The 71,799-nt window shown below is 39.1% G+C and overlaps 4 protein-coding genes across 8 annotated transcripts; 3 read left to right on the top strand and 1 right to left on the bottom strand.

Annotated features, from left to right (window-relative positions):
* Window positions 1-3,892: 3,892 nt before the first annotated feature.
* On the top strand, window positions 3,893-8,150 carry LOC117500749 (CD209 antigen-like protein E). The gene is made up of 6 exons (XM_034159518.1): window positions 3,893-4,125; window positions 4,475-4,570; window positions 5,367-5,537; window positions 6,257-6,420; window positions 7,496-7,629; window positions 7,987-8,150. The coding sequence occupies exons 1-6, from the start codon at window positions 4,014-4,016 to the stop codon at window positions 8,135-8,137; spliced, it is 828 nt and encodes a 275-aa protein (XP_034015409.1). The 5' UTR covers window positions 3,893-4,013; the 3' UTR covers window positions 8,138-8,150.
* A 20,728-nt stretch (window positions 8,151-28,878) lies between these two features.
* LOC117531779 (CD209 antigen-like) lies at window positions 28,879-39,129 on the top strand. The gene is made up of 6 exons (XM_034194929.1): window positions 28,879-29,066; window positions 30,721-30,828; window positions 31,641-31,901; window positions 31,995-32,155; window positions 32,262-32,389; window positions 38,110-39,129. The coding sequence occupies exons 1-6, from the start codon at window positions 28,892-28,894 to the stop codon at window positions 38,264-38,266; spliced, it is 990 nt and encodes a 329-aa protein (XP_034050820.1). The 5' UTR covers window positions 28,879-28,891; the 3' UTR covers window positions 38,267-39,129.
* Window positions 39,130-42,467: 3,338 nt separating this feature from the next.
* Window positions 42,468-65,139, bottom strand: atg2b (autophagy related 2B). Of its 5 annotated transcripts, none has more exons than XM_034194925.1 (43): window positions 65,007-65,139; window positions 62,926-63,320; window positions 62,664-62,826; window positions 62,391-62,543; window positions 62,194-62,296; window positions 61,779-61,941; window positions 61,518-61,697; window positions 61,298-61,394; window positions 61,001-61,165; window positions 60,735-60,888; window positions 59,411-59,517; window positions 58,929-59,169; window positions 58,653-58,815; window positions 56,374-56,466; window positions 56,087-56,275; window positions 55,602-55,875; window positions 55,392-55,500; window positions 55,116-55,320; window positions 54,167-54,309; window positions 52,128-52,285; window positions 51,833-52,032; window positions 51,585-51,735; window positions 50,894-51,093; window positions 49,322-49,402; window positions 49,098-49,204; window positions 48,930-49,022; window positions 48,761-48,831; window positions 48,589-48,665; window positions 48,302-48,472; window positions 48,082-48,211; window positions 47,798-48,000; window positions 47,487-47,716; window positions 46,747-46,864; window positions 46,470-46,661; window positions 46,294-46,395; window positions 46,130-46,208; window positions 45,823-46,033; window positions 45,662-45,731; window positions 45,497-45,579; window positions 44,035-44,156; window positions 43,256-43,410; window positions 43,021-43,170; window positions 42,468-42,751 (listed from the first exon to the last, which is right to left on the bottom strand). In XM_034194925.1, exons 2-43 carry the CDS (start codon window positions 63,085-63,087, stop codon window positions 42,521-42,523), a joined length of 6,249 nt encoding a protein of 2,082 aa, XP_034050816.1. In that variant the 5' UTR covers window positions 63,088-63,320; window positions 65,007-65,139; the 3' UTR covers window positions 42,468-42,520. The 5 variants fall into 5 exon arrangements, with proteins under 5 accessions (XP_034050816.1, XP_034050817.1, XP_034050818.1 ...); XM_034194926.1 differs by having other exon boundaries at window positions 47,798-47,997; XM_034194927.1 differs by having other exon boundaries at window positions 47,798-47,997; window positions 48,076-48,211; window positions 51,833-52,008.
* Window positions 65,140-65,458: 319 nt separating this feature from the next.
* On the top strand, window positions 65,459-71,574 carry gskip (gsk3b interacting protein). Its single transcript, XM_034159408.1, has 3 exons — window positions 65,459-65,697; window positions 68,158-68,403; window positions 70,587-71,574. The coding sequence occupies exons 2-3, from the start codon at window positions 68,161-68,163 to the stop codon at window positions 70,743-70,745; spliced, it is 402 nt and encodes a 133-aa protein (XP_034015299.1). The 5' UTR covers window positions 65,459-65,697; window positions 68,158-68,160; the 3' UTR covers window positions 70,746-71,574.
* The last annotated feature ends 225 nt before the right edge of the window (window positions 71,575-71,799 follow it).

The following is a 71,799-nucleotide window of genomic DNA, read 5'->3' as shown; positions in this document are numbered from 1 at the left end:
TAAGTCAGATTCCATAAGAAAGTTTGCAGTGGCAGATGTGCTTGTAGTGTAGACTGTTAGCTTCAATTCAAGGGGTTTAGCAAAAATATCACATTAACCATTTAGGGAATCAAACCATTTATGTACAAAGTCCCTCCATTTCCAAGCTGATAAGTAACCGGACAAAGAAAATATAAGGATTATTGTTAATACACATAGTCACTTTTATAGACTTTTTGTTAGAGGAATCAGGGAATGAAAATAAGAACATTTCCAAACACTGAAGATGTTTGAACTTAATTGTCATCAATCATTAAGAAATACAAACAGTATGGTTGTCTGCCTGGGTGGTTGCCATCCACGACCCAAGGAGGCTCCATGGTGTTATGGGTTTGTGGTGATGCACGACACCAGTGCATGCTCCTGGACTTGACTGAATGGTAAATCTCTCTGGTGTAGGAAATTTGCAAACTGAGTAACCATGCAAGAAGAGAAGTGTGAGAAGTCACCAAGACGCCCATGACAGCTCTCAAAGTGGTGGTGGGAGAAACTGTACACAGTGCAAGTTTTTTTCTGTTGCACAGTGATTCAGCTTCATTGTAGAGTGGAAAAGAGGAGGATTTTTTTTTTTTCACAAAAAAAGGTGGTGTGAAATTTCAACAATAGTTTTCCAGAAGGCAGTCTTGTCAAACTCCTTGTCTGCATCACTCCACCGTGAAGCTGGTTGGGACATATGTAACAACGTGAAGTCCAGATTGAGAAGATATTCATACTGACTTGACTCTGGTAGAGTCTGGGTCTCACGTGGTGTTCGAACTCCACTGGGGCCACAAAGATATGTCATTCAGTTACACTCCCACAGGAATGTGGACGCTAACCTCATCACCAGAGTTTGGAGTAGCACCTTTGATAAGTGCTTGTAATCCCAAAGCCATCCACATTAAGGTCACAGCAAAAGAGTAGATGGGACTCTTTAGACTTTAGCCATCTGCACATTTAGGAGAAGGCAACGCCAAAGAAAATCTCCAGCTGTGGGTTGAACATCACCACTGATTGAGGATAAGTCTTTGTCACACCCTTAAAAAAAAACAGTCAAAATTTTGCAAGTTTTTTTCATGATGACATCATCAAATGACATCATAGCTTAAAACCTTTGATATAATATGGATCTCCTCATCGAGCCCTTTGGTTTGCTGTATTACATGACATGTTTTACTGAAATCTGAAATTTGTCCTAAGGTTACCATTGACCTCAAGCAAAACTCTGAAGGTCAAGATCAAAGGGAGACAAGCCTGAAGGAAAATCTGGAGTTTTAACCCAAAAGACAAACTAGTGAAGTTTTCTAATATCATTCAACATGGACCAGACGAGCTGCTTTCACCATTCCTCTGGATCACGCCAGTTATTCTGGAATAGTGAGACTGCTCAGTTTCTCCGTAGATATTCCCAGACTAGAGCACTGGAGAGGAGCTCCAGCTATGTTTGAAGTTCCGATTCCTCTCAAGGCGCAACACCATATTCGAGTGATGACACATAGATAAATCGACTGATCTGATGTAACCAACCTTCTCCTTTGGGCTAGAAATCACAATCAGATCGGCTCCACGTCTGAGAGAAAAATAATAGCAAGAGGAGCCTGCAAGAATCCACTTAGGGAGACATCTTCCACAGCTATTCTCTGGAAGAAGAAAAATCATTCTGGGTTGTTTTTTTTTCCATTATATAAAAATCACCACACAAAATAAAATTTGTTTTTCAAAAAGGACGGTCCCACCAAGTCTTACCGAAAGCTGACAGAGTGGATTTCAGATTTGTCTTCTCAGCCGTCAGCGTGTCAAGCTGTTTCTGTAATTTGTCGCTGGTGGCTTGCTGACGATCGATCTGCTGCGTGAGTTGTGCGTGTTTTTTGAGCTCACATTTAAGTTGTTCTTGGCCTCCTCCTCGGCTTTGATCACATCACTGTGGTTGCTGTGGAGCAAATTTAGCTCCTCGATGAGCTCTGCTGCAACCGAATGAGAAACCTCGATGGAACCCTCTTTGACTTTGGCACTTGAAAGAGTCAAAATACACAATCACAAAATAAGATGAGTGAGAAATTGAAGTGTGTGGGTGTATGATTATCCTGAATTAAGATAATCGTGACCCTAGTATATTGAAAAACTACTGGCCAATATCAAATTCATCATTTGCTCTAAAATTCAGGAAAAAGTGGTTTCACAGCAGCTCGTGGACCACCTTACTGAGAGTGGTCTTTTTGAACCACTGCAGTCTGCATTTAGAAAATACCATTCCACAGAGTCAGCTCTCACTAAAGTGGTAAATGATCTTCTGGTCGCAATGGATTCGGACTCCACTATGGTTCTGGTGCTGTTAGATCTTAGTGCTGCGTTTGATACCGTGGACCATCATATTCTCCTTGATAGGTTGGAGAATCATTTTGGGATTATTGTGAGTGCCCTTGCATGGTTGACATCATACTTGACCAGCAGTTGTGTTTTGTACAATAACACTACCTCTAACTTTAGTGACATGAAATTTGGGTTTCCACAGGGGTCCATCTTAGGCCCTCTGCTTTTCTCCCTTTATATAGCACCCCTTGGGCACATATTGTGGAGTTTTGGGATTAAATTTTATTGCTATGCTGATGATACTAAGTTATACATGCCGATAACCGCTGGTTGCCAACTTCCTACTTTTAAACTCTGACAAGATTGAAATTATGGTTCTTGGTCCAGTGAGACATCAGCATCTATTTGACCAGTTAACGCTTAGCCTAGGCTCGTGTGTCATACACCACACTGACAAAGTGAGAAACGTTGGGTTAATTTTTGATCCTACATTGTCTTTTGACCTCCACATTGATGTTTCCTCCCAATGCAAGTGACATTTTCAATTTGGGTATCCTTGAGTAACTATTCAGTTGAAGCAAAGTCATTCCAACTGTATACAGGACACCAAGTATTAAAGACATCTAGTCATCACCTAAGATCACGGGTTAAAGTCCAAGCCTCACAATGACACACTGAGACAGGAAGCACTTGAACCCTAAAGACTTGGACCTTTATTCTCCTGTAAAGATGTCAGTATGGCCAAACACCTTTGTTCAGTGACCTCAAGCTCTTTCCCAGAGTCTGATATGAGAGTGATTGGAGGCAAGTTTGATTAAGCTATAATGTAAAATATACATTAAATGGGGTATTCAATTATTTAAATGGCCACAAAATCTGTAGAATGGATTAGATCAAGATCACACTTTGTCAGTCAATAAAAGATACCATCCTACATAACACTCTCAAATATGAAAGAAATGTAATCTTTTTTGACAGAGTTATGAATTTTTGAAAATTTGTTCAGTGTTAAAAATAGGGATTTTTCCAAAATTCCAAGATTTTTCCTGACTTTGTCCTTTGACCTACGACCCTGAAAACTGAATCAGGTCTTGCCTATTAGGATATGAATCTTCAGTAAAAAATTCATAACAATATATGAAAAATTGTGGGCTCCAGGTTGTTCAGACAGACAAAGAGACAGACAAACAACTTCGTTGGCAGAGGTACAATATTTTGTCTTATATATAGATGGGATTTTAAACAGTTAAATTCACTATTAATTCTGAATTCATTTCCATTTTCTTGTATATTAGTGTGGGACAGAAATCTGATTGTTGATCAATCCAAAATCAAATCACTGTTTCCTATTCATAGACCCAAATGTACTTGCCATGTTCAACCAAAATCAGATTAGGACTTCAAAGGTCACAAATGGCTCAAAATGCTGACAATGTAAAAATCTGGATGGTTATGTGTGCTGTCCAGATTCACTTCTCAAATAAAGTAAAATAACAAAACAACAAACATCTTCCATCTGTCCACACTTCTGTATTCAAACGGAAACCGGCTTCCATTGCAGTGATTATTGACAAGTTCAGCAATGATTCATGGTCCAAAAGTGTGACTAGACTATAATATCAAGAGAAAGTTCAACTTCTTTGCATTATGCTCCCAGACGACTGCACCCAGGAAAAACGGCCCAAATGGAGATCTTAGAAAAAGAAAACAGAAATTATGACGCTCCTTGTAATGCGTTGATTTGTCAAGATGACTTTCGCAAAGGCAATCATCCTGCAAACCAAGGCAAGCTGCAAGGTACAGTACCAAAAAAAAAAACCTAAACAAACATATTTAACACTGTTTAAGAGGTGGAAACATGATTTATATAATGTAGGCTTTAAATGGTTTGTATGTAATCAACACGCAGAGAGTTTATATATATATATATATATATATATATATATATATATATATATATATATATATATATATATATATATATATATATATATATATATATATATATAATAAAATGTATACATCTGGATCATATTTACAATTGAAGGTGAAAAAAAATTATTATTATTAAATTATTATTTTTTACTTTTTTCTAAAATTCATTATTTTGTAATATCATAAAAACAGATATTACTTCTGTTTACAGGGGGATCTTTTTTTACCCGTCACCGACTGGTTTTACTGGGTCTGATATTGCTGAATGCAATTCTGCTGATTGTGACGGTTGTTCTGGGGATTTACTGTGAGTTTCCCTTTTCTGTGCATCAAACAGCTGAACGGACACTTTACAAGAATTAATGTCGATGTTAAAACATTAATTTTAAGAAATCTATTTAATTCTCAATATCTGTTCTGAAAGATTAAAATTTAAATGAAACAAAATATAATCTGAATTTTTATATATAATACACAAGTCAATCAGTGGGGCGGCTCCAGAGATTTCCTTGGTGAGGCTCAGTGGGTGGATGATTATTTAGTGGTTGGGTAACAGAATTTGCAATAAATGTCAAAATATGCATTTTAAAGTTACTTTCAAGAGTCTATTACATATATGCTATTAATTCACACAATACTACATAACAGACAGGACTAATAACAGCAACTACATTAAGCATAGTATCAATCAATCAATCAATCAATCAATCAATCAATCAGAGAATTTGAAACCCTGAGGATGAAATCAGGATTATGAATACTGAATATTGTTTTCTGTTGGGTTTATGGGAGAGATACTGAAAATTTTGGGAGGGCTACAGCCCCAACAAGCATTAACATAGAGCCGCCAATAAAATCAGCACATCAAAATACATCTGTAATTAATAAATAAATCATTGAATGCAGCTTTTACAGTATACAATATATATACAATATAATCTATATAAAATGACATACAGTGACAAAGTGAAACTGTTCTATCAAGCACACCTATTATTGCATAAAAATTGATTGTATTGTTCGAAAATTGTGCAAGAAACAGCAGAACAGATGAACTTTGATGCCACAAATCAGCTTGATTATCAAAAGTGTTCATGTCTCAGGTGCCAAAGTCAAAGAGGAAGCCCATGAAAAATCAGAGACTGAGCGCACAGCCCATGAGCAAACATTACTGCAGCTGACGCAGCAGAAGAACCTCAGTGACGACCTTCGCAAGCAGGTTGAGATGCTACAAGAAGAGAGAACAAGACTTCTGTACAATCAAACCACTTTAAGTAAGATTTTAAGGTTTTAATCTTACCTATAGCCGTACCACTGACCCCGTCTTTGACCCGTTCTGATGGCCTGGGTTTACCTGCCAGTGATAAATTAGGGCTGCAACAAATGGTTATTGTAATAATCAATTAATCAATGAAATAACAGTCCGATTAACTGAGTTGTGTGGTTCATAAAATGTCCATAAATGATGAAAAATGTTGGTTAATATTTTCTAGAGCCCAAGATGATGCCTTCAGGCGTCTTGCTTTGTCCACATCTTAAGACTTAAAACAATTCATTATCAAAACAGATTTCAACTAATGTAATAGTTGATTAGCAATTGATTAACTGAGGAATCATTGCAGTTCTATTTGCCATTTAGAGTTATTGTCAGGATTACCTCTACTTTCCCCCATGTACTATTCCCATATGGAGGATTTTATAATTGTTGGTGTCTGTCTTTGTCTTTCTGAGCTAGATCTCAGTTACTGCTGTGCATTTTTGTTATATTTGGGAAAATCCAAGGCGTGAACCCTCACCACAACATTTACAAATTTGTTCCTGTTCATTTTGATGTGGACAGTGACTGCGCTCTGTTGGCTGTATAACGACCATAATATTTGGTCACCCTTAGCAGAGTAGTTGGGGGGTTATTTCACTTCTCCAGTGAAGGACATGAAGCAGATTATTGAAAACCCTCCAAAAATTAGTTTTTAACATTTTGTTCTTCCAACAGAGGAAAGCTGCAGCAAATGCCAGCCAGGATGGATTCTTCTTAATTCATCCTGCTATTTCTTTTCTAATCCTGCGTCCAACCCCAAAAGGAACTGGCCGAACAGCAGAGCAGACTGTATCAGTCGTGGAGCCGATCTGGTCGTGATCGATAACTGGGAGGAGCAGGTGGGTTGCAAAGGAAATGAGCAAAGCATTAATAAGAAACTATAAACAATGTGGTAATACACAAAAATGAATGTTATGAGTGCAATGGTAAGAATATTTCATGAGGTGAAAGATGAAACGTTCCATTCAACAAGGCTGAACTGGCACAGGTTTTAAGCCAGATGTCCTTCCTGGCGCAACTCCACATTACACGGAGAAATGTGGAAGGGGTGGGGTTTGAACCGGGAACCTTCTGTAGTGAAACCAAGTGCACTAACCACTTGACCGCCACCCCTGCCCTGTACGGATAAATGTAACACACTGTTGTAATGTCCTTGGGCCATTCAAACCTGTTTGATATAATTATGAGTTACTTAATTTATTAGGGTAGTTACAACTACTTTTAAAATAGTACAGTTACATGTTAACTTAACTTTGTTGTGTTGTATCAGCACAATTTTATGCAGATCCACCTTGAATTTGCTGTGGCGGCCCTGAGCACAAACAAGCGAGCAGCCAAAGGGACTTACTGTTTTTTTTTTTTTGTTTTTTTTTTTGCAAATCTAGTTGGCCTGAACCATGATAATTAAGTAACAGTAATGCAAATACATCATGTTGACCCAACAAATTTATATTTAGGTCAGGACTCTAAGGATGATGTGACTCTCACATCAAAACGTCAGTCCCTTTGAACATTTTTTTCCTTTCAGCACCTTATTAAAGACTTTTTGCACTTATTTCTGTGCTGCACCAGTTATTTCTTCTTTTTTATATTTAGGTCACTCAGCAAAATTGTTTCTGGCTATGTTAATGCATTTTACTTGGGTGGAAATACTTTCTATAATTTTATTATGTTCACTGAACAACTTAGATTTTAAGTTGTTGCATATTATGTTAAAACTAGATGATTTGAATGTGTTCTCCCATAAAGCTTGATTTTATATCATTGAAGCTACATGTTAGACTTAGGTTCATGTAACACAAAAACCAACAACACCCATGTTGTTTTTTGTGTACAGTGTTTATAGGGAGTAGGACTCACAATGTAAATATACTAAATTACAGTAATATGGAAACTGTGTGTTTTCTCTCACAGCAACTGCTGAATGACAACTATAAAACTGACTCCACCAGCAAAACCTGGTGGGAGAATGGGTACTGGATTGGCCTCACTGACATTGAGACCGAGGAAAAGTGGGTCTGGATTAACAATGTGACCCAGGTGGAAACGTGAGCATCTCACAGGCTGTTCAATTTCTAAATATGAATGTGATTATTGATATGGAGAGTCTCAGTGGACAATTTGGTCATGCATTCCAGTGATGCTTCCTCATAAAAGACTGTTAATGTTTCAAAGTCTATTAGCAATCTGGGGCAAAACAGATCCAAAATACTTAAAATTTGATCACTGTTCCTCCTGTGGACTTGGCCCAGCAGTCTGTCCTCATAGTCGAGATGACATCATGACGCATGAAGGAAATGCAAGACACAATTGTTTTTGTACTTTTCCATATTGCTTATAAGTACATGGCACATTGGTATCACAGAAACAATGTAACCGCCTATTTCTCAATTATTTTTCTAAAGGTACTGGATCCCGGGAGAACCGAACAACCATGGTCCTGATGGTGAGGACTGTGGTGCCTTTTATTTTAATGGAGATCCCATGAAGACACGGTATGATGGAAAATGCCAATATCATCTTTATAACTGGTTGTGTGAGATTAAATTAAAGTAAACATGCAGCCTCTGAAGCAGATCTCAAACACTCATTATATTTGATTTCTCACAATCATTCATCTTCATCTGCTTACTCCAATTATGGGTCCTGTCCAGGGTAGACCCTGGACAGGACAGGAGTCTGTTGCACGGCTTACATTTGATTTCTGATTAAATATATTAGGAATGAGGTCTTTGTGGACATATAGAGGGCGCTCAGAGAGGGTACACCTTCACAAAGGAAAACACTCTCCTTCATATACATCTCTACATATTTTTATTCTGAAAGATTTGTCAAAAGCAGTTGTACCATGCAGAATCCTCTTTATTGAGATTCGTGTCTTTTGTTTTTTCTTGAGAAAGTGAGAAAAGTGCTTGGCCTAAGTAATGACTCGAGATTGGTTTAGGTCATACTCAACTGGCAGAAAACAAGTTGTTGATGTAAATAGTACCACATCTCCTGAATGTAACATAACCTGCGGTGTACTGCAAGGCTCAATACTTGGACTACTTCTTTTTCTGATATACGTTAATGACGCGCTAGCTGCCAAACAGTGCAAGCTCTTGCTCTATGCAGATGATTCAGCCCTGATTATTTCAGGCAAGAACGTGACAGAAATAAAAGCTGCCCTGAAGTGTCGAGATTTCATCTGTACAAATGTGGTTGATTAACAATACGTTTTCACTACACCTTGGGTCTATTCATTCTGGTTCAAAACATAAACTCAGACAGTATGATAGAATAAGTGTCAAGTGTAGTGGAAGTGACATTGAATAAAAGCAGCAAGTTACTTATTTAGTCGTGACATTTGATCAATCCCTTTCTGGAAACCAGTCAGGTAGACTGGTTGCCCTCCAGGACCCAAGGCGGTTCCATGGTGTTATGGATGCGGCAAAGTGCACATGCTCTCAGACTTGAGTTGCAGGAATGCCAGAAAATCTGATCTAAAATCAATAAAAATGGCTGGTTTCTGCTTTGATTCAAGGTCATTGTCTGTGCTTGCAGTTCTTGGAACACTGGACTCTCTAAGAGGACCCAATCTAGGCTTTAAGTTACTCACAATAAGGTTATCAGATATCTACTGGACTTACCTCCCAAAAGCCATATAGGTTAATATGAATTTAGGAAATTAGGTATACCAGTTGACTACCATGTTAAGCAGTTGAACCTGAATCATGTATACAGCATCTACCATAATGTCTCCAATGTACATGAGAACCAACTTTTACTTGTCAGGTCATAACTGCACCAGAATTAGTTTGGGTAGTTTTCACATAAATCCCACCAGTTCCTTTAGCACATGTAATTTGTTGTGGAACCAGATACCTGCTTCTGTTAAGATGTTACATACGAAACATACTTTGAAAAAACATGTTAAACAGCAGTTTATGTCTCAAATTCTAGTCAGTCATAGTTTATATTTGTATTATTAGTTTCCATTATTTTCTCATTTGTGCTTTTGCTCAGTATTTCTCCTTTTGTATTTTGTGCCTTTTACTGGTTGTTACTTTTATGCTTTATTGTGCTATCCTCTGCAATTTAATACACTGTTGTTTGTATGTACATGTATTTTATTGCCAAATAAATCAAATCAAATCAAAAATTGTATGATTTTGGTTCATGAACATCACATCTACTCAAGCACAGGAATCATAAATGGACTGAATTTATATAGCGCTTTTCTATCTATGTCGGAAGCTCAAAGTGCCCCCACTCATCATATCAAGTTTGGTGTCTATTGCGTAATTACTGTGGCTGTGCATAGCGAACACAAACCGTGCCAGAAGGCCTTTATATTATAGATATTGGCAGCATGTTGGCTTAGTGGTTAGCACTGCTGCCTCACAGCAAGAAAGTCATGGGTTCGATTCCCACTTGTGGCCTTTCTGTGTGGAGTTTGTGTGTGTTTCCTCCTACATTTAAAGACATGCAAGTTAGATGAATTGGGAATTTTTTAATTGTCTAGGTCTCCCTTGGAAAAGAGACCTCGATCTCAATGGGACTAACCTGGTTAAATAAAGGTTAAAATTAAATGAAATTATAGTAGATCACGACCCGCTCACCTTTTTATCGTCATTCACTTTAGTCTCATGAATGTCACAAATTGCTCTTTGGAAATTAATGATGACAACATACACACAATGCAATGCAACTTATTACACCTTAACTAAAGTGACATGAAATATACAGTGACATGACAAATTCTTCTCTATTACAAGTGTGTAGAATGGGTAACAAACACACATGCACACACATAAAAGAGAGAGAGAGAGAGATGTTTTTTGTTGTTGGACTATTCTTTTTAGAGTTTTTAGTAGGTCAAACAGAAGGTGACCAGAGTAAGAACAGTCTTTGAGAGAGTCCTCAGGAGCTACTACGCTGAAGCTCTTTGACTTTAATATCTATGTACAATATCTATCCCCTCACTGTATTTCACAGCTTACATGCCAAAGTTTTTTTTCCCAAAGCCTACAAATAAAATTCTTTCAAAAATAAAAATAAAAACAATTTATGGCTATGGAAAGATTTTTATGATAAGGCAATTAACATCTACATATCTTGGTAAATTTTACCTTTATTGCTAAAAAACAACTTGCAAAGAAAAAAAACTGCAGAAATATTTATAATAATCATGATTTTAATGTAGTGTCCCCGAGGATTGGTCATGAGAACTTGAGAAGAAACTATTGCAATTCATACCCAAAGGTCAATACATAAACAAAATTTCATTAAAAATAAAAAAATACCCATACTAAAAGGTCACATATAACAAAGTACAGTATATATTTTTTTCAAATGCCTGCTAAATGTATTTTCCAATTGTTGAATTGTTGTATGTTCCAATGTTGACAGCTTCCCCTTTAGATATTGGATGAACTCAATTCAATTATGTACAAGAGTTCCATCTAATAAACATATGTAGCCCCAACTCAAATAAAGCACATTCATACAAGATAATTTAATTTAATTTAGTTGGGACTACATATATTTAGTATATTGAAATCCTATATGGAAAGCCCATAATTGAACTGAGTTCATCCAACGAGTCATTTGTTTGTGTGATACACTCAAAAATCTGATTCACTGGCTTGTATTCTATCTAATAAATATATGTAGTCCCAACTCAAATAAATTGCATGATCTCGAATGGATGGTTTTTTTTGTTTTGAGTTGGGGCTACATATATTTATTAGATGGAAATCCTGCACATAATTGAACTGAGTTCATCCAAAGAGCCATTTTTTCTGGTTTTCATCAAATCATGAAAGTTAGAAATCAATGTCATTATTAGTCAAACAAAACCTTCTGTTCCCAAGCATACACTTTGCACGCTGTCATAAAATTCATTTAATCTTCAACCACCTGAAAGAACTAAAAAAACTGACTCATTAGAGTGTATTTCCATAAAAAAATTATATATATCTATATATATCTATATATATCTATATCTATATATATCTATATATCTATATATATCTATATATATCTATATATATCTATATATATATATATATATATATATATATATATATATATATATATATATATATATATATATATATATATATATATATATATATATATATATATATATATATATATATGTAGTCCCAACTAAATTAAATTAAATGATCTTGCATGGATGTGTTTTATTTGAGTTGGGGCTACATTTATTTATTAGATGGAAATCCTGCACGTAATTGAACTGAGCTCATCCAAAGAGCCATTTTTTTTAATGTATGTAATTTCTAGTTTTCATCAAATCATGAAAGTTAGAAATCAATGTTCATTATTAGTCAAACAAAACCTTCTGTTCCCTAGCATACACTTTCCACGTTGTCATAAAATTAATTTAATCTTCAACCACCTGAAAGAACTCAAAAAAACTGACTCATTAGAGTGTATTTCCATATAAAAAAAAATTATATATATAAACAAAACCTTCTGTTCCCGAGCATACACTTTCCACGTTGTCATAAAAACCGAACAGGAGTAACACACAAGAAACATGGAAAGCATTAAATAGTATAATTAGAAAGGGTTCCAAAAGGAAGGAGTATCCAGAGTATTTTATAGCAGATAAAGATATTAAGATTGATAATATTAAAGAAATAGTAAATTAATTTAATGAGTTTTTTGTATATGTCGGTTATAACCTTGCAAAAGAAATTCCCAAGTCAAGAATTAATTATGAAAGAGATAAACATATTATCAAAAACTCTTCCTCCATGTTTATTAATGCTGTAAATGATAGAGAAATACTTGATGTTGTGAAAACATTTAAGAATAAAAAGTCTACAGATTGTTTTCATTTTGACATGTTATTAGCTAAAAGTATTATAGAGTATATAGTGCAATCATTCACATACATTTGCAATTTGTATTTTCGAACTGGTATTTTTCTTTCAAAAATGAAAATAGCAAAAGTTATCCCTATTTATAAAAATGGTGAAATATACAAATTGACCAATTATAGACCTATATCATTACTTCCACAATTCTCAAAAATTTTAGAAAAATTATTTGTTCATAGACTTAGATAAATATATTGATGAACATAATTTTTTAAGTGATAACCAGTATGGCTTTAGAGCAAAAAGGTCCACTTCAATGGCAGTGATGGAATTTGTGGAAGGCATTTCTACTGCAATGGATAATAAGGAATATACTGTTGGTGTTTTTATAGATTTAAAAAAGGAATTTGATACTATTGATCATAACATATTGATGAATAAACTGGAGAGATATGGTATAAGAGGGTTAGCATACACATGGATGAAAAGTTATTTAGATGATGCTTTTTGCTTGCCTCTACTGGTGGTTGGCTCTCACTGCAGTATTGTATCACTTCCTGTTCCGGAGCACAGCGGTGTTTTTCTGTATCTGTTAGCTGTTTAATCTGCGCAGTTAGATTGATCTAGTTATCTAGATTACGATTTGTTTCCCAGTGTAATCTTTAAGTGCCTTAACTAAAGCACTCCTTCTGCTGAATCACCTCTAAATTATTTACACATTATTCACTTTGCGTGTTTTTAGGAATCCGCTAGCTTAGCGTAGCTACTAGCTCTTAGCCGATTTAGCATGGCGGCTTCTCCTGTCTCTCCCGCACTTTTCTGCTCTGGGTGTGAAATGTTTAGTTATTCCTCGGCCTCCTTTAGCAGTAATGGTACTTGTAATAAGTGTAGCTTATTCGTAGCTTTGGAGGCCAGGCTGGGCGAATTGGAGACTCGGCTCCGCACCGTGGAAAATTCTACAGCTAGCCAGGCCCCTGTAGTCGGTGCGGACCAAGGTAGCTTAGCCGCCGTTAGTTACCCCCTGGCAGATCCCGAGCAGCCGGGAAAGCAGGCTGACAGGGTGACTGTGAGGAGGAAGCGTAGCCCTAAACAGAAGCCCCGTGTACACCGCCAACCCGTTCACATCTCTAACCGTTTTTCCCCACTCGACGACACACCCGCCGAGGATCAAACTCTGGTTATTGGCGACTCTGTTTTGAGAAATGTGAAGTTAGCGACACCAGCAACCATAGTCAATTGTCTTCCGGGGGCCAGAGCAGGCGACATTGAAGGAAATTTGAAACTGCTGGCTAAGGCTAAGCGTAAATTTGGTAAGATTGTAATTCACGTCGGCAGTAATGACACCCGGTTACGCCAATCGGAGGTCACTAAAATTAACATTAAATCGGTGTGTAACTTTGCAAAAACAATGTCGGACTCTGTAGTTTTCTCTGGGCCCCTCCCCAATCAGACCGGGAGTGACATGTTTAGCCGCATGTTCTCCTTGAATTGCTGGCTGTCTGAGTGGTGTCCAAAAAATGAGGTGGGCTTCATAGATAATTGGCAAAGCTTCTGGGGAAAACCTGGTCTTGTTAGGAGAGACGGCATCCATCCCACTTTGGATGGCGCAGCTCTCATTTCTAGAAATCTGGCCAATTTTCTTAAATCCTCCAAACCGTGACTATCCAGGGTTGGGACCAGGAAGCAGAGTTGTAGTCTTACACACCTCTCTGCAGCTTCTCTCCCCCTGCCATCCCCTCATTACTCCATCCCCGTAGAGACGGTGCCTGCTCCCAGACTACCAATAACCAGCAAAAATCTATTTAAGCATAAAAATTCAAAAAGAAAATATAATATAGCACCTTCAACTGCACCACAGACTAAAACAGTTAAATGTGGTCTATTAAACATTAGGTCTCTCTCTTCTAAGTCCCTGTTGGTAAATGATATAATAATTGATCAACATATTGATTTATTCTGCCTAACAGAAACCTGGTTACAGCAGGATGAATATGTTAGTTTAAATGAGTCAACACCCCCGAGTCACACTAACTGTCAGAATGCTCGTAGCACGGGCCGGGGTGGAGGATTAGCAGCAATCTTCCATTCCAGCTTATTAATTAATCAAAAACCCAGACAGAGCTTTAATTCATTTGAAAGCTTGACTCTTAGTCTTGTCCATCCAAATTGGAAGACCCAAAAACCAGTTTTATTTGTTATTATCTATCGTCCACCTGGTCGTTACTGTGAGTTTCTCTGTGAATTTTCAGACCTTTTGTCTGATTTAGTGCTTAGCTCAGATAAGATAACTATAGTGGGCGATTTTAACATCCACGCAGATGCTGAGAATGACAGCCTCAACACTGCATTTAATCTATTATTAGACTCTATTGGCTTTGCTCAAAAAGTAAATGAGTCCACCCACCACTTTAATCATATCTTAGATCTTGTTCTGACTTATGGTATGGAAATAGAAGACTTAACAGTATTCCCTGAAAACTCCCTTCTGTCTGATCATTTCTTAATAACATTTACTCTGATGGACTACCCAGCAGTGGGGAATAAGTTTCATTACACTAGAAGTCTTTCAGAAAGCGCTGTAACTAGGTTTAAGGATATGATTCCTTCTTTATGTTCTCTAATGCCATATACCAACACAGTGCAGAGTAGCTACCTAAACTCTGTAAGTGAGATAGAGTATCTCGTCAATAGTTTTACATCCTCATTGAAGACAACTTTGGATGCTGTAGCTCCTCTAAAAAAGAGAGCTTTAAATCAGAAGTGCCTGACTCCATGGTATAACTCACAAACTCGTAGCTTAAAGCAGATAACCCGTAAGTTGGAGAGGAAATGGCGTCTCACTAATTTAGAAGATCTTCACTTAGCCTGGAAAAAGAGTCTGTTGCTCTATAAAAAAGCCCTCCGTAAAGCTAGGACATCTTTGTACTCATCACTAATTGAAGAAAATAAGAACAACCCCAGGTTTCTTTTCAGCACTGTAGCCAGGCTGACAAAGAGTCAGAGCTCTATTGAGCTGAGTATTCCATTAACTTTAACTAGTAATGACTTCATGACTTTCTTTGCTAACAAAATTTTAACTATTAGAGAAAAAATTACTCATAACCATCCCAAAGACGTATCGTTATCTTTGGCTGCTTTCAGTGATGCCGGTATTTGGTTAGACTCTTTCTCTCCAATTGTTCTGTCTGAGTTATTTTCATTAGTTACTTCATCCAAACCATCAACATGTTTATTAGACCCCATTCCTACCAGGCTGCTCAAGGAAGCCCTACCATTATTTAATGCTTTGATCTTAAATATGATCAATCTATCTTTGTTAGTTGGCTATGTACCACAGGCTTTTAAGGTGGCAGTAATTAAACCATTACTTAAAAAGCCATCACTTGACCCAGCTATCTTAGCTAATTATAGGCCAATCTCCAACCTTCCTTTTCTCTCAAAAATTCTTGAAAGGGTAGTTGTAAAACAGCTAACTGATCATCTGCAGAGGAATGGTCTATTTGAAGAGTTTCAGTCAGGTTTTAGAATTCAGAGATTAGAGCATGCCATAGGTATTAAAGGCACTGCGCTGCGGTGGTTTGAATCATATTTGTCTAATAGATTACAATTTGTTCATGTAAATGGGGAATCTTCTTCACAGACTAAAGTTAATTATGGAGTTCCTCAAGGTTCTGTGCTAGGACCAATTTTATTCACTTTATACATGCTTCCCTTAGGCAGTATTATTAGACGGTATTGCTTAAATTTTCATTGTTACGCAGATGATACCCAGCTTTATCTATCCATGAAGCCAGAGGACACACACCAATTAGCTAAACTGCAGGATTGTCTTACAGACATAAAGACATGGATGACCTCTAATTTCCTGCTTTTAAACTCAGATAAAACTGAAGTTATTGTACTTGGCCCCACAAATCTTAGAAACATGGTGTCTAACCAGATCCTTACTCTGGATGGCATTACCCTGACCTCTAGTAATACTGTGAGAAATCTTGGAGTCATTTTTGATCAAGATATGTCATTCAAAGCGCATATTAAACAAATATGTAGGACTGCTTTTTTGCATTTACGCAATATCTCTAAAATCAGAAAGGTCTTGTCTCAGAGTGATGCTGAAAAACTAATTCATGCATTTATTTCCTCTAGGCTGGACTATTGTAATTCATTATTATCAGGTTGTCCTAAAAGTTCCCTAAAAAGCCTTCAGTTAATTCAAAATGCTGCAGCTAGAGTACTGACGGGGACTAGAAGGAGAGAGCATATCTCACCCATATTGGCCTCTCTTCATTGGCTTCCTGTTAATTCTAGAATAGAATTTAAAATTCTTCTTCTTACTTATAAGGTTTTGAATAATCAGGTCCCATCTTATCTTAGGGACCTCGTAGTACCATATCACCCCAATAGAGCGCTTCGCTCTCAGACTGCAGGCTTACTTGTAGTTCCTAGGGTTTGTAAGAGTAGAATGGGAGGCAGAGCCTTCAGCTTTCAGGCTCCTCTCCTGTGGAACCAGCTCCCAATTCAGATCAGGGAGACAGACACCCTCTCTACTTTTAAGATTAGGCTTAAAACTTTCCTTTTTGCTAAAGCTTATAGTTAGGGCTGGATCAGGTGACCCTGAACCATCCCTTAGTTATGCTGCTATAGACGTAGACTGCTGGGGGGTTCCCATGATGCACTGTTTCTTTCTCTTTTTGCTCTGTATGCACCACTCTGCATTTAATCATTAGTGATCGATCTCTGCTCCCCTCCACAGCATGTATTTTTCCTGGTTCTCTCCCTCAGCCCCAACCAGTCCCAGCAGAAGACTGCCCCTCCCTGAGCCTGGTTCTGCTGGAGGTTTCTTCCTGTTAAAAGGGAGTTTTTCCTTCCCACTGTAGCCAAGTGCTTGCTCACAGGGGGTCGTTTTGACCGTTGGGGTTTTACATAATTATTGTATGGCCTTGCCTTACAATATAAAGCACCTTGGGGCAACTGTTTGTTGTGATTTGGCGCTATATAAAAAAAATTGATTGATTGATTGATGACAGATATCAATATGTGCAACTAAATAATGCAAAATCAAATCAGTTGAAGGTTACTTGTGGGGTCCCTCAAGGGTTGGTGGTGGGTCTTAAATTATTCATATTATATATCAATGATATGTGTAATGTTTCCAAACTATTAAAGTGTGTTTTATTTGCTGATGACACCACTCTTTACTGTTCTGGTAAAAACCTAGAACAGCTTCTGACTACAGTGGAAAAGGAATTAAATATATTAAAAAACTGGTTTGACATGAATAAGTTATCTCTGAATTTGACCAAAACAAAGTTTATTGTTTTTGCCACTCGACAAATTAAAAACCCGGTTGCAATCAGTGTTAATAATATTGAAATTGAACGAGTGTATGAAAAAAAGTTTCTTGGAGTGACAATCGATCATAAGCTTTGTTGGAAACCTCATATAAACAATGTAAAATCTAAAATGTCAAAAACTATTGCTATACTTTATAAAGTAAAGGATGGCCTTAACAAAAAGTCACTATACATACTTTATTGTTCATTACTACTTCCATATATTACTTATTGTCTAGAGATATGGGGTAACACATATAAAACTAACACTCTTCCTATTTTTAGGATGCAAAAAAAAAAGCTATAAGAATTATTAATGGATCAAATTATAGGGAATCAACTAACGCTTTGTTTATTGACAGTAATGCCCTCAAATTTTATGATTTAATGGAATTTAAAATGGCACAGATAATGTATAAAGTACACAATAATTTACTTTGCTGCAATATTCAGAATCTGTTTGAAATCAGAGAGAGAGTCAATATGATTTGAAGGGAACAAGTATTTACAAAAAAAATCTAAGTTGTGTGTTGGGGGGGTGTGGCTGGACATTTTGGTGTTCTTTTCTTTTCTTTGCTCTCCAGGTGGTATGAAAACTGACTTGTCTGTGGAGAAGGTGCTGGCTGAAGAGTCCTTCACCCTCATCAACGTTATGTGCAGCACCTGTGGATGGTGCTCACATGCAACCTTAAAGACTTTCAGCTGAAGCAGATAATTAGATGGCGTTCTGCATTTAAGCCATGTGTGATTCAAGCAGAATTGCCGGGAACTCGACCTTGTGATGTTCGTTTGTGAGACGCTGAGGATCGCGCCTGGGTTTGACACATCGTGCATGTGAAGCAGGAAGGGTGAGGGACACATGCTGTCAGCACACATCAGAGGTGATTAATTGTTTGACTACTTGTTGATAGTAACTTGGTATTTTGTTACGCAGTATATTTGAATTGTGGTGAGAATTGTGCAGCTCGCTTCTCACTGCCGTGGCGTGCGGACAACTGATCCTCCACCTGTTGTGAGAAGCTGCTCATTTACATAAAGCTTAAATACAGACCTGAATGTGTTGCTGATAGTGTGTGCCTTTTGAAGGATATTGCTTGTAACTGCTGACTTACCTCACCTCTTCTATCCTTCGCAGAGAGTCGGTTTGTCGTGTCCACCTGGGGGGTGTTTGGCGGTAAAAGTGAGTCCAGAAGCGCCGGGCTTCGATCCTTTTAGGCGCTGGAGAGCGTGCCAGCCTTCACTCCACCAGACTGACGCATCTTTTGTTCATTCACTTTGTTATGCACCAGAGGGTGGAAAGAATAAATTGTTTTGTTATTGGAACCGCTTTCTGGTTATTTTAGCGCTGGGTTCCGTCAGACGCAGGTCCGCTCCTCAACCCGCGTCGACACATAACACTAAGATACGAACAAATATAAAGCAAAGATGTGTTTCTGTAAGAGGTGTTAATTTATGGAATAGCTGTGACAATGAATTAAAAAGGTGTACTTCATTCATTTTTTTGCTCTTATATTTCATATTATCTTGTTGAATTTGTGTTTGTAAAAAGGTTAGGCATAATAAGCTTGAGCTTCAGCCTATACCTTTTTGATTAGCGTCATCCCTTGTTGAAATGTTTTTTGTTGAATATGTGTATGTATGTATATATGTAATTGTATTTCATTTGGGGGGTTGAATGCAAATCAAATAAAAAGTTTTCATTATCATCATCATCATCATAAAATTAATTTAATCTTCAACCACCTGAAAGAACTCAAAAACTGACTCTAATGTATTTCCATGTAAAAATATATATGTAGTCCCAACTAAATTAAATTAAATGATCTTGCATGGATGTGCTTTATTTGAGTTGGGGCTACATTTATTTATTAGATGGAAATCCTGCACATAATTGAATTGAGTTCATCCAATGAGTCATATGCTTGTGTGATCAGATCACTCAAAAAACTGGCTCACTGGCTTGGATTCCATCTAATAAATATATGTAGTCCCAACTCAGTTAAATTAAATGATCTTGCATGGATGTGTTTTATTTGAGTTTGGGCTACATTTATTAAATGGAAATCCTGCACATAATTGAACTGAGCTCATCCAAAGAGCCATTTTTTTGAATGTATGTAATTTCTAGTTTTCATCAAATCATGAAAGTTAGAAATCAATGTTCATTAATAGTCAAACAAAACCTTCTGTTCCCTAGCATACACTTTGCATGTTGTCATAAAATTAATTTAATCTTCAACCACCTGAAAAAAAACTAAAAAAAAAACCTGACTCATTAGAGTGTATTTCCATTTAAAAAAAATATATGTAGTTCCAACTAAATTAAATTAAATGATCTTGCATGGATGTGTTTTTAATTGAGTTGGGGCTATGAGTCATTTTTTGAGTGCTGCAAACATAATCGGTCTTCGGGCGAGTGTACCTCCTCGCCTCAACAGAAAGTGCACAACTGCTTCCTAGTCAGTTGGTAAGTGCCTGTCTATGAGCACTATTCAGAAAACCGTTTAAAGGCGATTCGTAACTCACACTGTTTTAGTTGTGAAAACAATATAATTTAGTTGTGAAGACCAACACTCTACCAGGTCAGCCAAAGGGGAACCCCCACAAGCCCACCTGGGGAATCCCCACTCCTCAAGATAGTAGGACTATAATTTATCTTGCTTCATGTAGATCATGGGGGTAAAAAGCAGAAGGTTTGATTTCAGAGTCTTACCTTTTCCATCAGCTTGACTGCGAGTGTGAAAATGTTCTTTCTCATAGACGGTTTGAGAAACCTTTGACAGTTTCTGAGGTCTGTCTGTCATTCTAAGCGTGTTGTCCATTGGCTGTTCTGAACACTCGTATCTGCCTCCTGCTTTGTAGTCCCACTGAGTCAGAGTTATGCTCATGAATTCACGATTTCTTAGCAGTTTGCAATGTTCACTGCACCTCACTGACGTGTTCGAGTGCCAGAGCAAGACGTGATGATGGATGACCGCAGACAATGTAAGATGAAAACTCAGAAGAAGATGGCAAAAAACTAGTGAGATGAAAGAAAATAAAAGCTCACATTAGACACGGTAACATCACGAAGAATTATGGCTGCTTTTACTTCTAGCAGAGTTCAAAGTCTAAGCACGGAGAAGCAAAGCTGTTATGAAATATGGCAGTAAATATAAAAAGGATGACTGGAAGTGCAGGAAAGATGCTGCAATAAAATAATAAACAGAGGAACAGGGTGTGTGAGTGAAGTGACCTGGACTTCTGGCAAATGTTGAAATTTCATGTCATCTTGACAAGAAAGTCTTCCTGTGTTTAACTCCACCATGAAGCTGTTAGTGGCGACGCAACAATTTGTCCAATCACAGCCACAGAAGCCGATAGCTCCTTTAGGGATTGACATGGGTGTCTTGGTGGCTTTCCTCAGAACCACTGATTCCTCTTCTTGCAAAAGACAGATTACATGAGTATCATTTGGGCTACTGTACCAACATGGCAGCCTCCATGAAGGGGCTCGCTCTAATGTAGATATGAAGCTCCAATTCTAAGCTTATGAAAACATATCGATTTGCTGTTGTTGTAGGTAATTATACACTAATAAAACAGATGGTTTTGATTAATATAGTCTGTTTTAAATCTTACACACTGTAGCTTTAATAATCCTTACAGTTTATCAATTACTGTATAAGGTGCACCTTATTAGAATGTAAATATTTAGACATGATATTGATTTTTATTTTTTATTAATCTTCAGAAAATGATGATGAAATGCTAAACAGTGAGACACTGATAACCACACAACTCTTACAAACATGGAGAATATGTAAAATACAGACAATAAAGAACTTAAGTCATCAATCAATTAATATGAATAAAATCTGAACTGTTTTATCAACTATGCCTGATTAGAAAGTTGTAAATGTTGGACCATTTGGCTATGGAACACTGCTAATCACAAAACCATTTTATTAACTGAGAACACATAAAGTAGCAACAATAAAGAACTTACATTAAAAAAAGAAAAAAGCATCTGTCAGTAATGTAGATACGAGGTCTATTAGAAAAGTATCCTGTTGGGATGGTGTCGTAGCACGGACCCACAACAGGGGGCGCAAAGGAACGGACAATGAATAAGCCAAATAGTAACAATTTAATGTTGTGACAACACACAACTAAACACACAAGATCTGTAAAGTCAATTAAGACCAGGTGACGTGTGGGCAGGCTCGAAGATAGAAGACCCCGACGAGAGATGAGCCGCGTCCCACACGGCTTCCACCACCAACGGCCTGAAGAACACCGGAGCCGCCAAGTCCCGAGTCCCCAGGTGGCCTCTGTCTTCGGCTGTCGACCCTGGTACTGCTGGCAGAAAACAAAGACAGGATGGATGAGTGTGAATTCGCACACTCAGTAATCCACAGTCTGCACTCAGTTAGGAGGGAGCACCTCCACCTCCAATCACACACTCGTGCAGCTCCTGTTTAACCACTTATCTGATTGGAGTGTGAAGTGAAGCCGTCGCTGATCACACCAAACGCCAATCCCACAGATAAGGCAGGCACCACAGGATAACGGCTGCAAAAGAAGTTCAGATTATTACTCAACGATTTGAGTCAGCAGAGAAAATTACCTCTTCGGTAGTTGATTTCTCGGCGAGGAGGTGGAGTTGCAGTCCAGCCTTTATGGTGATGGTGATGATGATGAATGAGTGACAGCTGGTGCTGAGGATGAGTGACAGCTGTCACTTCTTCTGGGTCTGGCGCCCTCTCGTGCTTGGAGTCCGCACTCCAAGCAGGGCGCCCTCTGGTGGTGGTGGGCCAGCAGTACCTCCTCTTCAGCGGCCCACATAACAGTATCCGACCTTATTATTTTTTTCAAAAACCATATGGATTTGAATCACGTGTGATTGCGTCAGACAAGCTTGAACCCTCGTGCGCATGCGTGAGTTTTTCCACGCCTGTTGGTTGCGTCATTCGCCTGTGAGCAGGCTTTGAGTGAGGAGTGGTCCACCCCCTCGGTGGATTTTCATTGTCAGGAAATGGCGGAATGATTTGGGCTTTTTTTCCATCAGAATTTTTTCAGAAACTGTTAGAGACAAGCAGCTGGAAACCATTAGAAAAATTTATCTGGCTTTCGGTGAAAATTTTACGGGCTTCACAGAGAATAAGGAGTGTTACTACAGCTTTAAGGACGACTTTAAGGACGCTCGGCGCGCCGCGCTCCGTGCCGCCGTCGAGAGCCACAAACCACCGGATCATTTCTAAACGGATGGCTCTGTGGAGCCGGACTGTCGTGTGCACTTTCTCTGGTTATCACAAGAGCTGGACATCAACCATTTTCTGGCAGATTTCACTTTTAACAAGAGATTTTGTCATGGAAAGCCATGCGGAGGCTTCGCGCGTAAAGACCAATTTGCTGATGGAGCGAGACAAAGGAACACCTCCGTTTTGGTCTCACAGGACGGCTTTGAGATGGCGTTCAGACAGCTGTCGGTGGTTTTTCCATCGAGTGATTATCCAAGGAATTGTGGATGTGCCTGGACATGCCAGAACATGTCCCGTGAGGCTTCATCACGGCGTTGCTGTGCGCCATGCGGCACCGCCGCGATGCATGGAATTCTTCAGCATGTCTGTCTCAATGTGCCGAAAAAGTGCTGTTGTCCACGTCTTTTCACAATTCCTGTGCTAGTCAGATGACGTCCCGGATAAAACACAGCGTCCAGTTTGGAAATGAACAGCACATTCCACTGTAACAGGAGTTTTTGTCATGGAAAGAGGAGCGGAGGCTTCGCGCGTCACAGCAGTGCTGCATGGCGCACAGCAACGCCGTGATGAAGTCTCACGGAACATGTTCTGGCATGTTCAGGCACATCCACAATTTCTCAGATAATCACTCGTTGGAAAAACCACCGACAGCTGTCTGAACGCCATCTCAAAGCCGTCCTGTGAGACCAAAACGGAGGTGTTCCTTTGTCTCGCTCCATCAGCAAATCGGTCATGACGCGCGAAGCCTCCGCATGGTTTTCCATGACAAAATCTCTTGTTAAAAGTGAAATCTGCCGGAAAATGGTTGATGTCCAGCTCTTGTGATAACCAGAGAAAGTGCACACGACGGTCCCGGATCCACAGAGCCATCTGTTTAGAAATGATCCGGTGGTTTGTGGCTCTCGATGGCGGCACGGAGCGCGGCGCGCCAAGCGTCCTTAAAGCCGTCCTTAAAGCCGTCCTTAAAGCTGTAGTAGCACTCCTTATTCTCTGTGAAGCCCATAAAATTTTCACCGAAAGCCAGATAAATTTTTCGAATGGTTTCCAGGTGCCAGTCTCTATCAGTTTCTGAAAAAATTCTGATGGAAAAAAAGCCCAAATCATTCCGCCATTTCCTGACAATGAAAATCCGCCGAGGGGGTGGACCACTCCTCACTCAAAGCCTGCTCACAGGCGAATGACGCAACCAACAGGCGTGGAAAAACTCACGCATGTGCACGAGGGTTCAAGCTTGTCTGACGCAATCACACGTGTTTCAAATCCATATGGTTTTTGAAAAAAATAATAAGGTCGGATACTTTTCTAATAGACCTCGTATAATTACCATCATTAAGAATACACACATATGCACAATATATTAACATACTTTTATTTAATCATCAACATGTACAACACTGCAGGCCTGCAGCCAGGATTTTTAGAGAGAGGGTCATTTTTGGGGGAAATTACCTTTGTTGTTGGTCATGGAAAAATGTCTTAAAGATATCTTCACCCAAAAGGCGATGGTGAATTTTATACTGTATATTTCTGCATATTTCTATAGTCTACTCTGGACCATAGTTAACATGTTGTAGACTGTGGAGAGAGATCTGGTTTTATGATGCTTTTTTAAAATACTTTGATAGCAGGCATAAAGTGAGGACTGTTGTGGTTAAATAAGAGGTCATGAGACACAATGAGCACTCAAACGGGTCCCTCAGTTTATTTGGCCAAGAGTCATGAACACCTCAGAAAAACAAAGTGGAGCCCCAGATTGATAATATACCACAGTTTTTATCGGAAACTGGGACCTTGCTTCTATGTGACTAGAGACACACGTCTACACCAAACTGCTGATATGCTCAAGGAAGCTTTCCTGATTGTCACAATCTGTCAGAAAGGGCATCCGGCATAAAACAAGCCAAAATTTAGATGCAATAAGAGTACAAATCAAATTTCCAGTCAGCAACCGCCACCGGTGCCATTGGCCATTAAGTCTTAAGGCCATTAATTCTTATTCACCCTAGGGACACAAAGTAGTCCTGCACCCTGAGAATGCAAAGCCCGGGTCGGTATATAAGGTTTAATTAGGTCAGCTAGGTAGGGAGGTGCCAGTCTGTGAACAATTTTACTGATTTTGTTCTCCGTCTGTATGTCCTTCACTTACACTCTTGCAGCTGCCAGCTTCATCTTTGTCTGTCTGCCTTGATCACTCCCTCACTCTCTTGCATCTCTTCCCTCCTCTTGGATTCACCCGACCACACCTCCCTTCTAGAACTTTCTTCCACATTTAAGGCCTTCACTTTCTCCACTCCATTACCAGTTCGTCGCGATCCATGTATCCACTTCCAGCCTCTTGATTTTGTCTTGTTTCTGCCTCAGTGTGTTTCGACCTTGCTTTGTTTACCGGACCCAGTTTTTGCCTCAGCCTATGATACCGTATCTCACAGTGTTTTTGAACCCAGCCTGTCTCTCGACCATGTTTTTGCCTAGCACTTGTCTATACCTCTGCTTCGCTGCCTGCCTTCCCGTGTATCGTACCCCTGCTGGTGAAAATGATAAAGATTATTTTCTACTTATAAAACCTTGTCCTTGAGTCTGCATTTTGTGCCCTCCCATATTCTGTGCCATGCATCCTCGAGCCTTGACAGCCATATTTATTCCTGTATTTTAGTAATCTTTTGGGAGAAATTGGGTTTTTTGAGACAATATCTGGCAAAGAGATGTCTTCTGACTGTTTTCTGCTAAATTTATGACTTTAGCTTTGTAAATTCTTGCTCTACTTTTTAATATTATTTTAATTATTTTGCTTTATTTTTATTATTAATTTTTAGTTCAGCCCCAATCACACATTTTCTAAAAACATGAACTGGCATAAAATGCATTTCACAGAACAGATTTCCAGTAACTGTTATCAAACAAAACTTCAGGTCCAGGTTCTTCTCTTGGTTTTGCAGTACAACCAAGACCACAACAGTGGTGTGTGTTTACCTCCTCTCAATCGGCAGAAAATATCTTAGTCAAACAACAAGGACCCGGCAGAATCCAAAGCGTTGCTACCCAACACAAATATGGCGGCTGTGGTTGCTGTGCTCATTCTGACTTGGTTAATTAGCTCCGACATGAACAAATATATGATTTTAAGGCTTACAATGTTTTTGACTGTAAGAATTTATTCAAAAACATGTTAGCATAATTAAATTTAACAGAACTAAGATTCAGTGGAAGCTCATTGGTCTGCTAATAGTTTTCAAAGTTAGCTTAAAAAAATGTGTATCCAAAAATAAAAATGTTACCTTTGGTAATTAAGGGTTAGGTGATTAGCTGCTTGGAACAAGGAAGAGTCCATTAGATTTTGAGCCAAGTGCAGATTTAGAATATATTTTAAATAATAATTTCAGAATGTCTCTCGCTGATTTCCATGAAACCGAGAATTTCAAAGATGTCTGATAAAGAGGTAGGCCTTCCTTAGGTTAAGGAAGTTGATAAAATTTGGATGCAGAATCATTTTGAATATTTTTACAATGATTTCAATGTGATACCTGAGGACTTCACAGATTTAGACTCTCTGAGTGTTGATTACATGCAAACCGTTAAAGTCCTACGGTATGATATGTAAATCACGTTTCCACCGACTGAACAGTATTAAATTTCACTGTACCTTTCAGGTTGCCAGGGTTGGCAGGATGATCGGCTTCGCTTACGTCATCTTGACAAATCAACGCCTTGTAATTAGCATCACGATTCCTTATTTGCGTTTTCTAAGTTCTCCATTTGGCCCGTTTAGTTGAGGGCAGTCGTCTCCGAGCGTATAGCCTGGCCAGTGAAAGCAGGATTGTAGAATTGTTTGTAACATGTCAATTACTCTGGTTTCCCCATAATACACAAGATATTATTTAACTTCTCCTGGGAAAGTGAATCTGGAGGAGCACACATCGACGCCCAAACACAAAGATTTTCACAGTGTCAGCATTTTGAGTCTTTTGAGAACTTCAAAGGTGGATTCTCAAAAGGTTAAAGCAATGTGTTTGTGACTACAGGATCCTTGGTCCAAATCTCTGTTTGACTGGAAAATCACTCTCAGCCCTTCGGTGCAGTCCATAACCCCCAAGGAGTTGTTGAGTGCCAAGATTTATTCTTCATTCATGAATGGATGAAGAATAAATCTTGTCATGTTTCTCTTTGTGGTCCAGTTTTAATGCCAACTATTAATACAGTTTATAATAACATAGTGCATTGCCCGTGGGAATCCACGGGCTCTAGACTGGGTAGTGTTTATAAAATACATAGCTGACATTTCTCAAGGGTGGTAATAAATTATGCAAAGTTTCTACAGTTGTATGCAATAGTTTGGGCACCCCTGATAATTTTCATGATTTTCCTTTATAAATCATTGGTTGTCTGGATCAGAAATTTCAGTTAAATATATCATATAGCAGACAAACACACTGATATTTGAGAAGTGAAATGAAGTTTCTAGTATTTACAGAAAGTGTGCAATAATTATTTAAGCAAAATTAGGCAGGTGCATAAATTTGGGCACCCTTGTCATTTTATTGCTTTGAATACATTTAGCACTAATTATTGGAACACAAAATTGTTATGGTAAGCTCGTTGACCCTTGACCTCCTTAGGTGAATCCAATCATGAGAAAGGGTATTTAAGGTGGCCATTTGCAAATGTTTCTCCTCTTTGCATCTCTTGGCAACATGGGAGCCTCTAAACAACTCTCAAATGATCTGAAAACAAAGATTGTTCAACATCATGGTTTAGGGGAAGGATACAAAAAGCTATCTCAGATATTGCAGCTGTCAGTTTTCACTGTGAGGAACATAGTGAGGAAATGGAAGACCGCAGGCACAGTACTAGTTAAGGCAGGCCAAGAAAATCTCTGATAATCTGAAGTGAAGGATGGTGAGAACAGTCATAGTCAACCCACAGACCTGCTCCAAAGACCTACAACATGATCTTGCTGCAGATAGTGTCTCTGTGCATCGTTCAACTATACAGTGCACAATGCACAAGGAGATGCTGTATGAGAGAGTAATGCAGAAGAAGCCTTTTCTGCATACACACCACAAACAGGGTCGCTTGAGGTATGTTAAAGCACATTTGGACAAGCCAGCTTCATTTTGGAATAAGGTGCTGTGGACTGATGAAACTAAAATTGAGTTATTTAGACATAACAATGAGTGGTATGCATGGCTGAAAATGAACACAGAATTTCAAGAAAATCTTAGGTGGGAATTTACCCAGTTAAATACATTATCAATAAAATATCTGAATTAATTTCCATTTTCCTATATATTAGCATGCTACCAGAAATATTATATTTGATCTCACCTAACCAAAATCAAATCGCTGTATACCATCTGCAGAAATGTAAATGTATCCGCCACGTTTGACTAAAATTAGATTATGGATGAAATGCTTATATATAACTAGTGCTTTACAGTGATGCCTCACATTCACACACACACCACTGTTAAGGTGCTGCCAATGCAAGGATCACAACAACACACCAGTAACAACTCAAGGGTTACAGACCTCACACAAGGACCCTGAGTGATTTTCCAGTCTAACAGGGATTTGAACCAAGGATCCTGTGGCCATAAACACATCACTTTAACCCCTGTGCATCACCTTGAAAGCTCATAAATGGCTCATAATGCTGAAATTGTGAAAATCTTTGTGTTTGGGTGTCTATATGTGCTGCTCCAGATTCACTTTCCAAGGGGAACTAAAATAATATCTTGCATATTTTGGGGAAACCAGATTAACTGACATGTTAAGAACAATCCTGCAGTCTGAAATTTTCACACTTCTGCATTCTCACAGGAACCAGCTTACACTGCAGTGATTATTGACAAGCTCAGCAGTGATTCACAGTTCAAAGTTCAAGTGTGACCAGACTATATTAAAATGAGGAGAGAAAACTCCTCTGCATTACGATCTGAGACGACTGCTCTCAGCTTAAAGGGTCAAATGGAGAGCTTAGAAAATGCAAACAGGAATTGTGACGCCAGTTATAACGCGTTGATTTGTCAAGATGACTTAAGCGAAGCCGATCATCCTGCTAGCCCTGGCAACCTAAAAGGTACAGTGAAAAAAACATATTTTATGCTGTTCAACCGGTGGAAACGTGATTTACGTAACATACCGTAGGACTTTTTAATGGTTTGCATGTAATCAACATTCAGAGAGTCTAAATCTGTGAAGTCCTCAGGTATCACATTGAAATCATTGTAAAATTATTCTGCATCCAAATTTAATCAACTTCCTTGACCTAAGGCCTACTTCTTTATCAAACATCTTTGAAATCCTTTTTCAGATTAAAAAAACAACATGGAAATCACCAGGAGACATTCTAAAATTACTATTTAAAAGAATTTAGATTTATATAATCTAACACTTAATTAGCAAAGGTAACATTTTTTTTTTTTTTTTTTGGTAACTTAGAAAACCATTAGCAGACCAGTGCTCTGTTAAATTTAAGTATGCCAACATGTTTTTGGATAGATTTTTACAGTCCAAAAAATGTTTGTAAACCTTAAAATCATACGTTTGTTCATGTCGGAAGTTATTAACCAAGTCAGAGTAGCGTAGCAACCACAGCCGCCATTTTCGTGCTGGGTAGCAACGCATTGGTGTTAACATTTGGAATAACTGTCCCGATAACATTACATTACTTGGTACTTTAGTTGGCTTGAAAAAGGCTTTACAAAAATATTATAATTAGTTGTTATAGTCAGAAGAATTAGGTTTACTGATTTTGTTATTGTTTTTGGGTTTGTGCGTTGTGCACTATTGTTTGTCTGGTTGTGTTTAGAAATTTTAGTTCATTGATTAATTTATATTGTTCACGCACATATACATATATATATATATATATACACACACACAGTAGTGTTCAGAATAATAGTAGTGCTATGTGACTAAAAAGATTAATCCAGGTTTTGAGAATATTTCTTATTGTATTCTTATTGCACTACTGTTATTCTGAACACTACTGTATATATATATATATATATATATATATTCTTTTTTATAGTATAGCTTTGCTTCTGCCTACACCCTTTCAGCCACACAGGTACACCATGAAGCTGTTCTTTTTATGAGTTCTTTGTTATTGTTGATCTGTGTGTCAAATAAAGTCATTCATTCATTCATTCAGGTCTGTCAGGTCCTCATTGTTCAACTAAGATATTTTCTGCCTATTGAAGGGAGTTAAACACACACCAAACACTGCTGTCTTCTTGGTTGTACTTGTACTGCAAAACCAAGAGAAGAACCTGGACCTGCAGTTTTATTTGCTAACAGTTACTGGAAATCAGTTCCGTGGAACACGGTTTGTCATAGTTAAAGTTTTTCGGAAATTTGTGGGCCGAATTACAAAAAAAATAATAAAAATAAAACAAAAAGCATTGAAATAATGATTAAAAGCAGAGCAAAAAATATACAAAGCTAAAGTTACAAATTTACCAGAAAACAGTCAGAAGATGTGCGTTTGAGATAATGATAATTTCTCCTAAAAGATCACTAAAATACAGGAATAAATATGGCAAAATGTGGAAGTGAACGTGGCATCACATCATGCAGACAAGGAGGATACACAAATCCAATAGATGGCATTGGAGTATTAAAATTATCTTACATAATGTATATTTGTTATTCATTTTTAGAATATATGCATATTGTAAAGTTTTATAACCTTTCTGAATTTGATATTCCTGGATTGTGTCTCTGCATAGTGTCTGTGCCGATTAAGGCAACGTCAAGACATCAGAAGCCGACTGCAGTGAGCTTGGGGCTTCTCGCCGTCATTCTCCTTGCAGTTGATATTGGTCTGGCTGTCCACTGTAAGTCAACACGTAAAGTCATTACTGGTATCATTTGTGCTTTTGAAGAAACATATTGTGGGAAGTTAAAAACTGTGAACTGTGCTCTATAGAAGAAACTGATAGAGGTGATGTTCTTGACATTATAGAGGTAACTTTAGAGAGGTGGGCTAGGTTGACCAGAAGATCCTCTGTTTGAGTTCACATCACTTAAGTCCCTAGGGCTGGTTCCTTAATCCCCAAGTTGCTCCTCTTGCAGTTGAGCGCCTTCCACCCATCTGTAAATGGATACCGTCCTCGGCTGGGGAAGTAACCTTCAATGGACAAGAGTCCTCTCCAGGGGGGAGTCATCGACTCTCGTCCACTTCAAACTACAGATTGCAGGAGTAAACACTGACACAAGTGGACCTCAGATCATACACAGGACTTATTTCATATTCTCCTGTATCTATCCTTCTGATGAAGCTTATAAGAAGACATCCTGTAAAGGTCCTGAATCTCACTGGTGCTGGTGCTTATCTCCAGATTCTGTATCGAGAAGCAATTAAGAGTCTACAACTCTCCATGAACAGGATCACCACAAGTTGCTTTCCAAGGTGAGGCCAGTACCCATTTAGAGCTGGGTGGGCAGAGATAACACAGATTCAGTGTCTTGTCCAGGGATACCATCAGGGTAGCATGAGCAGGATTCAAACCCAGGTCTATATATTGGTTGGTCAGTTCCGTATCCGCTGATCTATCTGCTCTGTATGATTGACCTAAATCACAGATAGTTTGTGTTCCAACAGATGTTCCAATAGCACAACTGAAACTATTTTGCACATCTTCCGCAGATAAAAACCTCACAGACACACACCTCACATTTGAAGATGTGCTGCTGATCAAGGATGATCTGACAAACCTCCACGACACTTACAAGACAGCAATTGAAACAACAAACGAAGCCAGGAAACAGTTGGATAAAGAGATCAATAACCAGAAAGAAATCATCTGGGAGCTTCAACACCAGACACAAAGAGTTGAACAATATGAAAATCAGATTGCGGAAACGCAGAAGAAGATTGCAGCATTGAAAACCCACATACCAATGACGCGTGAGAACGGATTTCAAGCTAAACACCTCATCAAATATTTAAAGCATAACAAAATGTTTGTGTAGTTCAAGCTGTCATTTTCTTTGGCAACAGGTGATGGTTGCAGGTATTGTTTACCAGGCTGGATTTTGATTAACTCAATTTGTTACTACTTCTCTTCGGACTATGAGGGCCGCAAAATGTGGGAAGACGCCAATGAAAGCTGCAAAACGCAGGGAGGGAAACTGGCCATCATAGACAGCAAAGACAAACAGGTAAACCAACAATCAGTGTATCACTGCTATTCTTTTAATAATGTAAAATGCTTTGGTGTTTCCTGGTATTTCCCTGGCATTGATAATGATCTTTTCCTCACATCAGAACACAACTATAACTTATTTGTGGCATCTGAAGAAGACTGGACCTTACTACATGGATGATTTCTGGTTTGGACTGAGAACCACAGAGGGAGACTGGACATGGCTGGATGGAACACTACTGACTGAGGGGTAAAAGATAATGTTTGTTTTCATTGAGAAACATTTTTCACAGAAAATACTGAGATTTTGTTTTAGAAATTTCCTGCATCATGTCCTGCTGTTGGGTCCATTTGTGATGGTTACGATGGTGCAGCCTGTTAGATGTCAAAGAAAAGCGATTTCCAAGTAACCAACAATTTCTACCATTTTCTTTATAACCAGAATTTGTAACAATGGTTTAGGTAATAAAAAAGTATTTCAATATATCCCACATCACCCTTGTATGTTACCAAAATGTATATAATGAAAACAGTGGGGGAAGTGTGGTGGACCAGCAGTTAGCACGTCTGCCTCCCAGCAAGAAGGCTCCAAGCCCGCTGAAGTTACGTCAGGTTGGCATCTGGTGTAAAACATAACAAATCAACATGCAGATTCCCACTGGATGGACTGTGGCAACTCTGAGTCATTCGAAGAAGCCAAATGAAATCTATATGCAGTAGTGTTCAGAATAATAGTAGTGCTATGTGACTAAAAGATTAATCCAGGTTTTGAGTATATTTCTTATTGTTACATGGGAAACAAGGTACCAGTAGATTCAGTAGATTCTCACAAATCCAACAAGACCAAGCATTCATGATATGCACACTCTTAAGGCTATGAAATTGGGCTATTAGTAAAAAAAAGGTAGAAAAGGGGGTGTTCACAATAATAGTAGTGTGACATTCAGTCAGTGAGTTCGTCAGTTTTGTGGAACAAACAGGTGTGAATCAGGTGTCCCCTGTTTAAGGATGAAGCCAGCACCTGTTGAACACGCTTTTCTCTTTGAAAGCCTGAGGAAAATGGGATGTTCAAGACATTGTTCAGAAGAACAGCGTAGTTTGATTAAAAAGTTGATTGGAGAGGGGAAAACTTATACGCAGGTGCAAAAAATTATAGGCTGTTCATCTACAATGATCTCCAATGCTGTAAAATGGGAAAAAAAAAACAGACACGTGGAAGAAAACGGAAAACAACTATCAAAATAGATAGAAGAATAACCAGAGTGGCAAAGGCTCACCCATTGATCAGCTCCAGGATGATCAAAGACAGTCTGGAGTTACCTGTAAGTGCTGTGACAGTTAGAAGACGCCTGTGTGAAGCTAATTTTCCAAGAATCCCCCACAAAGTCCCTCTGTTAAATAAAAGACGTGCAGAAGAGGCTACAATTTGCCAAAGAACACATCAACTGGCCTAAAGAGAAATGGAGGAATATTTTGTGGACTGATGAGATTAAAATTGTTATTTTGGATCCAAGGGCCGCAGACAGTTTGTGAGACGACTCCCAAACTCTGAATTCAAGCCACAGTTCACAGTGAAGACAGTGAAGCATGGTGGTGCAAGCATCATGATATGGGCATGTTTCTCCTACTATGGTGTTGGGCCTATATATCACATACCAGGTATCATGGATCAGTTTGGATATGTCAAAATACTTGAAGAGGTCATGTTGCCTTATGCTGAAGAGGACATGCCCTTGAAATGGGTGTTTCAACAAGACAATGGCCCCAAGCACACTATTAAACCTGCAAAATCTTGGTTCCAAACCAACAAAATTAATGCCTCGCAGATGTGAAGAAATCATGAAAAACTGTGGTTATACAACTAAATACTAGTTTAGTGATTCACAGGATTGCTAAAAAAAAAAAAGCAGTTTGAACATAATAGTTTTGAGTTTGTAGCATCAACAGCAGATGCTACTATTATTGTGAACACCCCCTTTTCTACTTTTTTTTACTAATAGCCCAATTTCATAGCCTTAAGAGTGTGCACATCATGAATGCTTGGTCTTGTCGGATTTTGAGAATCTACTGAATCTACTGGTACCTTGTTTCCCATGTAACAATAAGAAATATACTCAAAACCTGGATTAATCTTTTTAGTCACATAGCACTACTATTATTCTGAACACTACTGTACATAAAGGGCTATGTCTGTCCAGGATAAACACCCAAACTATAATATGTAGCCCTAAAAACTATATATATTGTGAATCCTCATGACATGGGGAACAAACCGGTGCCATTTTTTTAAAAGTTGAACTGAAAATTACCCCCAAAATAGCCATTTATGTAAGACCATACAGTGTTGTACCATGTGCGATAAACTCCAAAACTATAATATGTAGCCCTAAAAACTATATATATTCTGAATCCTCATCACATGGAGAACAAACTGGTACCATTTTTTTAAAAGTTGAACTGAAAATTACCCCCAAAATAGCCGGCTGTGGGTATGACCAGACAGATTCAAATTTCCAGCCCTGTATATGTGTTGGCCATCTCTGTTTATTTAATCCCTTCCTTCAGTGAATTTATGTTCTCAACTGTTAAGCACCTGACTGTCCTGTACAACCCAGTTTGCCTTCCTGTCTGAATACATTCATTTTGTTTGTAAAATTGCAATGTAAAAAGTGTGAAATACACCACTACCTCAATTTTGATTCATTGATATTTACATTTACTGCTACCTACCTTTTGTGTGTAATTTTGTTATAAATTTGATTGCAAAACAAAGTCTGCATGAAAGACTTCAAATGTAATGTATTTCCACTTAGTTTGGGGAGTCCACCTCTTATAGTTCTGCTGGACAAACTTTAGCCCATTAACTATTATATTTATAAGACATCAGCATTACAAAAACAAATGTTGGGCAATTGTTTTGATTAAAATGATTGGCATTTGGCTTATGTCTAAAACAGGTTAACCCGGGCAGCGTCGGGTACCCCAGCTAGTTACTTACCATTTTGGCAGTGCAGTGGTGCAAAGCCCACCTGCCCCAGTCTCCTTGTATATCTGGAGTTGTGTCAGGAAGGTCATCAAGCATAAACTGTGTGCCAAATCAACAAGTGGACCCACTGTTCCAAATCGGAGTGAATGGACGAGTCCAAAAGAACTCAGAATTTTGGTGATGCAGTGGTGCGAAGCCCACCTGTCCCACAAAGGAATTGTATCTGCTGTCCCAAATCACCATGCAGACCACACTGTGGTCTGCATGGTGATTTGGCCTCTCCCAACAGGCCATTCCTGTTGGGAGAGGCTTTGTTTTAATTAAACAGTCAAATTCCCCTGGTCCACACCAGTTCTAAGTCAGCTGCTGTGGTGATTTGCCACTGATCCACTGTGGCAAATTTGAGTAAATGCAACAGGCAAACAAACAAACAAACAAAAATTGGTATTTCAGTGGTGCAAGCCCCACCTGTCCCAATCGCATATACAACCCCTGGCAAAAATTATGGAATCACCGGCCTCAGAGGATGTTCATTCAGTTGTTTAATTTTGTAGAAATAAAGCAGATCACAGACATGACACAAAACTAAATGCAGATTCAAGATTCATCACTGAATATGACTTTCATCCAGTCATCCACAGTCCACGATTGCTTTTCCTTAGCCCATTGTAACCTTGTTTTTTTCTGTTTAGGTGTTAATGATGGCTTTCGTTTATCTTTTCTGTATGTAAATCCCATTTCCTTTAGGCGGTTTCTTACAGTTCGGTCACAGACGTTGACTCCAGTTTCCTCCCATTCGTTCCTCATTTGTTTTGTTGTGCCTTTTCGATTTTTGAGACATATTGCTTTAAGTTTTCTGTCTTGACGCTTTGTTGTCTTCCTTGATCTACCAGTATGTTTGCCTTTAACAACCTTCCCATGTTGTTTGTATTTGGTCCAGAGTTTAGACACAGCTGACTGTGAACAACCAACATCTTTTGCAACATTGCGTGATGATTTACTCTCTTTTAAGAGTTTGATAATCCTCTCCTTTGTTTCAATTGACATCTCTCGTGTTGGAGCCATGATTCATGTCAGTCCACTTGGTGCAACAGCTCTCCAAGGTGTGATCACTCCTTTTTAGATGCAGACTAACGAGCAGATCTGATTTGATGCAGGTGTTAGTTTTGGGGATGAAAATTTACAGGGTGATTCCATAATTTATTCCTCAGAATTGAGTGAGTCCATATTTTTTTCCCTCCGCTTGGTATAAAAAAGTAACCGTTACTGACTGCCACAATTTTTTTTCCTGATTTCTTATAGTATTTCTTAAAGCCAGAAAGTTGCCATTTGAAATGAACTTAGTTTTGTGTCATGTCTGTGATCTGCTTTTTTTCTACACATCCTCCGAGGCCGGTGATTCCATAATTATTGCCAGGGGTTGTAAATCTGTAGTTTTATCAGTAAATGTATTTGGTGTAAAACATGTTACATCAACAAACAGATCCATACCAGACTGACTGTGGCAGCTCTGAATAAACGGAAGAAGTCAAAATAAATTATTATTTTGGCAGCACAGCGGCACAAAGCCCCCTGTCCCACATCCTCCTTGAATCTGGTGTTAAATGTGTGCTAAATCAACATGCAGAGCTCCACCAGACAAAAGAATCACACATATTTAATGAAAACTATGAAGTTTTTGATCTACCCTGTTTGCCTGCCAGAGGCCCCAGGACCAAACATCAGCCCACCACCTTTTTTGAAGATAGTTGATTAAACGCCCACCTGAAATTAAACTAAATTACATGGAATACATTTAATGAATGAGAAAAGGACAAAAAATGGACACAATCAGGTGAGCTGAAATTAGACATTTTACTGAATTTGGCATTCTGATGTACATGATATTGGCCATGCTAGTGCACCGGCCCACCCCCTCTTCAGGCAGAATTTTGCATGGAGAGCCCTGGGCCCTCTGATGGGAGAATGGAATACTTTCAGCAACCTTAGGAAGGATAAAGCAACTTGGTCAGCAATTTATTTTATTTCAATTCAATTTATTTCATTTATATAGCACAAAATCACAACAAAGCTACCTCAAGGAGCTTCACACAAGTAAGGTCTAACCTTACCAAGCCCTAGAGCAAGCACACAGGTGACAGTGGTAAGGAAAAATTCCCTCTGATGATTTGAGGAAGAAACCTCAAGCAGACCAGACTCAAAGGGGTGACCTTCTGCTTGGGCCATGCTACTGACACAGTTGACAATACAAACATTGAGGATATTTTGGGAGTACATGCTGGTGTCCAGAACAGGAGGCTGGCTGGGGATGGGAGGGGAGGGGGGTTAGGCTAAGAAGTGGCCCCACTTTAAGGAGAACCTGGGTGGGCCAGTCCTGTTGGGATGCGAATATTAACACGTCAACTGACTTAACTGTGTTTCTGACCCAAGGACAGCCTGATGTGACAACAAAACAAATGATGCCAGTTTGTGACAATCAGGAAAGCTTTCATGAGCGTATCAGCAGTTTGGTGTGGACGTGTATCTCTAGTCACATAGAAGCAAGGTCCCAGTTTCCGATAAAAACTGTGGTATATTATCAATCTGGGGCTCCACTTTGTTTCTCCATGCTGTTCATGACTCTTGGTCGAATAAACTGAGGGACCCGTTTGACTGCTCATTGTGTCTCATGACCTCTTATTTAACCACAACAGTCCTCACTTTATGCCTGCTATCAAAGTATTTTAAAAAGCATCATAAAACCAAATCTCTCTCCACAGTCTACAACATGTTAACTATGGTACAGACTATAGAAATATGCAGAAATATACAGTATAACTCTTGCAACTGGTGAAAAGTGCGTTAATTTTAACCGTTTGAAGTTGGGTTTTTATTATCTGACATCATACTGCTATGAACTTTGATTTGAACAGGGAAGCTAACCTGGACCAGAGGTACCTGAGCATTGCTTTGTCATATACGATACATAATCTGTTTTGTTCCAGGTACTGGATTTATCGGCAAAGCAGATCTGGATCTGGTGTTTCTTCTGACTGCGCCTGTGTTTCTGCAAATGAAAACATCTTCAGGGCTTGGAGAAATATGAGGTGTGACGAACAGAAGAGATGGATATGTGAAATGGCACCAACATCTACAAGTTAATACATTTTGTTAAAGCATTCAATTTTAAAGCTAACAGCTTCCATTAACTCCACCCATGAGGCAGCTTCTCAAATCTTTTTTAATTCACAACACGATGCAGGCCCGTAGCCAGTGGGGTGTGGGAGACTCATCATCCCCTTTTGGGTGAAAATATGTTTTTAAGACATTTTTTTCATGATAAAAATGAAACTGAAGCAAATACAGTCATCTAAATAGTTTTCTAATCCATCCTATGTATTTACATTTATGGGTAACTATCAAGTTTTCTAAGACAACCAACAACACAGGTAATTTTTGCCAAAAAAAAAATGACCCTCTCTCTAACAATCCTTGCTGCAGGCCTGCAGCGTTGTACATGTTGATGATTAAATAAAAAGTATGTTAATATATTGTGCATATGTGTGTATTCTTAATGTTGGTGATTCATATTACTGACAGATGCTCTTCTCTTTTTTTAATGTGATGTAAGTTCTTTATTGTCGATATTTTATGTGTTCTCTGTTAATAAAATGGTTTTGTGATTAGCAGTGTTCCATAGCCAAATGTCACAATATTTACAACTTTTTAAAATCAGGCATAGTTTATAAAACAGTTCAGAATTTATTCATATTAATTGATTGATGACTTAAGTTCTTTAATGTCTGTATTTTACATGTTCTCCATGTTTGTAAAGAGTTGTGTGATTATCAATGCCTCATCACCATTTTCTAAAGATTAATAAAAATAATAATAATAAAAATCAATAGCACATCTAAATATTTACTTTCTAATAAGGTGCACCTTATACAACCATTGATAAACTCTGAGCATTATTAAAGCTACAGTGTGTAGGATTTAAAACAGACTATAGTAATAATACCCATCTATTAGTACATAATTACCTACAACTCAATATTTTTTCATGAGAAATAGCGCTTCATATCTACATTAGAGCCGACCCTCTCCTGGCAATCACCCAAATGATACGCATGTAATCCTTCTTTTATAAATAGAGGAATCAGTGCCCCCTGCCCATTAAACTGTGTCCTGGTTGCACGTGTCAGCTAACAAGCTTCAGAAGATTCATTTTTGTGACATGGAGGTTCATACATAAGAGGGAGCATGAATCCCTGTCAACAAAGAAGTGAAAAATGTGAAGTGAAACAAAATCATGATTGCACATTGCAATTTAGAGCACATGACACTAAATTCCACACACTGTAGCTTTAACGTTAATTGATTGTATATAAATGCTTTATACTTTAGGAATAAAGTTGTGTCAGTAACAATGGCGGCTGCTGGTCTGTCAAAGAGGGGAAGCTCATTGTCGACTTACATCATAAAATTTGTCAACTTATTTATATGTAAATTCAAATATGTAAAATGGTCCTAACAGTCACTAGTTGCACAAGTATCTCCATTACATACAGTATTTTATAATGACACAATCACATTCGATTAGACAGAACCTTATTTAGAACTTTATTAATCCCTTGCGAAGACTCCTTCAGACATTAAAACACAAGTATATTATTAATCATTTTTTTTAAACAAAAATACCGTCAAAAATTTCAAGGACATAGAACCTTTATTATTAAACATACATAATACAGACCGTTTCATGACATCTTGCCCTTTATTGATCCATGCAAATGTTATGTTAAAGGTTGGCCAGCAGATGTCACCAAACATAATTATGTCAAAAGGTTCGAAACACTGAACCATTGCTTCAAAATGCTTCGGTTTCTCTGTTACTAATTTCCATCAGTAAAGTACATTAGCACATGTCCACGGATAGACTTACAATCATGAATATTTTGATGTTGTGTTGCGAACTGGGACGTTAATGTGCGACGACCTTAAATACTAACTTGCTGAAGAACGAAGCGGAGAGTAACTCACCTGGCTTTCACTCACACAACGTCTAATCCGGTACCTGATGCCTGCGATCTGTGAATGTTCCCGGCGTCAAAATCACAAGGTTTGTCAGTTTCTATTGTTGTTCCGCAGACTCTGACTCATTTTGTTTGACTGCGGTACAAAGTTTTTTGTCTTTGGGTTTGGTAGCACTGTATAAACATATTATATCTCATGTGCCCTGATTTATAGCTCATGCAAAACACTTTGGCATAAATTAAAAATGCATAAATACGCAAAAACGTACACATTAATTCTCACATACCTATAGCTCAAAATAGCCGTTAATCAAAACGGGTTTCAGCTTTTTGACTGAATGCCCAATCATTGTGTGGAGGTCCAGCGTCCAGGCCCGCCCACAGCTCCATTCACTCCTAGAGATGGTGGGCGTCCGGGGGCGGGACAAAATCGTGAAATTTATCCAATGACTGTCGAGTTTCAAGGCAATGAAAAAACTCTTCCAGGCCATCCCACTGAAGTAAACGGATGCTGGGCTTCTACACATTGAACACAGACTGTATGAGAAAAAGATTTATGAGAAGTTAACAAAATAGAGTCCGTCAATTTGTGATAAGTAGCTGATTCGGAACGAACTCGTCTTCAAGATGAACGTGTTCTAATGAAATGTTAACAAACTGTGCATATTTGACCACTTAGTTTTTTTTTTTTTAGGGGAGGCTGAGCTTCTCCTGCAGTTGAGAAATCGCCTGTCTAAACTACAAATCAATATTTGTGATGATACTTTCATCAGTGTCAAGCCCACTGACTCAGAGTGGGTGCACGCCCACACAAAATACTCATTATGTGCCCTTTTAATTTGATGACTTAATATTGTTTGACTAATTGTGTTAACACACTGGAGGGGAACTTGTTTATCTTTGTATTCATTCACTCACTGTGTTTTACAGGCTACATCCATAAACTTTTATAAGTTTTAACAGATTTTCACTTCTTTTTTTAAGTCAGAAATCCCTCCGTTTCTTTTTGTTTGTGAAAATGATAAAAACACACCACTGCAGTGGCTATAACAGCTTTCATTTCCCTTCATGCTTTTAATACAAATTCAACTGTACAGGTATGTACAACAAACTGTATTCTTTCCCCACAAACATGGACATGATTAAATTAAGTCACGTCAAATCGCAATATTCAAACATACATTTAAACAAACAAACAAACAAACAAAAAAATCACTGAGTAGGATATATTAAGACTTTTCTTCAGAGTTCTGAGCGGAAGCAGACTGGATCAGACTGACCAAATAAAATCTTGAACAGTTTCTCATTTTGAAACAAGTCTCAGAACATCGCATTATGTGGAAAAATACACACTGCTCATTGCTCAAAAAGGAACACGCTTTCCCAACTGTCATTCAGTGGGGTCAGGAACCCTTCAAGTCATTAAAAAAGTGCCGATTACAGTCATTTATACACATTCAATTTTGATACTTGTTCTTACATTTGCATAAAATGTTATACGAGTACATGAAAAATATTTACAGCAAATAAGGGCCACAAACAGTACGTTACATAAATTTAAGCTACAGTGTGTAGAATATAGTGCCATCTAGTGGTGAGCTTACAGATTGCATTATGCCATTATCGGCTGCAATTTTGTTTCCCTTTACGTTTTTACTTCTTTGGCGACAGGGATTCATGCTCCCTTTCCTTCTCTTGTGATAAGCAATATGTACGATCCTCTCTTTCACAAAAAAGAGAGTTGTCAAGCGTGTTTGCCTGCACTAGCAACCAGTAGACTAGACAGTGTATAAGGGAGCAACTGTTGATTCCAGTTTTTCTTCCTGCCACACAACAAAATGCAAAAGGCCAAGTAAGTATGTCCAGTGCAACATGGTTATGACATATTCCACTTATGCTAATAAACAGCCCCTACACACTGTAGCATTAACACTTTACTCACACCTGTCAAACTGGTGCTTAGTGACACAGGAGGATTTTAGAATGTAATCTGTGATCTGGCGTAAACAGAGTCATTGGAAAGTGCAAATGACTGCAACTTTTTAGCCACATTAATGAACAGTTTGCTTCCATATTGTTGTGATTTCATACGAAACATTCCACATACAGATAATATGTGGTTCTAATCATCATTAATTCCTCATCCCGTGTACATCCCTGCAATTAAGTGCTGACAACTATGAAGGCCAGTAAGGGAACTGGTAAGCTTACACAAGCTAAACAGCCAATAGCTCAAACAGCCACAAATACTGTGAGATGATTTGATTTTATTATTTGATTTTAGGACTGATAAACTTTGAGATGTTCTTCAAGAATGTTCTGAAGGAGGTTTCTAGCAAGTGCTTGTGTCAGAATGTGATGTTCAACATGTCACAAGGGATCACTCCTCACCCTGCCTCCATTTCTGAGACTCTTCCTGGCGAGCATCCGGATGTATCTGGTTCCTCATCCCACCCAGCACATTAGAGGTGGCCTCAGTGGCCATAATCAGTGGTTTAACTACTGCTGGGGGCAGCTGGCGGAGAACCCCACCCACTGCTCCGGTCATTCCACGTTGCTCATGTTCCCGGGTAGCCGTGTCATAGATGGTCAATGCAGTATCGGTGATCCCCTGTAGATACATCACACAGTACTTATCATCAGTGCTTATACCACTGCATTGAAATATCCTTTCAGCCTCAGGCTTGAATCAGAATCAGAATCAGAAGAAGTTTATTGCAATTGCCAATGAACAGGATTCACAGACTAGGAATTTGCTTCGATATAATGGTGCAACATTAAACAGAGAGCAATATAAAATGCTAAGATAAAATATACAATATGTGCCAAAATAAGACAAAATACAAGATAAAAAATGACATAAAAAATGGCATTGCGTACCTCTTTTACCACCGTATAGGCCTTGGCTACGCCTTCTCTCAGGTCAACGGGCTGGTGAGCCAGTCCATAATGAGAAAAGCGTTTTATCCTCTTGGAGTCTCTCTCATCAGGCACTGGAGAAACCATGTCATACGCGGTCTCAGCCGCTGCCTAAAAATGGCAGGTATAACACTGCATTTGTTTGTTGCCTCATGAAGAAATTTAACAATTACAGATATCTTTAGTGTCATAGTACCTGGATGGTCCGCACCATACGGTTGGTGAGCTCCAGAGCAGCCATGGCAGTAGATGTTCCAAAAGAGGCAGTGCCGCGCTGAAAACCACGGACTATCCGACCATCCTTCCTGTACTGCTCAATTGGGAGCCAGACCAAATCCCTAAATCCTTGAACTGAACACAACATTCATCTCAAGGACGGGACAAACACAGCAGCACAAGGACACATACGCTATACTGTATACACATACATATATATTGTATTTTCTAGAGTATATGTTGCACCTTTTTTCTGTATGTGAAACTCACTTTTTAACACAGCATTTCCCCAGGGGCAAGTTTAACAACAGACAAGAACTAAGCAGCACATGTGCACACCACAGCATGTGCTGTTACTTAACACGATGACTTTTAAATTCTAAAGGTAAGCAAGATGGCCAAATAAACATACCTTGGACAACATATTCAATGTTATTTGGAGGCAAATGAACAAGGACTACTAACCCACAGTGTTGGAAACACTCCAATACAAACCTTATTACTTTTTAAGTCAGCTCTTTGGTTTAGATTTGTGTGAATTCTTGTTTGGACTTTGTTCTTATAATATTGGAGTTTCCGAGTATTTTATTTAGTGCATTGATTCCTCGGAAAGTCCTAACACATGGTTTTTCGGTATATAATACGCACCAGAGTATAAGTCGCATGACCTCCCAAACTCGTTAAAAAAAGTGACTTTTACTCCAAAAAATACAGCACATAGCAGTTAATCGATATGTTATCATAATTTGTTCTACTCACCCAACTGTACCAGGGAGTGAATTGGTCCAACACCACCCAGAAGTCCTGGAAGCTGGTTTCTCTTAATGTCATTAAGCCACTCATTTATTGCATAGGAAAAGAGCTTATCCACACCTAATAGTCTGAAATACAACAAAGTATTATTTTACTGCATAAAACTATTTGGTATAAACTTAAACAAATATTATGGAATCACTGCAAGCTGAGGACTTTCACCCAATTTTCTTACTTCACATCAAATAAAAACAAATCTGTGATTTGTTTATTTGATCACACAAAGATTTTTGTTCAGCAGCAAAGCATTTGGGTGTTGCAGACCGATCGGTCCCCCCTAAAAATTGGTCCGCCTTGCCTTCACTGCGCATGTGTCATCAGCCGCGGTTCACTGATTATCACCTCGTTTCTGCTTAAAACTGCACTCGAGTCATCATCTATCTCAGCAACAGATAGCTGAAGCTTCTGTACAATAAACATTTCCACATAAATTCAGCATTATTTCATCATAAAAGATGAAGTGATCAGAGTGCTGCAGCTGCTAGCTGCTGCGTTCACTGCGTGTCCGTCATTTCAAAGTGTCACTGATTATCACTTTGTTTCTGCTTAAAACTGACTTTAGAATGATTTAAGAGGTTTTACCTTATCATCTGACGGTTAATAATCCCATTCATCCATTTGATCACTTTGGGTGAAGAGAGTCCGTCTCAGATGAGCTGCTGTGGTCTGAACTGACGCATGCTCAGTGGAGGCAGGACGGACCAATTTTTAGGGGGGACTGTTCGGTCTGCAACATCGGCTTTGTGAAACATACCTCATACAGATATGATTACTTGAATAACATATTGTTTTCCAGATCAAGTCAAGGAAATCATCATGAAATCACTCAATGTTGAGGAAAAAAATTTGGAATTACCTTGTAGTTTGCATGTCTATAACAAATGGTCATGGTACACTACTTGTTTACTCATATCGGTGTGTATCTTAAAGGCTCTGGTGCAGTCTGATCTAACTCAGAAGCCTCTAGTATGGTCTGATTTTGTCCATATTCAGGTAGATGTAAGGGGTTAAGGTTAGGGCACATATGCACAAAGGAAAGCAGAAATGCAGCACACGGATTGATCCCAGAACTTGGCACCGGCAGATGCCTACAAATGCAAATCAGTCTGCAGTTAAAAGAAACTTGTTGCTGATGGTTCCATAATTTTCTTCCTTTTATGTGATCTGGAAAACAATATGCCATTAATTCAAGCAATTATATTAATTAATTTGAGGTATTTTTCTCAAAGCCTGAATGCTTGGCTATTGAACAAAAGTCCTTTGTGTCATGTCTGTGACTTATTATTTGCCACAAAGTAGGAAAGCTGGGTGAACATGTAGAAACTCCATAATTTTTGCCAGGGGTTGTATATAATGCATCACACTAGGCAAAAGAAATTTGCACTATTATCTTTTGAGATAAACATACCCTTGTCTGGAGCACAGCCTTCTTAGTTTCAGTTCTGAACAGTTCAGCTGTGTTAACCCAATAATGATCCCTGCAAAGGTCCCCTGAAACAACAACATTTGTAAAATCATTACTAAAGCACAATTCAATTATGTGTATTGTTTCGTTAACCTTTACACAATGCACCTGCTCCATTGAAACGTGTTTCCCATGGTAATCCAATCGAATGGGCACCTCAGAGGTAAATCGGAATTCCCTGTTATGAAAAGAACACATTAGCAAAAGGCACACAAGTAATTCAATTATTTCCTCAGAAAGCATGAAAGATTCATTTTGTCAACACTGACCTGAAAAAGATGGGTTGGTCCGTGAAGGAAGGAGCAGCAGCTTCATTTTCACTGGATTCCTCCCCTCCAGATATGGGGAAACCATTATGGCTCAATCGCCTGTGAGCAGGCACTGAGATAATTGGGGCGGGGTCTTGGATGCTACCACCATGTTTGGAGAAGCTGCAGGAGATTTCTGGGGCAGCCGTTGTTTTTGTGGAAACACAGACAGCTGTAAAACAAAATACTCTCAGCACCCATTACTTTAGGCAGGGGTTAACATCAAAAGATCTTGCAGTTTAAGGCTGTCGTGAATGATGAGTTTTACCTTCTGGAGTAGGCGGAGAGAAAAACTCAACTTCAGCAGCAAGGCTACTAAAGAAATCCTTCAGGAAGAACAGTGCGTCCTTCAAGCAAAAACTCATTATGGTCAAACTGTAGACTGTTTAACGTGTCAGAATTCAGCAGTGCACTGCAACAACAATCATCTACCTGATCAATATTGAGACGAAGAGGCATCAGGGAAACACGCAAACAGCACTCCTGAGGAGCCTGGCCTGATTCAGGACACATGTGCAACGCCTTAACTGTCAACTGAGAGTTAAAACACCAAAGTTACATCAGGCTGCAGCTTGGCTACATTAATATAACCATGCTACATTCCTCACCATGTTCGAATGTGCTTTTCTGGGCATTTCCTTGCTGGAATACAAGTAGAGGAACTTGTTCATCTGTGATGTAGCCAGTCTGTCTCGAATCTCCAAGTCCTGCACGACAAACACCTGCCGAGATACTGGCTGGTCCGCGGTCAATCCAGGCGTCACATGGGTGTGTGGGTAAACCTCGTGCTGAAATCTCACCTGAAAAAAGGTCAAAAGTTGGTCAATCATGGCTGAAGGCATTGATGTGACTTGATCAAAATGTAATACTGAAGAGGATATTTACCTTACTGAGTTGGATCTCCATCAGAACATCCGGGTTCCTTCCCTTTCCACCAGCTGCCCATCCTGAAGACCTGGCTTGTCTGACTGGAGTCTGAGAGGGGGAGCTATGGGGTGTTGATCTGCATGACGAATAAAAAACAGTATAAACAAGAGCAACGCAAAACATATCAAATGCCCCACTCGTATGTTAAGTTGGTGTCTTGTTTCATGGTAAAAGTGATAATGAAGACTTGAAAGTATGTCTATAGCAAACGATTAGTGATTTCAAGATGCTCTATGGTCCACATTTGTATATGGAAAGACTGCCACTTTACAATTGGTATGAGGTGTATTGACCCCCATTTTCAAAAGGATACTACCTCTAGTCTCCCCAATACATCACCAAGAAATAATTTCAATCAGATGAAGCATTCTTTAGTTATTCCATAGAAACAAAAATCAAGATGATGCCCAGGCAGTCATAATGGATGATGGACGACCCCTTTTTGAATGGGAGCCTCCCTCTAGACTCCCCTAATTCACCACCAAGAAATGGTTTCAATCAAACAAGGCATACTTTAGTTGTGCAAAAAAGGTGAAAACAAAATGTCCCCCAACTTCATTGAGCAGGGGCATAATAAGTTTGCTCAGGGGGTGGGGAGCATAAAAACATCATTGAGCAAGGACATAATAACAATAAAGCAGACCTCTTTCACCTTGAACATGCTGTAAACAGTTATTTGTCAATACTTTGTGGCTCACCCTCGGCTTCTGGCAGGAGAGGATGTCAAAGATGCATTCCCAAAGTCTTTCCCGCCATAAAGGTGCCAGATGACCGAAATCTCCTTAATGAGGTAGCGTACCTCTGGAATGGGGAGGTTCATTGCTCCACGACCAGAATCACTTCCATCTAGAGGCTGACTGAAGTGGTCATCTTTGATTTCAACAGGATCCATTGTGAGCCGCTTTACTACTGGTTCCTGGTCGAGATCCTGAACACAAGTGCAGGAACACAAGCTGAGCCCACACATTTAGTCACTCTGCAGCATAGCTATAACTGTGGACATCCTGACCTCTCCTCTAGAGCCGGGTGTGTCCAGGATACAAAAGTCATCTGTCTCTTGTGCCAGGTTAGGTACAGGCGTAATGAGGGGAGAGTGAAGCATGGGATAAGTGGGGCTTGAATCTTGGTTTAAGTTCCCACTTTCATCCGGAAATAAGAAAAGGTCTGACTGAGGCGGGTCAAGGTCAAGATGTTGCTCTTCATTTGCACCTGTTGATATATGATATGGTGTTAACTGTACCCATAAATGTGTAACTGTAACCTTTCCTGAAGATTAACATATAAAGCCCTTGCCGTTTTTTTGCATTCCGAGCGCATGCTGCCCATCGGTCTCCTCCATTGCTTCACTCATCAGATCCTGCAGCATCTGCTGCTCAGTCTCAAGCAAAGAGGTCTGAGATGTGGGCTGACAAGGAAGCTCCACCTGGGCAAAAAACACAATCAAACTAAGAATGTTTGACCATAATCATTTTCTGAAATGTAAATGTAATGCGTGAATGCTGTCAAAGCTGACCTTGGATCTCCTTTTGGTGCCGTTGTGCTTGGACTCCAGTGCTGCAGGGGGCAGCATATCTCCATAACTGGCTATATACTGGATGAGGTTCATGAGGGCAGCACAGGAGTCTGAACATGTTCTGATGTGAATGATATCACTGGAACAGCGCAGCTCAAACCTCGGCTCTGACTATCACCAAAAGTGGAATGGGGGGGAGTGTGGGGGAGCAGAGTGTGTACAGAAACGTGTGACCTGTATTTTTAAAAGAAATGGCAAACCACTCATTACACACAGCAGATACTTACCAATTTTCCATCCACTCCAGGTTTAACAGCTGTGATCCTCAGCTCCAACGTGCCAATGTCTACCACTTGGACATAATCTATGACAAAATGGAAATATCATAATCAGACAAAGCGCTGACATTTTTTAACATTTCAAGCTGTTTAATCAAAGCATTCACTGTCACCAACCTACCACGTGCTAGATTGACTGAGACGGCATTGTTCTTGTCTGACAGGAAGAAAGCAGCTTCGTCCAAAATGATCCTGGAATAACATCATAAACAGAAAAGGAAAATTCTTTGGTGACAATATTTTTTTTTTACTAAGGCTTTCACTCTGTAGCTGGAGTGAGACCGGTATACCTGAGTGTAGAAGAAGAGTGGTCTAAAGAGACACTGCTGGAGATACTGAAAGTCTCAACGAGCAAAAGTGATCTGAGAGGCAGGTAAAGAGGTCTAATAAAACCAAAACAAAAGCTCATTAGAAAATACATATTAATCATAAACACGGAGTTTTGAAGTTTAATTTACCTGTAGTCTAGAGAGCAACTCCACAGGTGTAGATGCAGGGTGGTGACAGCAGTGGGAGGTGCATAACCCAAAACGGGCTCATCAGTAACATTCAGAAAATCAACAATCTGTTGCAAGAAAATTAGCAATATAATTACACACAATGTATTTCCCTTCAAATGCACTTTGAGTATTTCAAATCAAGTATAAACAGTACTAAAGTTAGTTAGGTTTATGCCCAATACCTGATCATACCAGCCAAAGCTGGAAGGGACCACCCTGTGCTGGAGTGTGGCACCTCTTACTCCAACAGCAATGAGAAATTCCTGTGTTAAAAAAAACAAAAAAAAAAACAGACATCATTACATGACAGAAAACCAAGTTGACTGACAAACTGTTGATACTGGTTAAGTCTGCAATTATACTGGATTGAGACAAAGATCGAAGCTCTCAATGGCATCCCAGACTCAGGCATCAGCAGGGTATCTGTATGTGGTGAAAGTGTCATGTTGGTAATGATGTTCAGCTCTCGCAGAGCTCTGACTGAGATCAAGAGACATCTGGGAAGAGTTTCTGGACTCACGAGGGCCCCAGACAGAGATGTTTTGTGATGTTGATATCTTTGATAGTCCACAAAAGCCCAAGTCTTTATTGTCCTGATGCTTTCACTCTTATTATGACCGCATTTTCCTGAGGATGACTTGCTTTTTTCCCCTACTAATTTGAATTTGGGAGGTCCTGCAATTTATACTTAGATGTGACTTACATAATGAAAAATCCAGTGTTTATTATTAATAATAACAATAGTAACTCCGACTCTGAGTGAAAACAAGGAAGCAGCCGAAGGGTCTTACTTTTACAGGCCTTTCCCAAGAATCAAAGCACTAAAGAAAATAAACTTCAATAATAACAAAATAATTGGCAATAACACAAAGCACACCATTACAATGCACAAAAATCCCAAATTAAAGAGCTGATAATACAGAAAAAAGAAGGACCTTCTACTCCAGTGTGACTTTTATACAGAATATACGGTAGACTGTGAGACTTGCACGCTAACCAGTGATCTCGGGCAGTGACTGGATGCCTTTGGCAATAGGACTCTGACAATTTTTGCATGCCTTTGGAATGACTTTCTACGAAGTGTGCAGTTACTGTACTTAGGGAATCTCAGACAAGATGAACAACTTGAAATGTGAGGAAATGTCAGCAATCATATGATGGTCATGTGGTCCACTTCCCAGACCATGAGCTAGCCCTTAGGTGCTGAAGACCCCCACAACTGGAAAGGGCCAATGATGTATCACCTCAAAGCACCAGACAGATAACTACTTTTGTTAGGTAAGGATGGGCCAGTGGTCCTCAGTCAGTACCCAGACAGGTTCTGTAATGTGATGGATGCAGCAGATCTGACCTGATCTGTGTCGGTGATATAAACTTATTTTTTGGTTAGACGAGATTAAAAAAAAAAAAAATCACTGAGGTTGACTGACTCTGGCTCGATCTAGTGGTCAAATGTAGTCTTTGAATCATGTAAAGAGGTTGAGCACCAACACCAACAACAAAAAAAAATTCAACGTCACAACTCTTGGCTGCACTATTTTAGGAACAAATTGTACAAAGGACATTTTCCATGTATGAGTAAGCAAATCAATTTCCTCACATAATCTGACATTTTGAATGACTCAGACAATGTTTACCCAGTTTTTTTTAAAAACAAGTGCATCCAAATCTATTAGTTTCCACAACTACAACCAACACATTAATGAACTCACTGGCTAATATTTCCTTTTAAGTCATTTATTTACTTGCAATACCTTGACATTGCGTTCTGCATTTTGGGATGAGACTTTGACGGCAACCGTGAGCATGCTGCGAGCTTCCTGACCAATACCCTCTGGTGTGGAGCTTCTGTCAGGAAAGGTCTCTGATTGGTAGATGCAGGGCTCTAACCAGTGGGGATGAGTCCTGCATGGCAACTTGACATCTGAAACAGAGGTTGCTCCATCCACAAGTCCTTTGCAAATGAACAGAGTCAGACGATGAGACACAAGTAGACGAATGACACAAAGGAACAGTGATGCGGACGCTTTATAATATAACATATTGTATGCACAATACAACAGCTTATAGCTGGAACTAATTTTTACCTCTGTCAAGGAGGTAGTTTTTTCACTAGCGTTTGTCTGTTTGCTTGATATTTAACAGGTTAATTCCAAAAGTAATGAATAATGTTTTTTTTGTAAAAAAGTGATTCAATTTTGAGGACATGATCTAGGAATTCGGAAACTGATCAACATGTTTCCCCATTTTATGGATCACACAACTAATCAATTAATTGAGAAAATCATCAATAATTGAATCACTATGAAAAGAATCATTAGCTGCAGCCCTAAATTGCTGCTATTGCCAATTGCTTGTCCAAATTTTTATTAACTAATTTTATGTCAAATCAAATAATCAATGAGTGGTTTCAGCACTACAACAGCACACACTTCACTGGTTTACCTTCATGATACATGCACACACTGCTGGTGTGGAAGCAGATGTAGTGCTGGTCTTTATAGCCTTCATACTGCGTTACACTGAAGAGCACTGCATTTTTTGCTTCCAGCCAGAACTCGCCATGCTTATTCTTTAGGACACTTTTATCCTCTTTCTGGGGAAGAAGAATAAAAACGGTTGGAACTTTGGCTTGACATTTTTTAGGAAAAGGTAAATAACAGTGTGATGTTAGCCACAGGATGTTGGCTTACTTTAGCATTGGTTTGAAGAGCCACCAGGCCGTGATTGACACTGAGGATGACCGAGAACAGGCTCTGGGAAGTCTTGTTCTGGGTCTTGGGCTTTTTCTTCTTTCGAGACCTCAGTCCCAGGTCAGATGTAGGAGTGTAGAACTGCATGTTCTCCTCCTCTGAGCCACTGGTCTCCTCTGAAGGAACAACACAAAGCACGTCTATGAATAGACAAGCTGATCATTGTTTACGCATGACTTTGCATCTCAAAGGTCAACTGCAACGTCACCCAAAACGTTTTTTGGGGCATCCTCACCGTCAGGACCAGCAGAGCGGAAAGGACTGAAGCTGTCCTTAGAGCAGGTGTTGATTAACTGACTGGCGACAGAAAGTCCAACTCCATAAGGCATGCTCTCCACAGTCTCCACTGGGGAGGGAGCAGTGGGTTCCCACAGCAGCAAGTCATTGTTGATTCTGCAACAATACACAATTTAGTGTATTTACAAAGCAGGAAGTGGTTAACCACCTCATTCTCACACTGCATTTTGACAAACAATGACACTTAACATCATGCCAGCTGGTGGTTGCAACCAAATGCAGCTTGGATACCAGGGTTGGGTTCAATTCAATTCAATTTATTTATATAACGTCAAATCACAAGAGAGTCATCCCAAGGTGCTTCACGTGGGTAAGTTCGAACCTTAGCAACTCCCAGAGCAAACACATGGTGACAGTGATAAGGAAAAACTCCCTCTGTAATTTTTCAATAAACCCAGATCCAGATTTGGTTTCATCACTGCAGATTTAAAACTTGTACAAATAGAACCAAGTGATGGGTTCATTTTCAGCATAGTGTGTCCAAGTGTAGCCCACAGATCCTTAAACTTTAGTTGGCTTGGGTCAAAAACAGGTCATGCTTTTAGCAGAAGTTGTAAATTCCAACAACACACTCAGCGAAACGGTATTGAAACTGGTAAGTCTCTGCATCCTATCCGAGATGGCACCATTGTCAGTAATAGGAACTAATGGTAGGACTAGAGCATGCTGGGATATAATAAAATAAAGTAGAAGGCCCGCGTTGTTGCCAATAGCGCATGCTTGTAGTCTAGAAAAGCATTACACTATGCAAGATTGAAAACTTCAAGTCTTGAACTACACCTACTTGCAGCAGTTTGACTTGGGAATGACTGCTTAATGTGCGCTAAAAGCCTTTGACTGATACAGTTTTGGATTCTGCCTTACTCCCTTTGCCTTGTCACTGGCCCCATTTACATGACCATAATAATCAGATAACTGTTAGTAATCAGATAACTGTAATAATCTGATATCTCACATTTGCATGCCCTTCAGTAATCCGATAATTGGAAAAACCAGGTTTACATGATTTCAGTTACGTAATTAGTTGGATTTCTTTGGAAGTGGAGAAAGAAGAAAGGGAAGCTCCTGAAGAAAAAGCATAGGCTGAAAAAAGAGCGCACTCTCTCTCTCTCTCTCTCCGTCTGTCTCGGTCTGTCTTGCTCTCTCCCTGTCTCTCTCTCTCTCTCAGCGAGGAGGTTCGCAGAGTTGTCCTCGCACCCGAAATATGACGTCATAGTTTTATGTAGGAAACTCCGCTCAACATTAATATATTTATCTATAAACTTCAAGAAATTTGCTGTTTAAAACACTGAAACACACAAGACCATTCAAGGATGCTTCGATGTCACTTTTTTTTGACACACAACGAACCGTCGGAACTTTGTGATCTGATGAAGGATGGTATGAGGCCTGACGAGACAGCAGTGCGTCCTGCTGAGCCTCTGGAATTGTAGGTGACAGCTGCTTTTACACATGCGCAGGTGTAAAACAACAAAATAAGTCAGATTAATGGTACACATGCACCAAATCCAGATGTGTTAATCCGATTTCTCATTATCAGATAACGGTTGTTACTGGATTTAGCACATCGGATTTTTCCATTTACATGAGCACTTAATAATCAGATAACAGCTAATTATCACATTGCAAATGGATTTTTATGTGCATGTAAATGGGGCCACTGTTAACTGACTGGAGTGTTTGAAGATTGACACAAGACCTTGTTTTTTTGTTTTTTAAATGTACTCCCAATAACAACAATAACAATCATAACAATCCCAGTGTCTTTGTTATGCTCTGCATTTAAGTCTCTATGTTCACACTGTTACCAATATTAATCACTCATATAATCATGATAAAGACAGCTTCGCTGAATAGCCAAACGGGATTTTAACCTGCTAGTTTTGAATTTTGAAATTTTAATACAAAATATCATTGAGGTGTTTACATGTATTTTTGATGCCATTCTTTCATAAAATATTACGCTTAATTACCTACCTGTTGTGTAATTTTTCATAAAAGGCCTTGCTGGGGAGTGCCATTTGAACATTTGGGAAACACATGTCAAGGATGAAACGTGAACTGTTCATGGTTTTTTCCTGAAACTCTGTCATTTCAACAACATCACCAGGAATAACCATCTGAAAAACAAAAATAATAAAAATAAATGACATATTTTACTAAAATGTCACATATGAACAAATTACAATAGCAAAGTATCTTTTTTAAACAGACATATGCTGTATCACCAGTCACAGCCCACAACTCAAGTTCACGAATGTCTTCAGATGTCACGTTACAAAGGAACTGTTACAAAGGAAAGGATGGACTGGATTAAAACTGGTCATCATCGGGTCCAAACCGAAACCCCATTAAGAAGCTTTGCCACTGAAAAGAACTTGAGTGCATAACAGTGGAAAGGCAGTAGAAAACTACCAGCAGATGGTGCAAGAAGCTTTGAGACAGTTATAAAAAATTAGAAACTGTCATTGTTGCCAAAGGCTCTGAAAATAAATCAGTAAAGGTGCCAATAATTGTGGCAAAGGTAAACTTCACCATTATGCAAGTTTTCTCAAGTAACTTTGAACAATTTAGTTAATATTCTCATTATGCAAACTTTAAGAACTTGCAGTTGAAAGGCAGAGGTGCCAATAATTTGGCCCGGAGTGTAGGAGACATTACCTACCATGCTCATGATCATTTATTCCCAAGCAGAGACCAGATATACCGTATCAACTGCTAAACATTCGGGTAAGTACGCCTTATGTTCCAAAACAGCTTTTACTGAACTCAGCCAGTGTTTGAGTATTTAGCAGGTGGTCTGAAGTTTAGTACATTCAGAGTTGTAAAGAACAAAGGCTCCAGTTCAACACCAGGAAATGTGACCATGTCTCATCTGCAAAATTGTAATATTTTTGACGACTGTGGCCTGTCAGCCATGACCCACCTCTTCATTTTCATACATAACTCTACGTGAAGAAAAGGGTGATGGTTCTGGTTTTCCAAAGTCACAGACATCCTTTAGCGAGTGAGCAGCCCCTTCCTCCTCCTCCTCCTCTTCAAGGGAGTGGTCTTCAGCCCCTTCATCATCTTCAACTGTCGCACGCTCAAGGATGGAACGCACCGCAGTAGGGTTCATCTTCAGGACAACTCTGCTCACAGAAACTCAACATCACTGAAAGATGCGCCTGTGTGGACCAGTTTTTCACCTGGCTACACTTACCGTGGCCAATCAAATTTTGCACTTGCAGATGTTGTCATGTCACCATCCATGGTGTGGGACACTCTAAGGAACTGGGCAGCTGGTTGAACCTGGTCCTCCTGTAATCTGCCTGGAAAGGTTTAAAATAAAAACAATTTTAAAATGGGAATAAAAGCCAAAAGAGGAGTCTTCAGAGGACAGACAACAAATTCATGTCCTGCAGCAACATACCAGTAAGTTCCCTGAAAGTAAGCTCCATCTTTGTTTGGTCAGGAGAGCTGCCACCCATGAACTCGGTTTTTATTTCCAAGTCTTCCAGCTCCAAGTGGAGTATTTCTTTCTGTAGGGACTTTTTGAACCAAGGTCCTCTCTCCTGATCTGATCGCAAGTCAGGAATGGGGAAGCGAACTGCAAGGCTGAGCACTGGGGCACTGATGGTCAGTGATATGTGACAGTTACTTGGGGTATGGCTGTCATCAAGGAAAACCTCTGTAAAAGCTTTATGCTGTAAAAGGAGTACATAAATACAAAGACCTGCGATGAAGATCTAGTAATGGTGCGACAATTTTATAATTATGATATTGTCTTATGACAATGCCATGGCATAATAATAAATCGCATTCATCAAGCTAGCATTTTTGCAGTTGTCTATGATGTATGTATGACAATAAATATTTCTTGGTATTTCCTTTGTGAAATAATCTATGAAAACTTACCAGGCTAATATGTTTATTGTAGGAGGTATACATATGGGAGGCCATCATCTCTGTGGTGTCTAGCTTCTGAGGCTGTAATAGCGAGTTGAGGCGGTCTACAATGCTGATGTCCAGCTCAGACTGTGCTGGGCCCAGTTCTATTTGGATTTCTGCTTTCCTGGGAATGGTAATAAGCCGCACTTGGCCGCCCTGCACCACAAAGGTGAAAGGCTGACTGACAAGAAGCCAACAAGAGGTGTAAGGAATGTTTGTTGTGCATTATGGTGTAAAATAATAAATGTGTTTACCTGTGGGCCTCGACGTTCAGCTTGCTTATACAGCATGTGAAGGCAGGTGGTGTGTGATGCATCAGCACTGGCTGGAATGCCAAATGTCAAAAGCTGTGGTGTGACAGAGAGCCTAGTGAACACACTTAAAATTCATGTCCACCGTGCTGTAGAAGCATACAAACATGAAGTCTCTGTCTGATGGTTTCCCTACTCCTCCCATCTCCTTTGGCAGATTCCCACCACACGATACAGTGAGGAAAATAAGTATTCGAACACCCTGCGAAAAAAAAATCCGGAAATCACAATGTATGATTTTTTAATAATTTATTTGTATGTTACTGCTGCAAAATAAGCATTTGAACACATACCAACCAGCAAGAATTCTGGCTTACACAGACCTGTTCATTTTTTTTTTAAGAAGCCCTCTTATTCTGCACTCTTTACCTGTATTAAATGCACCTGTTTGAACTTGTAACCTGTATAAAAGACACCTGTTCACACACTCAATCAATCACACTCCAACCTGTCCACCATAGCCAAGACCAAAGAGCTGTCTAAGAACACCAGGGACAAAACTGTAGACCTCCACAAGGCTGGAATGGACTACAGGACAACAGGTAAGCAGCTTGGTAGAAGACAACAACTGTTATGATTATTTATTAGAAAGTGGAAGAATTACAAGATGACTGTCAATCTCCCTCGGTCTGGGATTCCATGCAAGATCTCACTTTGTGGGGTAAGGATGATTCTGAGAAAGCTCAGAACTACACAGGAGGACTTGGTCAATGACCTGAAGAGAGCTGGGACCACAGTCAAAAAGATTACATTAGTAACACATGATGCTGTCATGGTTTAAAATCCTGCAGGACAGCAAGGTCCCCCTGCTCAAGCCAGCACATGTCCAGGCCCATTTGAAGTTCACCAGTGACCATCTGGATGATCCAGAGGAGGCATGGGAGAAGGTCATGTGGTCAGATGAGACCAGAATAGAGTTTTATGGAATCAACTCCACTTACCATGTTTAGAGGATGAGAACAACCCCAAGAAAACCATCCCAACCGTGAAGCATGGGGGGTGTAAACATCATACTCTGGGGGTGCTCTTCTGCAAAGGGGACAGGACGACTGCACCGTATTGAAGGGAGGATGGATGGGGTCATGTATTGTGAGATTTTGGCAAACAACCTCATTCCTCAGTAAGAGCATTGAAGATGGGTCATGGCTGGGTCTTCCAGCATGACAATGACCCCAAACACACAGCCAGGGCAACTAAGGAGGGGCTATGTAAGAAGCATTCCAAGATCCTGGAGTGGCCTGGCCAGTCTCCAGACCTGAACTCAATAGAAAATCTTTGGAGGGAGCTGAAACTCCAAACCTGAAAGATCTAGAGAAGATCTGTATGGAGGAGTGGACCAAAATCCCTTCTGCAGTGTGTGAAAACCTGGTGAAAAACTAAAGGAAACGTTTGACCTTTGTAATTGCAAACAAAGGGTATTGCACCAAATATTAACATTGATTTTTAAAGGTGTTCAAATACTTATTTGCAGCAGTAACATACAAATAAATTATTTAAAAAATCATACATTGTGATTTCTGGATTTTTTTTTTTAGATTATGTCTCTCACAGTGGACATGCACCTAAGATGAAAATTTCAGACCCCATTTCTAAGTGGGAGAACTTGCAAAATCGCAGGGTGTTCAAATACTTATTTTCCTCACTGTATGTGGATGACAGTCAACACTAGGAGCCTTGACGTGTTTGTTTTGTCAAAGGTCAAGGTCACTGGGGACATAGCATGAAATGTAAGTTTTTGTTTTACTTTTGCCATTCCACCATTGCACCACATTTGGCACACATAAGGAGGTGGATCCTGGGATTGACCAGTCAAGGTCAAATATGACAATATGTTAAGGTCATGTTGTTTGTTGGCCTACTCCTTCCAGCTCTTTTTGCTTATTTCTACCAAAGGTATCAATGAAGGTTGACCCCGAAACTGCCCAAAAAAGAATCCATTTTGACAAAGGTCAAGGCATTTGATTTTCAACCACATTTAGTCCAAATGTACAACACTCTTAGGTTGATTCCAGAATTGCCCTGGTAAGGCCAGCCAGAGGTCAGTCATTTAGGTGAAAGTCAAGGTCACTGGGGTCAAATATCAGATTTACATACCCCTTATTGTCTTCATGACCACAGGTACCACGATAGCCTGGCAGTAAACAGGTCTGGTTTGGCAGGCTAGTACTACTACCTAGTATGCAGACCAATGTTGAATACAAAGCAAATCTACAAAAGCTAACCTCTGTGTACTGAATGCCTTTTTGGAAGCCACCAATGGCAACGTCAGAGGGGAAGAGACACTCCAACAACTCCATCTGGTTTAGGGAGACATCAGTGCTGAATGTCCGCAGGTTAGAACCCTGACAGTGTTCATAGTTTATCTTCAGGCCCTGACCCACAAACCTGCAAGTCAAATACACATTTACAAGCTTGTTTTCCCATCTTATTAAAATATATGTAGAAAAGCAAATCAAAATAATAATAATAATTAATTAAAACAAGCAAAAACAGTTTACCTAAGGTGGTCATAAGGGCAAGCCTGGTTAAACACTGTGCGAGACTGAAGGAAGGCGTCGGGAAGGACTTGGTCTGGGCCCACCACACTGAAGAATTGTGCAGCCATTGAGCCAAGACTGGGAGCGTGATGTGGTGGTGGCAGGGGGTCTATGTGAAGAACTGAGATGGCCAGACTGCTCAGTGTCAGCTTTAATACTAACTCTGGTCTTGACTCGTCACCATGAGTTTTAGATGGATGTGCTGAAACACAAACATGGCATTTTATACAGAAAGTCTTACTGCCATAAGGAATTTATAGGTTTTTCTACAAACTAAATATTTATTTAGTTAAGTTCAGCAATTACAATAAATTGAGCTCTTCAAAAGTAAATATGGTAATTACGTAAATAAGGCAGTCACAGGACATAGACTTTGCTCCCAAAGAAAGTGGCCAGAGAAGGACTAGTGTGCATCTACAACCATCTTTTTTCCCTTTACTTACAAGTTTGTCGTAGCAATTTTTGAGGGAGCTGTGAATCCCGTGGTTGGACAGGAGCTTCAGTAGTCTTCTCTCTTTGTCTTGAAACATCCATATAATCATCCCACAGAGTCTACAGGAACAAAAACACAATTAATTGTGCAATAATTTGTGACAACAGCAGGCCAGTTCAGGTCTGTGAGCATAAACTGGTGCCGTGCATCAGTGTATCCACCACACTATGGGTCCTGGATGGCAACCACCCAAGGAGAAAACCAGTCCATCTTCACCTCTCGAAAGTAGCCATGTATCAGCCATACCCATGTGAAACGTGGGCAACCCCTTGGTCTTATCCAGTGATTGAAAGCTTCAGCACTGAGGCAGCCATGTGCTGGATCATGTACAGAAACATGCCATATGGCCAAAATACCACAGCCAACATTTTCTCATTATGCAAGTGATACTTCTCATCAGAGTGCCCTGAAGAAACTGTTTGTCATGACATCTTTCCAGCTGTACCAAAAGATCCTCAGAAGAGACTGTCAAAAACATTCAGCAGTTGCCCTAAGTCACCAGTTAGCATCCAAGTGTCACAACCACACAGTGAAACAACAAACACTGGGACTCTAACATGTTGAACCTCAATCTCCTGCAAAGGTATTTGCATTGTTAAACATCTCTGTCCATGAAACGCATGAATCCATGAGCTCTTCCCGGGCATCTCTCAATCTCCAAGGCCGAGGATCCACAGACAGGTTTGGCACTTTCACTGCATTCAGTTATATTTCTCATGGCCCAGTCCAGAACAACTGCAAAACCAGACACTACAACTCATTACTCAGCGCTGCGTTCAGGGCATCCACTGAATCCACATAGGTCACAGCATCATCTGCAAAGTTAGAGTCAGTAAACCTTTCCTTGCCAAGAAAGGCACCTAAGCTGCCAGTCTCCACATAGCTACCCAGCAAACAGTCCATGAAGGTACTGAATAGTGCAGGAGCCTGCAGGACACATTCCTGATGAATGCCAGAATTCACTGGGAATAAGTTAAGAGGCATTGCCTTCAGTCCACAAGACAACTCACAGTACCTGTGTATCTTGAAGATTATCAGGATGCCTCAGAGAGCAGTAAATAATAACATCAAACAGTTGCCCGGGCTGATGCTCAGCTACTTGTTGACAACAGCATCTCCAAGTAACTGTACCAGAGAGCATAACACATCCATTTATGTAATTACATAATATATTATGCTATAATCTGTAGATTTTAGGATCTTGCTAAGTAACAAGATTAATCAAAACCCTTACGTACAGCATTTGTAAATGTGGTCAAAAAACTCTGTGACTTACTGCAGTATTTCCAGAAGGAGACTCTCCTGGAGATGCAGAGTAATTACTATTGAGTGAAAGGTCCAAGTCAACCGTAGGTGGTTCACCCAGTGGAGGAAGGGATGACAGACTGTGAGACATGTCCATATCGGCCATGGAGAAGAATACATCATCTACACCAACCATGAATTGGGAAAATAAATTTATGAGAAAAAGAATTTATGAATTGCATAAGACAAGCCAGACAGCTAAGATCAGAAAGAGAGACACAGAAGAGAAGCAAACCTCGGCTAGACACAGTTCTGGTAGTCTGGCTCTCAAAGAGGCCAGAATCTGTTCCAGTTGTTGCGATATCCTTCTTCAAGCAGCGGTTCAGTTCTAAATGGAGGCGATACTCATCCTCTTGTTGTATTGGTCGATTTTTTCTATCCTTAGCCCACTCCTGCGTAGCTTCATGGGAAGAAGAAAAAAAAAACCCAACACATTCAACATTAATTCTTTTCCAAAACAACCCAGCTTGTAAAAATACAGCCATGTTTAATCTGAAGGTTTGGTGTCATCTGTGAACAGATGTATACTTACCCCCACCAGAGAAAGCACCCAGCAGGTCCAGAATAAGGTGAACTTGTCGCGGAGACAGCAGAATAATCAGCGTATCAATATGTCCAACAACTTCCAGCTGAAAAGCAAAACACAATGAACTATTTGACGACACCCAATCGCCACAAACAATACTGAATATAAGAAAAACTTTTGCTTATAACTGAGTAACTATTACGGAATTCACACACTGTTGAACTACCTTTGCTCCAGGCATAGCTGTGTTGTTTTTTAAAATCAGGGACAACTCGATTTTACCACTTAAGCTCCCGGCCTGCACAGGTTCAAACGGTATAGTCGAGGATACAGGTTTTGTGAACTGGGGATGAGGCTCATATATAATTTTGGGATTCCAACTTGGAGAGAGCTTTGCCTCAGTATCCTGTACAAAAAAATTAAACATAGAAACAAAGAGATTTGCAAATTCCTAATTTGCAGCAAATTCCAAACACTCTGTACTAACCGTTTGAGTGGGTGGAGATTTAAAACCAGTGCGAGACACATCTGAGAACTCGTCCCAAAATATAGTGACACCTTCCAACAGTAAATTTTTATGTGCAAATGTGGTTGGCTGGTGCACATTTACACTTGGACTCTCCTCGTCAGTTTCATCACAATAAATAATCCTGAACAAAAAAAACACAAAAGTCAGTTAAAACAGATTTACAACTGACATGAATTCATCTCAGTGTTGTTTATGTGCTTCTAATGAGTAATTCTACGGTAACGGAATTACAATCAGACCAAATTTTTTATGGAAATCTAAAATATGGCCAGACTTGGTTGTCACTGTGATTCCATTACCACAGAACTGCCATAATGTTCTGTGATCTCCGTGTCTAATTCAAGTGCTGTTCTTGTAACTGTCCCAAACTTACCTTTTAATTCGAATCTCTAGAGCAATTCCAGTTTTTGAATTTTCCAACATATGTTCAATTCTTAGTACAGTATCCAAAAATGTCACTTTGACTCTTCTCAGAACTGTCACAGAGAAACAGATGAGAAATGACTCTTGCATACCTTGATATTTTCAAACCTTTCTGAATGCTTGACCAAAAACAAAAGTGTGATATACCCGTCTCTATTGTTTCTGCAAACCTCTCTAATCCCTCAAAAGGCTGGAAGTTCTCTCCCATATCATCTGTGAGTTTCTGGCTCAGACATTCTTTGGCAAGCTGCATGCTGCTAGTCATGAAACTGGACCAGTACATGGGCTCAATCCCAGATGCTGGAAGACAAAGGCCACACTTTTAGCTTTCTTTCAGGAACAGATTTTGTTGAGAAACATATGATATCTCTCACACACTGACAGCGAGCAGCAGATACATGAAATTCAGCATGTCCTTACCCAATCTTGGTCTGGGTCTGAACACCATCTCCAAACCTTTAACCTCTAGGGCACAGTTTTCCTGCAGTAGGGCTGCCCATGGAACCGTTAGAGAAATTGTCTGAATGAACCCAGTGGTTACCTCAAAAGGAGCATCTGCTGTCTCCAGCAGCTCATTCAGGGACTAGGAAAGAAGAAATAATGAAGAAGATTATCTTCATTCATGCACATTACATGTTTTAATTTGTTGCATTTCACATCACACAGTTAATAAGATACATACCCATTTATCCAGTGGCACTTGAGCAAGGGATCCAGTACCCTGATACAGGTCTAAGCTGAGCTGATCCAAACTCAGCTTTTCCTCCAGAAAGTTACCTAGGTAGCGATGCAGGAGGTACCTGCACGCTCGTTTCTTGATGGACTCCGAAAACGGCCAAGGCATCTTCACTCAGTGGGTTTACAGTATACAGGAAACAAAAGAAATGTAGATGATGTGGACCAGGAATGCTACAGCTACTGACACAGCTACAAATTAATTACTGGTGTCATCCTGTTGAATGTAATACATCAAGGAATTGGAAATTCAGATATCTTTCATACGCCACGATTAGGGACACTTTGGAAATTGTCCTGATGCTCGTGTGGGGAAAGTGATCCAACTCCAGTTTGACGTACCTGCAAAATACAAACACCATTTGGTCAGTTCTTTTAATATTGGAGACCTTACACCTATACAGTAATGCTTTTACAAGCCTCCCCAATTTCCATTTGTCAAAAAAGGTCGCCTTTGTATGCCTGTATGATTGAAACAAAAGGCCACCTGGCTGGCAACAAACTGGAAGCCTGTCATCAATTTTTCATGGAATCGTTTTCATGGATATTAAATCCACATTATTAATTCCTTACATTTGACTGCTATGTTACATCGTGCTGGAAATATTTGCTTTGTCATCCACTAGATCCCTTTCTACCAGTCCTTTCCTCATTGGTGGGAATGTCATCAGAATGCTATAACACAATGGCAACAGAAAAGCTCTATAACAGTATTAAAATCTAAAGGTAGTGACAGCAACTATGACTTAATACTGATTAGCTAAATATTTTTATGATTAATAATAGAAAATAAAAATATAACAAAATGTCAGCTAACTGTCCAAAAGCACAACATATTCAATGACTAATAATAAAGTAGAAAAAATGTCAAGCAATACAGATATTTTCTTGACGAATGCCTAAAAGCAAGTTATCATCAAAATCTGTGACACTGCTTTTTTTCGTAGTCGAGTCAGCGAACTGAACAAATCTTTCGGTAGTGAAAGAGCTTTAAATTGCATAGTGATGCCAACAGTGGCGTCTGCCTTTGTAATCACATTGGTTTCTATGCAACTCCACCTGCATCTATATTAGCAAGATATCATTTGAACACTTAATCCAATTTTGGCAAAACATGGTCCATTAGGCCTATGGATGGGAAGAAATGATTCCCATCAAGGTCCGAAGTCAAGGTCAAACTTCCAGCCCCATGCTAATATACATTATAGAAAGACTGGAAATTTTATGGGAAGTAGCCCAAATATTTTACTGTAAGTATACGTTTCTCAACTTACCTTATATTTGAAAATGTGGGTGTGGTGTCATTGTATTCTCTGGGCACTTCTGATCTACTTTTTTTGTTTGTTTGCCTTCTACCTTCCCATCACCAATTAACTGTTTTGACTACAAACTACAACTATATGGCAAACTGTGTGCATGGTGGACAAATTGCAGTTTTTTGATAACATCATCACATCAAAATAAATAAAAGACAGAAATTTACCTAAATGATCTAAATTCAAAAACTACAAAATAGCAAATAAGACAGGCCAAAAGTTGCATTCTCTTTAATAGAACTAAACTGTCACTTTTATAGCCACGAGGCTTTAAAAAAAGTCAGGACATGGGTACAGTTTAAAGTCACTGTTAAAATTAATCGCACCAGTTCGCATTGCGACATAACTATTAGTAAAGAACAAAGCACGTTTACTGGTTACTGACTCCATTACGCCGCTTATAAAAACACATTGTACCTAACAGTGAGTGTCTTTAACACTGACACTGAATGCTGTCTAGACAAAGGCATGTCACTTAGCATGCTAGCATCGCAAGCTAACCTGTCAACGAGTCTTTTCAACGGAAAGAGCCTCAGCCGGCTAGCACTACAACTAGCTCATTAGCTAGCTAGCCAAACCAAAACATAATCCCATATTTAAGTTGGCTAGCCTCACATCTCAGATGTCCACTGAAAAAATATTCGTGATAACAACATGCATATGAGGACATGCATCAATTAATGACCAATGCTGAATAAATGTATTTAATTACCTTCTGACGGAGTTGTTTACAAACACTTTTATGACTCCGCACCTAATAGCAGCTGTTGCCAAGTCTTGCGAGATGAATAAGCAAACACATCTTCCAAAACCTGCCGAAAAAAGGCCCAGTATTAATTCAGCCTGTTAAAGCCGCAATGTTGATGCGTTGAGTACATATTAAACCGAAACCATTCGCCGTTTGAAAAGTGCAAACATAATTTACCCAATTTGCAATTGGGTAAAAACGACGAAATTCACTCATCTGTGATTATCTACAGGATGTAACAGCAAAGCATAATCGTCACATTTTTATAATATAATGCATTAGATGTTAATGCTATTAACATATTTTATTATATAATAGCAGAATTAAAAATAATAAAAGATACTTATTTTTTAATGATAGCTTATTAAAACGGATTTGGCAACTTTGCCTAAGGCTGCACGGGGATTGGATAATGACGTCACACTACTAAGGCGGTCGACAGGACAGCTATTCTTAAATTTTCAATTTTAAGCAATATTTGGACACCGTGCAAACTAAAAACGTAAGATACACATTCGAGGCGTTAATGTGGTGTTAAATCAACCCGCTGTAGCACCAACAGTGAGTTAAAGTTAAAAGTAGCGTCATTTGTCTCAACCTCGTCTACGGACGGAACCTGGTGCGAACAGGAAGCGGTACGTGTCTCTGCACGGAGGTAAGGAAAATGAACGTAATCCAGTTAGGAAATTCTTTCTATCGTAACGGAATCAAACATGGTCTACAGTTGTTCATTATATGACGGCATATTTAAAACAAAGTGAATTAGGCCTATAGAGCGGTTCATTTGTTTGAGTTTACCTCGCACGCATGTGTTAGCCGTACGAGTTAGCCAAATACCCGTAAGAAAAGTCCGAATTATTGTAATTACATTAGTAATATAATTGTATGTCGAAACAAAATTAATCACATATTACAAAATAAACGTTGCTGCTGTGACGGCGACTAAACACTTTTTTTTCATCGGATACTTAAATTGTCCTGCAGAGGGCGCTGTGGCGTTTTTTTTTCTTCTTTCAAACTTAATTGGAATTTAAAGGACAAGCAAGGGAAACTCAAAACAGCCACATCGAAAATAAAGACAAAAATGGTAGAATGGTACAAGCATACAAAATGGGATTTAAAAAAAATTGAAATCCTTAGGTAAGCCCACACTCAAGCCAATGTGAGATACGGTAGAACAACAATGATATAGAGTTATACTTTTTTTTTTTTTTACCTTTTTATTAATTTTTTCTACACGTTTCAAAGTAGTGAGTGAAATCACAAATGAAGACATTGAAAGGATGGTTGTAGCTCTCATTTATTTTTTCTTTAACATGGATAGTATTGAAAAATCGAATTTATATGTATAAATTAGTGTGCATGTAATATGTTGCCACATATTTGTAAATGCATTAACAAGGTGAACTGGATTTCAAGCTGTATGTGCATACATTTGATTTTTTTTTAAAAGTCATGTAGCACGATTCTTCACAAAATTTGTGTGGCTTCTTTTACTTTAGGGGCTACAGGGCAGGAAATGTTTAAAAAAAAGATTGTGGCATGTTATTTTCCTCTTTACCTGGTCTGTGTCTCCTGCAGCTAATAGTGGGATTGCATTTGTCAGTGCACATGCCTGGAAGGAGCCCTCGCGCAATGCATCATGGGATAGTCTGTATGCCTCCAGCTGGCATCCGTGGATGTAAACAGAGATAGAGGTGGTAGTTTTAAGCCAGTTTTGGACCCAGAAGATGTACCTGCAGCTGTTATTAACTATTGTGAATCCACTTGTGTTTAAGCATTGCATTCTTAGGAAAACATAGAAGTTCACATGTTTATCCCTGAGATGCATCCAGGGACACAAGAAGTAATCCCCAGCATTCTGAGCCTTTTGTTTACTTTCTGAGCATGTCTGTGTGACTAAAATCCAATATGGCAGGTATGCAATCCCCCTATTTGGTCGGTCAGGTGGGGTCAGCCAATCAAGAGACTGGAGACATCCTAAAGAGATGTGGCCACAGCAGGTGGTCTGCAGGATTGGCTACTAGGTTGATGATTAGTTAATCTGGCAAGTCATTTATCAAGTGAAAACTCTCAAACATTGTCTAATAACATTTTCACGTGTATGGAATATGTTTAAGGACAAAAATCCATGTGCATTTTTCATCTGCTATTATTAATTTGAAAATGGTAAAATATAAAAATAGTTAGACTTACACACACAGATTTACATGTGCAGATCAGCTGATCCTGTAGAATAGGAGTTGGATTACCAGTGTATAGACCAAAGTTCACCAAATGTTACCCAAGACGATCATTTTTGTTTCTGTGCTTTAAAAAAAAACTGAACTGGGCTTTGTTTGTCACCTGCATTGTGGTTGTCAGGCGCTTAAATATGAAGTGAAAGGGGGGCAGCTAAAAGGATTTTCAGCCTGATGCATGTTGGCAGTTTTATGAAGAAGAGTTCTGTGCCAACAACTCTCAAGCAGCTGAATAGCCTGGTGTGAAGCAGCCTCTGATGTGTGTATGACAGTTCTATCAGAGTGAAAGTTGTGCACAATTGGATCTGTCATGTCTGCTAATTTAATGGGAGCAAAGTAGCATTTGGCCAAGGAGCCTAAAAGTGAAGAAAGGGAACAGAAAGTACTTAGAATTGTGTTTTATTTTATTGGCGTAAATGAATGTCATGTGATTGCTGGTGTGAGTTATGTCAGCACAATAGCTCAGAAACTAATGGAGCTATTTCAACAGTATTTTATTGGAACGTTTTTACTAATATACCCAGAAACACCAGAATTATTATATTGTAATAACTTGAACAGTTCCACAAGATGCACAACAAAGAGTTAATATTCCCTCAAAACATTTGAGGGATTTATGGCTGAAACTGGTGGAGCAGGGTGGGGGTCTGCACATTTTTGCCAACTTGGCATTGGAGACAAAATGCTTTTACCCCAATCAAGGCATCCTTTTCCTGATTTGGTGATCGAATAAATCTGGTCCAAGCAGCATGAAATAGGGGAATTGATTTGATTTTAAAGTACTTGTTCAAATTAAGTTCAGTCAGTTACTCCCAGTGAAAGACTAGTGAATGTGGAAGAGGATCTAAGACTGTTGTTGTGGTCCTGTGTGATAGGGGATGGAGATAGACTGCCAGCCCAAGGACCCAGTCGTCTCTTTGTTTGACAAAGACAGCGTGGACCTTGGTGACGTCAAGGACATGAGATTGGAGGCGGAGGCTGTGGTCAACGATGTACTCTTTGCGGTCACTGAAATGCACGTGTCACAAAGTCTTGGCAGCGCGTTAGATGTGGCCTACATAAATGTGGAAACGAGAGAGGGAAATCGCTATTGCCTCGAGCTGACGGAAGCAGGACTGAGGGTAAGATCCACGATACACCACAGATATGGACATCATTAATCTCCCGCTGTGATCCCATTTGATGTCTTTCTGGAATCATGTGTTGGGGTTGTAAATCTGCAGAGTTATCAGGTTTTTCTTAATCTGACAACATCCATTACTTTCGTCAGTAAAACAGAAAAAATTCTGTAACTTTTTTTTTCATTCATTTATTAATGTTCTTTATTTTCAGACAGCAGTTTACCATATAAAATAAATTTCAGTACAAAACAAAACCGTTTCCTCTGATATTCAAGGACCTTTAGAAGATATAATAGCTTTCTATATTTTGGGAGAGAGCAAATATGTGTACCACAAGTAACGGACTAATTATCAGATAGAGTAATAAAAAGAGAACAGGGTAAAGATCTTATTCATCAGGGAAAAAAATAAAATAAGTTTTTGCAGAACCATCCACTTAACACCTCCGTGAAATCTGGCCGTATGGCTTTACAAATGCAACTCATCTAATAAATCCTTTTTTTGTAAGACAGAGAGGGGAGGAAAAATCTGCACGATAGCAATAATATCCTTTATAATATCTACCCATTCTTGTGTTGTGGGCTTCAGAAAGCAGATGGGATATCATCAGGGCTTTTTTACAAGCAGATGTACAGATGCCAGACATACTTTACATATAGTTATACTTTAGTATACACTAGTAGAGTTCTACCTTAGATTTGGAATGTGTAATAGAAGATATACCTTACTGAATTTTCATATATTTGTCAGAATATCTTATCTGAAAATAAACATTTCATAAAAATAAAGTGGGAAAACTGCAAAGGGAGAGAGAGGCTTTTTTGTTGTTATTTTGTATTTATTTTGTTATAATTTGACTTTATTTCAAATTTGGTGTTTGTCTTAGATTTCAATGAAGGCAGAACTATTAAAAATCACATTTGAACACCAACAGGTGCTTAAGATTTTGTATAGTACCATGTATGGTGAAAAAAAAAAAAAGTAAAGTGAAGACTAAAAATGAACAGTTAGTTGTTTGAAACAAAAATACTGTTTTTCAGCTACAAGTTGATCCAGGTTTTTTTTTTTTGTTTGGTTTTTTTTTTTTTTTTACTATTTGTAATGGTCAGAACGTTTATCCTGAATGAGTACCGTACACTTTGAAATGTTTTTCAGGAGCAGTCGCAGTGCCATCAGTTTTGTGATGCAGTTTGTTTTCACTTGATCACTGTTTCTGAGCCCAGTTCAGGAACTGGTTATTTTAAATCCTTTGTTGTTTAGTAAAATGAGTAGTTCCAGAATTTTGAACTCGACCTGTGACCTTAAACGTTGACAGATCTAAAATCACATCACTTCTTCCCATCCACAGTATTAGTTTACATCCATTTTTTTAACTGTCTTGCTAACACACGTGTTTTTGGAAGTGATGGTCTCAAGGTTGGAGAGGCACCCTCTTTATTTATTTATTTATTAGTTTATTTGACAGGAACAATGTACATTAATGAACATTTCTGTAAATGCACCAGAATTAACCTTAGCAGCTATTTTTCATCTGCAGTCCCTGGATAGGTGGTAGCAGTCACCCTAAAAATAAGTGTTAGTTAAAATACATACATAAAACACTTCACATTATTATACAATTTAGTAAACATTATATTAAAAAAAAGAAAAAAAAAGAATTAAACATGCAGGTTAAATATATTTTCTAAGAATATTCAGGAGATTTGGTGCTGACATGTTTGATGGTCAACGAGCCACTTCCTCAGATTAACCTTAAATGTGTTAAAGGTGGTCATTTCTCTAATGACCACAGGTACTGTGGTCATTTCTCTAATGACCACAGGTACTGTGTTCCACGCTTGTGCTGCCCTCACAGAGAAAGAAGCCCCCCTTTAATTCCCCATCAGACAGAAAAATCACTGAGATCTCATGGGCAAGCTCGAATAATCCCCAGGTTGCTCCCTGTGGGTTTGTGAAATGTGAGACATCATGGTAAAGCACTTGGCATATCTGCATCAGATGGAAAAGCCACTAGAGAACTACAGCAACCAAGACGATTGTGAGTTTTTCCTCTGCCAGCGATGCTAATGCAAAACTGACCACTGACGTTGACAGTATTGCCAGTAATCTGAGTTTAAATGATGACCTCTGCAGTTTACTTGCCCCAGAACATCCACTTTTGCAATGACTCTCTCCCCATACAGGTGGTGGGCTACGCCTTTGATCACGTGGATGAGGACTTGAGCACCCAGTACCACGAGACTGTTTACTCTCTCCTGGACTCACTCAGTCCAGGTTACAGAGAAGCCTTTGGGAATGCTTTGCTCCAACGGCTGGAAAGCCTGAAGCAGAACGGACAGTAGATGCTGTTGCAGGAGAAACAGGACCAGGATTGGATTTGAGCCAGATATAGCCCCGTTTGGTGAAATGCTACAACATATTTAGTCATGTTTCCGCTGGCCGAGTGACTAAAACAAGCATTCCTCGCACTATACAGCTTTAATTTTCATATCATTCAGTAACTTAATGTCAAAGTTTTTTTTCTTGTTCTTTCTCAGACATCGTTGAGCAGAGAAAAGAATCTGGTATTGTGAAATACCAGAACTCATTGTTCTTCCTGTGATGTGGCTGCTGCTCAAAACTGTCAGCTGTCTGAAATAATAGTTCCTATTCAGGTGGAAGCCAAAGCTGTTGTGTTCCTTCTGTGTCACATGTTGCCTTAATGATCAGCTTCTGGTTGGAAAAGTACAAAAACACTGACTTATTTTTTTGTTTCTATCCTCATCTTGTATTGAGGTGAGCTGATGAACACACAGTTGGAATGTAAATCAAACACTTGCCATAAATTAATCTGACGTATTCAGAGTCAAGTTTTGAATAACATGTTTCCGATTTTTGGAGAGGTAGACAGTTTCAAAAATGGATGTTTTTTTTTTTGTTTTTTTTCCATCCATATCGCACTGCTTCAGAAGCTATCCTTGCAGGGATAATTTATTTTAAAGGTGTGTATTCTGGTCAGATTGCATATAATTTGCTTGAGGGTTTGTAAGAACAGCTGTGAGACATTGTGTTGTCATATGTGTGATATTGTTTTCTGTCAGTTGTATAATATGTCAACTTGCTTTTGTTTTTTGTTCAACCTGCAGTTCCTTTCTGCTGGTCTTTGCTCAGCCCAATAAATTTTTAAAATGGTGTCTGTCTTCTTCTTTGCACCTCATGTCATACTACACATGGGGAATGTAGTTAAACGTGTACATCATTCCAGGGTGAGTGTTTGGGCCAATTGTTGGCTGCACACGCTGATTTTCATGAACCATTCACTTGGATCTCTGCAGTGATGTCTTTGGCCTTGGAAGGGTTTACAAGGTGAAGAGATCCCTGGAAAGAGGTGTTTGGAAATTCTGATACCATTGGAGA

Source organism: Thalassophryne amazonica, chromosome 19 (genome assembly GCF_902500255.1).
Source record: "Thalassophryne amazonica chromosome 19, fThaAma1.1, whole genome shotgun sequence".
NCBI classification, from domain to species: domain Eukaryota; kingdom Metazoa; phylum Chordata; class Actinopteri; order Batrachoidiformes; family Batrachoididae; genus Thalassophryne; species Thalassophryne amazonica.
This window is presented reverse-complemented; position numbering and strand designations above follow the sequence as displayed.

What these genes read in the sequence shown, in the direction of transcription:
- LOC117531779 (XM_034194929.1), top strand. Translation starts at nt 28,892, where the DNA reads ATGAGGAGAGAAAACTCCTCTGCATTACGATCTGAGACGACTGCTCTC. An exon ending in TAGCCCTGGCAACCTAAAAG is followed by an intron (nt 29,067 to 30,720) that starts GTACAGTGAAAA and finishes GTCTCTGCATAG; the next exon opens with TGTCTGTGCCGATTAAGGCA. An exon ending in GGAACACTACTGACTGAGGG is followed by an intron (nt 32,390 to 38,109) that starts GTAAAAGATAAT and finishes GTTTTGTTCCAG; the next exon opens with GTACTGGATTTATCGGCAAA.
- LOC117500749 (XM_034159518.1), top strand. Translation starts at nt 4,014, where the DNA reads ATGGAGATCTTAGAAAAAGAAAACAGAAATTATGACGCTCCTTGTAAT. An exon ending in GGTTGTTCTGGGGATTTACT is followed by an intron (nt 4,571 to 5,366) that starts GTGAGTTTCCCT and finishes TTCATGTCTCAG; the next exon opens with GTGCCAAAGTCAAAGAGGAA. An exon ending in AATGTGACCCAGGTGGAAAC is followed by an intron (nt 7,630 to 7,986) that starts GTGAGCATCTCA and finishes ATTTTTCTAAAG; the next exon opens with GTACTGGATCCCGGGAGAAC.
- atg2b (XM_034194924.1), bottom strand. Translation starts at nt 63,087, where the DNA reads ATGCCTTGGCCGTTTTCGGAGTCCATCAAGAAACGAGCGTGCAGGTAC. An exon ending in AATCTCCACCCACTCAAACG is followed by an intron (nt 61,698 to 61,778) that starts GTTAGTACAGAG and finishes TTTTTTGTACAG; the next exon opens with GATACTGAGGCAAAGCTCTC. An exon ending in TATGAAAAATTACACAACAG is followed by an intron (nt 52,286 to 54,166) that starts GTAGGTAATTAA and finishes GTATTGTTGCAG; the next exon opens with AATCAACAATGACTTGCTGC.
- gskip (XM_034159408.1), top strand. Translation starts at nt 68,161, where the DNA reads ATGGAGATAGACTGCCAGCCCAAGGACCCAGTCGTCTCTTTGTTTGAC. An exon ending in TGACGGAAGCAGGACTGAGG is followed by an intron (nt 68,404 to 70,586) that starts GTAAGATCCACG and finishes CTCCCCATACAG; the next exon opens with GTGGTGGGCTACGCCTTTGA.